Consider the following 72,089-nt stretch of genomic DNA (forward strand, 5'->3'; position numbering starts at 1 on the left):
CACATAACATTAATAATCTCAATTGTTAATCTGATCTCAGTTCAGGCAAAGTTGGGACCTAAGAGAGGCCCAAACTTCACCTGTATGGTGAACTCTTGTATACCTAATCCTGACTTGTAACCCTCAACCTCAAGTTAAAGGTCCACTTATGAGTGAGAACATATGGTTCTCTGCTTTTTGTTTCTATGATAGATCACTGAGTATGACAGACTCTAAATCCATCCAAGTTGCTGTGAAGTCCATATGTCTGTCCTTCTTTATGGCTACATAATATTTCATTGTGCATATGTGCCACATTTTTTAGTCCAGTTCAACTTCAATGGGCAGTATGCCTGGTTCTATGTTTTTGCCATTGTGACTAGAGCTGCAATAAGCATGTATGTGCAGGTATCTTTTTTGTAGAATGATTTGAGTTCCTTCGGGTATAGTCCTATTGGGGAGATTCCTGGGTCATATGGATGGTCAATTTCTAGTTCTTTCAGAAATCACCACACTGTCTTCCAAAGAGGTTGCACTAGTTTGCATTCCCACCAGCAGTGTAGAAGCACTCCTTTTTCTCCACATCCTCGCCAGCATCTGTTGTTGTTTGTTTTATTAATGATGGTCATTCTTACTGGGGTTAGATGGTATCTCAATGAGGTTTTGATTTGTATTTCTCTGAGGATGAGTGGGGTTGAGTACTTTTTCACGTGCCTGTTGGCTGCCCGTATATCTTCTTTGAAAAGTGTCTATTCATGTCCTTTGCCCACTTTTTAAAGGGGCTGTTTGTTTTTTTTTCCTTTTGGCATATTTGAGTTCCCTGTAGATCCTGGATACTAAGCCTTTGTCAGATATACTGTTGGCAATTATTTTTTCCCATTCTGTGGGCTGTCACCTCACTCTCTTGATGGTTTCTTTTATTTTGCAGAAGCTCATCAGTTTGATGAGGACCCACTAGTCTGTCTTATTTCTTGAGGTATGGTCACTTAGGATTTTGATCAGGAATTGGTTGCCAGTTCCAATTTGTATAAGGTGTCTCCTGCATTTTCTAAGATTCTTATAGTTTGAGGTTTTACATTTAGGTCTTTGATCCATTTAGAGGTAATTTTTGTGCATGCTGATAGGGGTTCTGTTTCAATCTTCTACATGTGATCAGTCAGTTTTCCCAGCACCATTTACTGAATAGGTTCTCCTCTCTCCAGCGGTTGTTGTTGGAGGCTTTGTCAAAGATGAGTAGGTTGAGAAATTGATGCTTTGCTTAAAAAATGGGCAAAAGACATGAATAGACACTTCTCAAAAGAAGTCATACAAGTAGCCAACAGATACATGAAAAAATGCTCAGCCTCGTTAATGACCAAATAAATGCAAATTAAAAGCACATTGATATATCACCTAACTCCAATCAGGATGGGTATCATCAATAACTCAAAAAACAACAGATGCTGGAGAGGATGTGGGGAAAGGGAACACTTCTACCTTGTTGGTGGGAGTGTAAACTAGTACAACCTCTGTGGGAAACAGTGTGGCAATACCTAAAAGATCTAAAAATTGACCTTCCATACAGCTCAGGAATCCTCCTTCTGGGAATATAACCGGAGGAACTCAAATTCTTCTATGAAAAAGGTACCTGAGCTCACATGTTTATTCTCTCTTTTTAAAGGAATTTTTTAAACTGCTTATCTGTATGTATGAAAAAGAAAATGAACAAAACAAGGCATCAGAATTTGACAACCTTTCCCATATTTCTATTTGCCAGAGTTCTTCATGATTTTCTTACTAAGAAGATAACTTCAGCTCTTTTGCCTATTTTCCTGAGGAAGGGGCTACCAATTTTCTTATCTTGTAGGCTTCACTGTATAGAAAGCCACATTAACTCCTACCTTCTACAAATCTTTAGTCTAAAGAACTAAACTGGGGGGAAATATAGCTGCTCTCCCATTTAAACATAATCCTTTATGTCTGTGATTAGACTGGGACTCCCTATATCTCTGAGCCTTTCCTTCCTTTCCTACCTAGCCTTCCCATATACTTATGTGCTCAGCTGCTTTTTAATCTTCCCCTTGGCTTGTATATCCAACTAGTAAAAAAAAGAAAAAGAAAAGAAAAAGGTAAATAAGTTTCCCCTTGTGTCACCAACTCATACATATTCAAAGGTCAGGCAGTTAAAATGATTATAAGTAATCAAGAAAGATCTAGAAGGCAACCAAATGGGATTAGTTTTTAAAATTTTGTTATAAAGATGTGGGGTACAAGTGAGGATTAGCTACATCAGTAGGCTGTATGCAGGTGAAGTTTGGGCTTCCAGCTGCCCCTCACTGCCTCTGGCAGTAGACCAGATAGCTTTTGTGTTGACATGTGCCCCCATCCCCCTTCCCTCCCTTCACTAGCAGTGATGCAGTTTTAGGATTTTTTTTTTTTAAATAAAGATGTGGAATACAATTCAGGGTTAGGTATACAAATGGTGATTATGCAGGTACCATGGCAATTTCCCTCAACTGCCAATCCCACCCCCCTCACCTGACAGTTTCCCACTACTGCCAATCCCTTTCTTATAGTATTATAATTGTTCAAGGTTCACTTATGAGTGAGAACGTATGGTACTCTGTTCTTTGTTTCTGTGATAGATCGCTGAGTATGATCGATTGCAAATCCATTCAAGTTGCTGTGAAGTCCATATGTTTGTCTTTCTTTATGGCTGCATAATATTCTATTGTGTATATGTGCCACATTTTTTTTCCCCAGTCCAGCTTTGATGGGCAACATGGTTGGTGCCATGTTTTCGCTACTGTGAATAAAGTTGCAACAAACATACATGTTCAGTATCTTTTTTTGTAGAATGATTTGAGTTCCTTGGGGTATATTGCAAATAGGGGAATTGATGGAAAGTCAATTTCTAGTTCTTTCAGAAATTGCTACACTGTCTTCCAGAGAGGTTGCACTAGTTCGCATTTCCTCCAGCAGTGTAGAAGCATTCCTTTTTCTCTACTTCCTCACCAGCATCTGCTGTTCTTTGTTTTATTAATGATGGCCATTCATACTGGGGTTAGGTGGTATCTCAGTGTGGTTTTGATTTGCATTTCTCTGATGATGAATGAGGCTGAGTACGTTTTCATGTGTCTGTTGACTGCCTGTATATCTTATTTTGAGAAGTGTCTATTCATGTCTTTTGCCCACTTTTTAATGGGACTGTTTGTTTTTTTCCTTCTGGCACATTTGAGTTCCTTGTAGATCCCAGATGTTAGGCCTTTGTCAGATACACAGTTGGCAAATATTTTTTCCCATTCTGTGAACTGTCTCCCTGATCTCTTGATGGTTTTTTTTGCTTTGCAGAAGCTCGTTAGTTTGATGAGGTTTCAATCTTCTGCCTGTGGTCAGTCAGTTTTCCCAGCACCATTTACTGAATAGGTTCTCCTCTCCCCAGCGGATGTTGTTGGAGGATTTGTCAAAGATGAGTTGGTTGAGGAATTGAGGTTTGTTTCTGGAATCTCTATCCTGTTCCATTGGTCTGTGTACCTGTTCTTGTACCAATACCACGCTGTTTTGATTACTGTAGCCTTATAGTAAAGTTGGAAGTCTGGAAGTGTGATACCTCCTGCTTTGTTTCATTTGCTAATGAATTTGCTAAGGATTGTTTTGTGCAAGCAGGTTTTTGACAGATTCTCTTGGATTTTCAAGGCATAGGATCATATCATCAGCAAAGAGAGATAACTTCACTTCCTCTTTTCCTATTTGGATACCCCTGATTTCCTTCTCTTGTCTAATTGCCCAAGTTAGGACTTCCAACACAATGTTGAACAAGAGGGGTGAGAGTGGCAGCCTTGTCTTGTTCAAGTTGTCAGAGGAAATGTTTCCAGTTTCTTTCCATTTAGCAATTTGTTAGCTGTAGGTTTATCATAGATGGCACTTACTATTTTGAGTTATGTTCCTTCCATACCTAGATGTTTGAGGGTTTTTATCAAGAAGGATGCTGAATTTTATCAAAAGTTTTTTCTTCATCTAATGAGGTAATCGTGTGGTTCTTTATTTTACATCTGTTGTTGTATTTAATGGCATTTATGGTCTTGGGAATGTTGAACCAGACCTGCATCCTGGGGATGAAGCCTACTTGGTCATGGTGGATGATTTTTGAGATGTGTTTTTGGATCTGATTTGCTAGAATCTTGTTGAGGATTTTTGCACCTATGTTCATAAGGAATATCGGTCTGTAGTTCTTTGTTTTTTGTTGGCTCTTTCCCAGTTTGGGTATCAGTATGATGTTAGCTTTGTAAAATGACTTGGGAAGAATTCCATCTTTCTCAATTGCCTGGAATACTTTCATTAGGATTGGTATCAGCTCCTCCTTGTATGTTGTTTAGAATTGTGCTGGAAAATCATCGGTCCAGGGCTTTTTTTTTGTACGTAGTTTTTGTATGACAGAGTCAATTTCCTGGTGTTATTGGTCTATTTAGTGTCTCAGTGTTTTCTTGTTTCAATGTGGGGAGGTTGTGTGATGTCAGAAAGTCCTCTATTTCACTTAGGTTATCAAGTTTGTTTTCATACAGGTGTACATAGTAATCTCTGGTAATCTTTTGTATTTCTTCGGGGTCAGTTGTGATTTGATCTTTTGTATTTCTGATTGTGCTTATTTGGGTTTTTCTCTCTTTTTATTGGTAATTCTGGCTAGAGGTTCATCAATTTTGTTAATTCTTTCAAAGAACCAGCTTTTTGCTTTGTTGATGTTTCCTAGCACATTTTTGTCTTCTATGTCCCGTATTTGGGCTCTTATTTTGGTGACTTAGATTCTTCTGCTGAACTTAGGGTTTTGGCGGTCCTCTCTTCCCAGCTTCTTTTGATGATTTGTTAGGCTCTCAACTTGTGATCTTTCCATTTTCTTGATGTGTGCTCATAGAGATATAAATTCCACTCTTAGACCTGATTTCGTGGCATCCCAGAAGTTTTGGTAAGATGTTTCTTCATTTTCATTTGTTTCCAGGAATCTTTTAATTTCTGCTTTGATTTTAGTGTTGACCCAGTAGTTTTTCAGCTTTATGCTGTTTAGTGTGCATATCCTTGTGGGCTTTGGGGAAATGTTGTTGGTATTGATATTTATTTTTATTCCACTGTGGTCTGAGAATGTGCAACGCAAGATTTCAACCTTATGGAATTTGTTTGTGCTTGATTTATGGCCAAGGATGTGATCAACCTTGGAGTGTATTCCATGTGGTGATGAGTAGAATGTATATTCTGTGATTGTTGGGTGGAATAATATGTAGGTATCTATTAAATCCATTTGGTTGAGCATCAAGTTTAGGTTCTGGATCTCCTTCTTGATTTTTTGCCTCAATAATTTATCTAGAACTGTCAGTTGAGGTATCAAGTCCCCTGCTATAATAGTGCTAGAGTCAATATTTTTTTTGTTTATTTAGTAGTTGCTGTATAAATGCTGGTGCTTCTGTTTTGGGTGGATATATGTTTAGGATGGATAATTCTTGTTGATAGATTGAAACTTTTATCATTATGTGGTGTCCTTTTGCATATTTTAAATTTTTTGATAACTTAAAGGTTGTTTTGTCTGATATTAAGATCACAACTCCTGCTTTCTTTTGTAATCCATTTGCCTGGAAACTCATTTTCCATCCTTTAACTTTGAGTCTGTGTGTGTCCCTTGTGGTGAGATGAATCTCCTGGATGCAGCAAATAATTAGGTCATGGTTTCTTATCCAGTTTGTCATTCTCTGTCTTTTCAGTGGTACATTTAGTTCATTCACATTCAGGCTGATTATTGAAATGTGATTGCTTCTCCCTGTCATTAGGTTCTTATAAAGTGTTTTCTTTATTTGCTTGTTTTCTTTTGGCTTTGGGATTAATATATGTATATGCTTTCAAGTTTCTTGTTGCACTGTATTCTCTGTTGATTCTGTGCTCTGCTGTTCTTTTGGAAGCGTGTGGTCATTCTTTTTTTTCTTTCTTCTGTGCTTAATACTTTTTTAAGTGTCTCCTGTAGAGCTGGTCTGGAAGCTGCATAATCCCTTAGGGATTGGATGTCTGGGAAGGATTTTAATTCTCCATCCCTGATGAAGCTGAGCTTGGCAGGACTGGAAATTCCTGGTTGAAATTGCTTATCTTTGAGGACTTAGAATATAGGGCTCCAGTCCCTTCTTGCTTGTTTTGTTTCTGCTGATAAGTCTTCAGCTATTCTGATTGGTTTTCCCCAGTATGTAGTCTGACCTTTCTCTCTTGCTGTGTTTAGGAATTTTTCTTTTGTGCCTGCTTTGTGTAGATGAATTATTATGTGGCTAGGGGTTGGTCTTCTCTTGATGTCTTGATGTCTTGTGGGGAGTTGATGTCTTGTGGGGAGTTCTCTGTATCTCTTGGCTGTTTACATCTCTGGTGAGATGGGGAAAGTTTTCTTGGATTATCTCCTGGAATACTTGCTCCAAGTTGTTCTCCATTTTCCTTTCTTCTTCTGGCATACTAATCAGGCATAGGTTCAACCTCTTGATATAATCACATATCTCTTGTAGGTTTTGCTCTTTCTTTCTGAGTCTTCTTTCTATGTTTTTTACAGATCGTGTTAATTCCACGTTCTGGTCTTCAAGTTCTGAGATTATTTCTTCAGCCATATTAATTCTGCTTTTCATGATTGTCACCTTGCTATTTATTTTCTGGATGAAATTTTTTAATGTCAAAATCTCTGTTACAAGTTCTTTCAGTGTTGCATCTTGTCTTTCTTGAGTCCTATTCACTCTTTCCATCCATTTCCTAATCCTTGTCATATTCTGGGGACAGTCATTGGTGATTTTCTTTGCTTGGACACCAAGGTCTTATTTTTCAGGAACTTTGTCTTTGCTATACTTGAAATTGCCTGGGGCCTTCCTTTGTTTTTTCCTCATTTGTGACATATCTCTTGTTTTTCTCTTTAGTTCTGTTATTCAATGTCAGTGTGAGAGGCTTTTCCTTGGATGTTTGCTCAGTCCTCTATTCTTCCCTGATCTGGGCTCTGGATTTGTTCTATTTTGAAATAGGATGATAGATGGGAAGCTTTGCTGTCCCTTGTAGTTTTTGAAACTTGAGTAAAGTAGGGGATGGGACACTAGGAATCAGAAACTACTTGCAAATTTAAGTGTTCACGTATTATGGTATGTGCTTCCTGAGACCCACTTCCCACCACCACGCTGTATGACAATGTACAGCAGAAACCAGTGCAAAAACAATTGAATACATGCATACTTACCCCCAAACAAATTGTAATAACAACAAAGTGAAACAAAACAAACAATAGCAACAAAAAACTCAAGAAAACTAAACTCACACACACTCATGCTAGCACAAAATGAATACAGACAAAAAACAGAAAGACCAGAGGAAAATTTTTTAAAAGGGGGGGGGGGAATTCAGGTTGAACCCTCACACATATATTGGCACACAGCTTAAACTATAAAAAATGAATATTAAAAGACCCCAGAAGAACAAAAGAGCAAAAACCAGCAACAACAACAACATTGAAGTATGAACATTCAATCATTCACAAACACACATAAACAGAAAACAACAATTAAAAGAAGAAATAAACAGAAAAAGAAAAGAAAAAAAATTGGGGGGATGCAGATCAACCCCGCACATACACATTCACCCACAAAGGAAAAATATTTTAAAAATAGATGAACTAACAAACCATCAAAAAAATTTTAAAAACTGAAAATTTAAAAAACAACAACAAAAAAACCAGCCCTCTTGTTGCAGGTTCTGTAATTGTTCCTCTAATCAGGTCTCTCCTGCAGAGCCACCTCTTTCACTCTCTTCTCAGGGAATGAAGCAGGGAAAGAGAAGGGGCAGTGGATGTGGGTGGGGCTGCAGTCCTCCCCTCCCACTCTCATATGGTCAGGGAGATCTCCTTCCCATGGGGAAGTATGGGATTGTCTCCGCCCCAGGTATGTACTCTCACTGGGGGTGCCCCAGCCAGGCCAATCCTGGAATGGAGTTCCCCTATTGCTCCGCCTGGGTTTGTCCCTCTCAGTTGTGACTCAGTTGTGTGGGTCTGATACTCAGCGGATTGCTGGGGAGGAGGGGGTTTGGGTTAGCCCCGGATTCACCCCTGATCTCTTTGGGGTTCTTCCTCGTCTTTTTCTGGCCACACCCTTTGTCCTGCAGCTGGATCAGGGCAGGGGGTGGGGCGCCTGGAACTCAGCACTCGTCAAGTCCCTCTGAAATTTGTGTTCTCAGGATATTCCCTGGGACACAATCAATCCCTACTTAGTTGATACTCCAGTTGCAAAGATCGGGTCTGTTCCTCCATGGTGAACAAGTCAGAGCACTTTCCTGCCCTGTCTTCAAGATGGTGGTGGGGAGCCACTCTTGTCCTCTTCTGTGGGAACTTGCCTCTGTACTCCCTCTGCATGCAACCCCTGCCAGAGCCCTGCCAGGTGTTGAAGTGGTGAGGCAAAGCCAGGAGCCAGCAGTCTCTCTCTTGCTTCAATGGTGAGGGAGAGCCTGGGGCAATAGTTTCTCCCTGCTGCTTTTTCAAAGGAAAACTTATGTTGTTTTAGAAAAAACAATGGCACTTCACTTCTGGGACACTCTCTCACTCATACGGGGACTCGCATACTCCGATTGGTTCTGCTGCCATCTTCCCGACTCCCCCAGGGATTTGTTTTAAGACGCTCTCAACATCCAGCTTGTGTTTGACTACAAGTCAGTATATGCCTAGTTATCAGGTCTGTAAGGAGAGTGATAGTATCTTTTCAGCCTGCCATTATATCCTCTCAATGCCTAGTCCATTATCTAACCAATTGTAGGTACTCAATAAATACTTGTTAAATGAACAAATAGCAATTGAAAAATCACTCAAGGAACAGATGATGGATTAGGAACATAGATTTTTATGAATTCGAGTTTCAAATATGGATCTGATTATATTTTAAGTTATTGTGGCCAAGAGCTCTGCTTACAGTAATGATAATGACAGTTTTCACAATGCAGCAGTGCTTATTGCAAATCACTTTCTCTTTTACTACTTACCACATACTTAGGCATTATTGTAGTTGTTTACAGATGGGGAAACTAAAGACCAAAAAGGTGAAAGGATTTACTCAGTCCTTAGCATTTGTAATCTGGTGGGTCTGGATTTGAATACAGGTATGTCAATCTGCAGCACCGCGTTCTTTCCTCATGTTGTGCTGCCCTCCCTGTTTATTTTGAGTTGAATCTGTGGCTTCATGCAGAAAAAAAGGTGCAAAGCCAAGCTGACTTCTACTCAACTCTAATAACTCTGGATAAAGAGTGATAGGCAGGGCTCATGTCCCTGTCTTGAGACACCGACATTGTTTTCCCTTTGCTACCTGCTAAATTTCTATCTGGACGTGCCAGGTCAAATCAAATTTGTCTCTTCAAGCCTACCATCATAAAATTTATTTCCCCAGGTGGTCCTCTTTTATTTTTTTTCTTTTGTTAATATATTCAAGAAGAATCAGAAACTCAATGTTCAATTAGTTTTCAAGGATAATTAATTTTGATTTTTGGGGAAATATCAAGAGAAGAGGTTGACTCCTAAGATTTTTAATTTTGCTGGCAACTATGGCTTGAGCTTTATGCATTTATTCATTCATTCATCCAACAAATATTTGTTAAGCACCTTCTATAAGGTATGCTTCCTGCTTGTAATTTTAATTCATTGGAACACAGACTTGATTATGGTCTCCATCACTTATTGTTGACCAACATCATTCATTTATTTATTATGTAGTTGTTATGTATTTTCTATGTACAAGTCAGTATGCATACATTGTGAACAAATGATGGCATCCAAATTTTAACAACTATTGGTTGTGGAGGAAACGAATTTTTAGATGTCCCTTTTTAGATGACTAGCTACTTTATAGAAGCTTATATTGCTTCCATACTGACTTTTGAGGTGATGGGACAGTATGTGTGGGGATTCCTTCTAATCAAAAGCAAGGTCTTCTTCTAACTCTTGAAAGTCATACAAATATTAATCAATAATGGATGCCAAAGACAGCTTTTGGGAGAGTACTGCTGGAATAGTCTGGAATTTGGCCCACAGCACATGTTCTCTAAGTAGAAATACCAAGGATTCTGTTGAGATGTTAATTCTAGCCTGGGGATCTGAGTCATACCCCTAATGTTGCACCACACGGGTTCAATTTTCTCCATTGATGTCTATGAATATCAATCTTTATGAAATGAAAAACCTAATATCTTAGCAGTTGTATTTCTCTTCCTCCACTCCAACACCCCCAGGGAGCATGCTAGAGTAATTGTGGATGATAGGTGAACTGATTTCTAAGGAAAACAGTTCAAATTCAGGAAAGCCAATGACAGACACATTGACCAAACAAGAGTTCAGAAAGGATGGGAGATTGTGTTGCTATCCTGGGCTTGCTAGGTCTTGCAATATCCTAATACAAGAGACAAACAGGCCTATTTCTTCTATTCTGGAAAACTCTTTCCTCTGGAAGGTTAGAAAGAATAAGTTTGATAAGCTAGGGCAAGTTTTCATAGAAATATAACTCTCGCCAATGTGCATAGTTTCAATGTGAATCAAAGTGCATCATTTCAATCCTTATAAAGCTCCAATTCTGATGCAGAAGGCAGATAAGCAAACAGATAAGCTTCATATGTCATATGATAGGAAAAGAGCTGGGTTCTGTAATTTACAGTCTCAGAAGAAGTGTCCAGTAGAAGGTTCTATTTAAGCTGAAACTTGAAGGATGACCAGCAGTTGGTCAAGAGAGGAAGAGAAAGGAAAATGGTGATTAAAAAAGTATGTGAAAGACTGAAAAACAACACAAAAGCCTGGTAGTATAAATAAATGTGGAGTCGGTTGTCCATCGGCCTTTGGCTGGCTCCCAGGCTGAGAGGCTGCCAAGGTCAGGGGCGACCCCGCCCGGCTCCCCTCTCCCGCTGTCCCCATGGTCTGCCCACCCCGAGTTCTCAACCTCCCGGCGCCAGGATAGCATCCCGGGGTACCCGCCCGCCCGCACCACGTGCCTGCTCTGGGGCCCGGCTCCCTAGGGCTTCCGGGAGCCACAGGCCCCGCCCCACAGCTCCTCCAGGGTCCGCGATTGGCTCCGCAAGACGGGGCAGGGCCGGCGCATCTGGCCGGCGTGATGACGTCAGGAGCCGCCCGCACCGCTTTCCGTTGTCAGTTGCAGATGGGCAGTGGCCTTGCTCCTAGGCTGAAGGGCTGCTGAGGTTGGGAGAGACCCCGCCCCGCTCCCCGGCTCCCGCTGCCCCGCAAGAGGCCTCAGCGCTGTCTCCAGAGCGTCCGGAGAAGGCGGAGCTTGCAACCCAGGAACATCCCAGCTGAGCTTCCTGTGGAGGCTTGGCCTTCTCTAGCCCAGCAAGAGGCCCCGGCAGAGTAGGAGGCTGGAGCTTCCCCCGGTGAGCAGGAGCAGCCAACTCAGCCTCCTGAGTCTTCTGGGGAGGCTCACCCGTCTGCCAGCCAGCAGGAAACCTCAGCTCGGCCTCCACAATTTCCTGGTGAGCCCGATGCTGCGCCGAGTCACGACCACGTGCAGCCTGTGGAGCCCGTGGTGACCATGACTCCAGACGCCACTGATTCTCCAGTCTATCAAGGGGTCCCAGCTCAGCCTGAAGAGCTGCCCGAGGAACGTCCTCCAAGCCCTCAGGGAGCTTGCCTGAGTCTCGGAAGCTCCCTGGGGGTGTAGAAGCGTCCCCAGCCCCGCAAGAGCACACAGCTCAGACTCCAGACCCTCCCAAGGAGGCAGAGCCTTCTCCAGTTCGACAAGAAGCCCCTGCTGAGCCACCAGAGCCCCCTAAGGAGGACCAGTCTCCGGTTTTGCGGCAGGCCCCGACTCAGCCTTCAGGACCCCCTGTGGTGGCGGAACCCTTCCCAACCCAGCAGGCTGCCTCATCTTCACCTCCAGAGCTCCTTGAGGAGATGGGACCATCTCCGACCGGGCAGGGGGCTGTCACTCAGTCTGCGGAGCCCCCGAAGGAGGCCGCATCTGCTCCGGTCCAGCAAACGGTCCCTGCTCAGCCTGCAGAGCCTCCTACGGAGGTTGTAGCTCAACCTGCGGTGCACCATGGGGCGACAGTTTCAGCACCAGGTCAGGATCAAGCTCAGCATCTACCATCGCCCAGTGTCACAGGTCAGCGTTGGACCTGGGACTCACCATCTCCCAGCATCCACTGCGGAGGCTGAGCAGTTAACAACCCAGATTACTACAGCGACTTCAAAGCACCCTGGCCAGGTTCAGACCCAGCACACAAACCTGACTCGCGTCACAACAGCCTTTGGACGTGGAACTGGCGGTAACTCCAGAGCCTATTTCAGAGGCTAAGCTCTCTCCAACCACACAGGAGACCCCAGCTTAGCCAGACCTGGGGCTCGTCGTAACCCCAGAGCCCACTGTTGGGGTTAAACTCTCTCCAGTCACGCAGAAGACCCCAACTCAGCCAGACCTAGGGCTCGTCGTAACACCAGAGCCCACTTTTGGAGTTAAACTCTCTCCAGCCATGCAGGAGACCCCAACTCAGCCAGACCTGGGGCTCGTCGTAACCCCAGAGCCCACTGTTGGGGTTAAACTCTCTCCAGTCATGCAGGAGACCCCAACTCAGCCAGACCTGGAGCTTACCATGACCCCAGAGCCACTACAGAGGTTCTCTCAAACCACGCAGGAGACCCCAACTCAGCCAGGCCTGGGGCTTATTGTAACCCCAGAGCCCACTACGGAGGTTTGTTCTAAGGCCCTGGAGAAGACTGCAGCACCACATCCAACCCAGGGTCAGACTCAGCATCCAATCCTGTCTCCTGCAGCTGGAGAGCGGTGGCCTCACCGCCCCCTCGGAGGCTCAGATGGCTCAGGTGGGGATCAACTCCCAAGCCAACGAGGGGTGCTTCTGCCGCTTGTCCTCCACTGCCGACCGCTCCAGCTGCCTGCTGGGGAGCCCGGACCAGCTGGAGCTCCGGGTTGACACTTTGAGAGAAGCAACCACTGCTGTTGAGCAAGAGAAAGAAATCCTCCTGGAAATGATCCACAGTATCCAGAACAGCCAGGACATGAGGCAGATCAGTGACAGAGAAAGAGAAGATTTAAATCTGACTGCAAACCGCTTGATGGGACGAACTCTGACTGTTGACTTTTCCGTGGAAACCCCCAGCAGCAAGAATCCCTAAAGCATCCACGAGGATTACTGATGAGGTGATCTCTAAGTTTCTGGATGATTTGGAAAATGCCAAGAGTCATTTGATGTCACTCTACAGGGCATGTTCGTCTGAGGTGCCATCCAGGCCAGTTGATCAGAAGTTTCAATCCATAATAATTGACTGTGCACTTGAAGAGGAGAAGAAAATTAAGAGAAGATTAGAGACTCTGCTTAGAAATATTGAAAACTCTGACAAGGCCATCAAGCTGTTAGAGCATTCAAAACAAGCTGGTTCCAAAACTCTGCAAAAAAATGCTGAAAATAGATTTAATTAGTCTTCAAACTAATAACATTTATAAATAATGATAGACAAATGATAAAATACTATTTTAAGTGATAACTAGTCCTTTATGTCAAGCGTAACCACTTAATATTGAAAGTTGTTTCAGATGAGGAAAATATTCCATCCAGTGTCATGTTGTTTTGTGAATTACAAAACTAGAAATATTTAAATTACCTATCTAGAAATTTTTAGATTGAATTCTAGGTTTAGTTTCTCAGCCCAGTGAAATGATTTGCATATTTTTTTGTCTATAAGTTTTTCGATTGAATTCTAGGATTTATTTATTTATTTTTGGGGAATGGATGAATACATACTATATGGGGAAAATAATTGCTCATCTAGGGACACAAGCATCACTGCCCTTTCCTGGGCTTCATCTGGTGTGGAAACACAGTAATTTAGAGCATGCAGTTGACTAGGATTTCTTTACCTGAGGTGGCACACACAACTCCCACAGTGTTAGCAAAGTACCATGCTTATAGTGATAAAAAGGAACCACAAAACAGGAATCTTTCTCATTGTTTTCTCACTCAGCAATTTTAGGCATCTATATCAAATTATTTTGAACTTACAGATTTACGCATCTCTTATGAGTGTGTGTATATATATATATATGGAAACATGATATAAAATGTGAAAAAACTCTATAATTTGCCATGTAAACAATTACCTATTCACTTCAACTTTTTTCAAAAGCATAATTTCTCTAAAATTTCAATGTTGTAACTTTTTTTTAAGTTAAATGTTGATATGAAGTCTGTCTAATTGTCAACTTAAACAGCTCTCTCGTGTAGTATATAATAACTTACTCAGCCATTCCCCTTTTACTGGACATTTAGGTTGTTTCCAACTTGTAGCTATCTCTGCAGCATATTTGTGCACATAGGGCTTTTTCCTTTCTTTTCTTTCTCATTTTGTGTGAGTTCCCAGCATGGTCTGACACACATTTCTAAAATTTTTGTATAAAAATAATATCAATGTATACTTTCTTCAGTATTTAAACTGTAACTGTTTCACTGGGGAAAAAAAATAGAATGTTTTTTTAGGCCAGGCTCGGTGGCTCAGCCTGTAATCCCAGCACTTTGGGAGGCCAAGGCTAAAGGACTGCCTGAACCCATGGGTTCAAGCCCAGCCCAGGCAACTTGGCAAGATCTCTACAATAAATCAAAAATTTCCGGGCATGGTAACGCGCACCTGTAGTTCCAGCTACTTGGAAAGTTGAGGCAGATAGATCGCCTGAGCCCAGCAGGTCAACACTGGGATGACTCTGAGTGTGCATTGCACTCCAGCTGGGCAACGGAGTGAGACTCCAAATAAAAATAAAAAATAGAAAACAGATTTTTTACAGTTTTAAAGAACTGCAAAAGAAAGAAAGAACATGCCACACAGACCATAAGTGGCCCACAAAGCCTGAAGTGTTTACCAAAAGGATTTGAGTGAGAAGAAGTAAAGTTAACCTCAGATTGTTGCCTAATGGAGAAGAAAATGTAGACCACCTCCATTAATTTTACTGTATTAATCAAGAATGTTTGATAATATAATCAGAAATAAATTAACATTTAAATATTTAAAAAAATAAATGTGGAAAATATGGTTAGTTCTGTAGATCTAAATCATAAAATAGAGTTAGAGTGAAGCAGATAGGAGGCTGGAGGCAGAAGATTTGTGTGGAGTCTGGAGAAGCTGTAGACAAAACTGGAGAGACAGGCCTGGCTCTGGATCATGCAGGTTCTTCCAGGTCATGTTCCTTCCCATATTGACTCTGGGCTTAGCCATGTGACTTGACTTGTTTGGGTCAGTGAAACGGTAGAAGAGACTTGAAAATCACTTGCATAATTGGGCTTGCTCTCCTTTTCTTGCTGCATTTGGGATGCAGCCGCCATATGAAGAAGTCCAGATTAATTAGCTGAATGAAAGACTTGGAGAGACATGGAGCTCAGTTGTCTTCATCATCCAAGTAAATAATCAGACATTCAGAGACAGCCAGCCCTTGGCTGATCTACCAACTGAACACGAGCACATCAATGTACCTAGGTGACACCATGTGGAGCAGCAGTGATCTTTCCCAGCTGAGCCCTCTCCAAATCACCAACCCACAAAATCATGAGCAAATAAATGGTTGTTGTTTTAACCCACTATGTTTTGGGAGTAGTTTGCTATGAATGTAATACAATCTTCATCCCCACAAAGTTCTTAAGGAAACAAAACATGTAAAGATAGAAGGATGTGTTAAAATTCCCTTTTATATTAGTGAACCATACACTCAGTAACCCCAGTCTATACATCTGTGATAAAAGTTGTATTGAGCTATTGGTCTTAGCCTTGGAACTCCAAGTGAGACTCTTATTTTCTTTTGAATCAAAAATCTTAAGAGCAGCGTGTTTTGAGTTGCCAGTGAAGGAAAGAGAAAGATGGCTGAACTTTAAAAGGTGCAGAAGAAGGAATAGCTCCTGAGTACCCTGACCGCTAGAAAAGGATGTCTTGGATACTAACCAATCTCTCTCTTCAGGGTGATAGAGCTCCAGGTAAGGAAGGGGTGATCAACAGCAATAGTGCAAGGGTATAATTGTTTCTTTCTACAAAGGAATCACTCAGAAAACATTAGTTGACTGTTTAATAATATCTCTGTTCTTAAGGACCTCAGTCTAGTGAGAACGATGCAAACGAATACCTTCCAGTGAGGGTCCAGTCAGCAAAACAAAAACAACACTAGATATTTCAGCCAAGAGAATTTGATCAAAGGGATTAGTTACACACGTGTTTAAGAACTAAGAAAGCCAAAAGGAAGTACTGAAGTATGGCAGAAATAGTAAATGTAGGAGGCAGCTGTCACCAATGACTGGGCAACAAAGGGGAGCTTGGGGTTATCAGACCTAAACATTTGGAAGAGAGGCCCTGAGGAGCTTGGAGGCATACCTCAAGGAGAGCATGCTGCCTAGTTGGTGCAGGTGCCTGAGGAACTCAGAGGACCCCATGGAGATGAGGTGTAGATGCAGCCCTCCCTTCAACGGGAGGGCATCAACTAGCTGTCATGGGCACCTGTGAGAGGTACTTTGAGGCTGGTCCTAGGAAGACATAAAGAAACTGAAGTGTGCAAGCAATATCTGTTCCAGGTGAAGAGCAATTGCTGGGGCAAAATGGACAGAAACCACAAGCACCAAGTGAGGAGCAAGTCCCTTTTGCCTTCTCCTGCAGTTCAGTCTCCTTGAAATGTCTTCAGTTGGCAGAGGGATAAGAAATCCCGTGATAAGGGAGAAATGTAGTTTGCAGAGAGCCCCAGATTCTGCATCAGAAACAGCATAAAGAAGACCTGGAGCTGTGACACAGAAAAATCATCCCTACCTGAGTGACACATGGAGGCATATACCTAGGGCACAGTGGGACAAAGGGAGGTACTTGTCTCCTGGAGCTGAGGTGTCATCTGCCTCCTGAGCTGAGGTGTCACCTTACCTATGGTAAGATCTACCAAAGCCAAGCTCCCTAGACATGGCTTTCCAAAGTGGGGCACTCAGCCCTGGTGGGACTTGAGCAAAGTTTAAGTGGTATGCAGCCATGGAATTAAATAATGCTGAGCAACATACTGAGACAAACCCTTTTCAACTTCCATATTTCTAATTACGGCAAGCAGAAAGTGCTAGTTTAGTGTAAGTGTATCTTTAGCAGCATTATAAACCCTAGCTATAATGCTCTTTCTCTTTAAGAAAGAAAGAGCAGGCCTCAGGCTCAGAACCTGTAACAGGCAGCACTTTCAAGTTTAATGACATTATTTTGTTTGTGTAGTATTTGTGTAGTATTTACATTCTGGTTTGTGGAAAGGAGTTCTGGTTTTTCATTTGCTAGAAATTACTGGTTAAGTAAATTTACTTAAGTGAAATGTGAGTAGATTTAAAACTAGATAGGAAGTAAATACTGATGGAATATATGAATACAGCAAAAAAGAGAAAAAAAAATAGGAAGTGGTATGGAAATGACCTGCACTTAGGAAAAACTGCCCCAAGTTAATCCATAGACAGCCATTGGTTAAACATTGATAGAATTAAAGGGTGGGGAGTGGTGAATTGGGGGTATTACAAAGAGGAAGTTTGGTAGGCAATTTTGAGCAAAGGGAAGGATGCCTGCACTAGGTACCACTGGAGCCCTTCTTGCCATTTGGCAACTCTATTCCTGCAAAGAAAAAGTGTTTCTGGCAAAGTAAGCACAACTTTTTGGGAAATCCAACACAGATATTTGGTTTTCACACCTGGATCTCATATGTTCTCCAAGTAGGAGTCAGACTTACTGATTTTGTTAGAGTCAACCTTCTAGAAGAATAATAATCAATTTTATTCGTTTTCTTCACAGTTTTATGAGCATCATCCCACTAGAATATAACCTCATGAAAGTCAGGATTTTGTCTATCTTGATCACTATAGTATCTCCAGAGTCTAGGACACTATCTGGCATATATCAAGACAAAGTAATTATATATGAATATGCTAATAAATAAATGAAAACATTCAGAAATTTTCAAACTTTTAAATCTTGGAATATTTTCTTAAAAAGAAAACTTAACTAATATTGGAGCTGCTCTAGACATTGTTGAGAGGTTTTGTCTGTTTCTTTTTTGTTTGTTTACCCCCTTCATTTGAAAATCAAATCCCAATTATTCTTACAAACCTGTACAAGGTGTTTAAAGCGTATTTGGTTGGCCCCTATTTTAGAGATCAGAAAATTAGAATTTCGGGGTGTTCAATGACTAGCCCAAAGACATTAAGCTGTAAGGGGCAGTGTGGGACCAAAGTCTAAGTTTTTATCATGAAACCTTGCTTCTTCTCTATAAAGAAGCAATGGCAACCCTGGAGACTCTTTGAGTTATTCTGCCTCCTTCTAATGAACACCACAGTTAGCTCATGACAACTCAACAGAAAACAATCAGTCAAACTGGTTGTTTGGGGTCAACTAGATGAACAATCATTTGACTTAATACTTTTTTCTGTTCATTTTTTCAGCTGACAGTTGTGACATTGTATAATCTCCATTTTTATACGCTAGAGCAATTAATGTGATGGTGTCTCAAGGAGGTGGATGCTCTTGAGGTTACTAATGTCAGCAGAACTTCCTTCTCATGATCCAGCTCATATTTGAGTGCTGTCTTCTTTTCTTGGGTCACAGAGGTGTCTCAATATGAACTCCTGTGAATATTCTTGATGTTTTCAGAAGCATGCAGTTCATTCTGTTAGGAAATTTTTAAAATTATAAGCGATTTTTAAAGAATCTTAATATCCTTGTGTTTAATGACGTCTAAACTCCTGTCTCATTATCTTTAAAATGTTCATAATGAATTGGTGAGTCTATGTCTGAATATTTCCAGCAATGGTAGGAGATGGCAGGGGTTGGGGATCAGCAACTTATGAAGAAGTGGGAAACCCTCAATGTTAGAACATTTTTCCTAATATGGCGGGGAAATATGTATACCAGAAATTTCTACTCATTAAATCATAGATTTGGGATGCTAGAGAAAAGGGATCTAACATTTTTGAGTATTTAATGTTTGCTATTTATTATGTTAAAAAGAACCTTAGACAAATTAAATTAACTGAATGAGAAAAGAACAATTTGCAAATCGGGAAACCCCCAAACCAGAATAGATTCAGAGAGACTCTGGCCTGCCTCATGGTTGAAGAAGATTTAGGGATAGAAAAAGGAAAATAGCCTACAGAAAATGGAATAAGATTTAGAAACTGCCAGACTGGCTACAGCTCAAATAACTGTTTTATCTGAACCCAGTTTGAACCGTTGGCCACCTTTGATGAACTGAAACTCAGTAATTGGTGCAAGAGTAAGTTATAGACTGTTTATGCATCTATTTAGGCTACAGTTCACTGTGTACGAAGAAATGTTTAAGTCTAACTGAAAATATGTAAGAAAGCAACATTAGGTTAAACCTAATTTAACAATTATGATTATCACTTTATATTTGATCTCTTATTCCTCTATGAGATAGTTATCATTATCGCCACTTTATTAATGGGGAAATCAAGGTAAGACAACTTTTCACTACAGCTAATAAAAGATATAATTAGGATTTGAAAAGCCTCTCCAGCTCCTAAGCCTGTGCTGTTTTAACTGCCTTGCTGCAGTTGCTATGGCTCTGAGAAATACTGTAGTTTTAGTTTTCAACATTTCCTCTCCATGCATGTAATTCATACTCCTGTAAGAACAGCTCTCATACATCGCTGTGCTTCTCAGGAATAAGAGACAGGGAGGGAGCTCAGCTTTACTATTGTCCTCTTTTTCTGCTTCTCTAGGAAAGCAACTATCAGAACCCCCAAGAGACGTGCACTATTGGAAGTTAGCATACCCACTCTGAAAATACTGACATCTCCCCAATTCTCCCTGCATTCCATACATATCTTCACTAAGAATCTTTACTAGTCTAAACTCTACATTTTACCAATGGGAAATTGGTTACATAGAGAGGTAAATTTCAAAAGAAATGTTTGTAGATGGATATTCACTGAAAGTGAGTCTACACCAGTCTACATTCGGGTATGTCTGAAGGGCAGCTAGATTAAGTCAGAGTCAACTTAAAACTGGAGACTTTTCAGGTCAGATAGAGATACATTTTGGGACTTTCAAAACAACTTGTACAGGAATCCAAAGTCAGTAACTAAGATGAACTATCACAGTTAGTGCAACTTCAGCACCATTTATCTACATGAAAAGGATTGGGGATAGATGTATCGCCCATGACTTGTGTTTAGGGCCAATGTGGAAGAAAACATTTTCCACAATTTTCAAATCAGTTTAAGCATATTAGTGTCTGGATAAATAATGACTAATGTGTTAGCTGGGCTTTAAACACAAATTTAAAGTCAGTTCTTATTTCAGTTCTTCATCTCTGCAACCTATTTGACAAACATTACTCAAACACAGGAAAGAATTACTGTTGGCTGATTCCTAATTGCATGAAAAAGAAATTATTGCACCTTTTCTGTGTTGTAGAAACATTGGTGAACATTATTGCATGAAACCCTCATAATAGCCTTTTAAGACGCATATTATTGTTTTTGTATTACAGATCAAGGAAATTGAGGTTCATGAGCTTTGTAACTTGACAAAAGTTAAACAGACATGTAAGACTCGGGCTAGGATTTTTATCTAGGTAGTTTGAATTTCCTTGATTAACACTAGAGAAATTCCTCCAGGGTATAGAGCAATCCCTTGGGTCTAGAGTAGAACTTTTAAAACTGTAATCTAATTGCTAAGATATAACAACAAATAACATTCCATAATCAAACTAACATTATAGACTATTAGCTCCTAAAGGGAAGAAACAATTGTTTTTGTTCATGTTCATATACTATCTGGCACATAATGAAAATAAGTATTGAATAAATTACTAAATGAATAAAGTAACATATTGAATATTATCATCAATTAACAAATTAATACCTATATGAGGAGGGAGCCCCCCAGAAATGGAATTATCTTTGGGGGGGCAGACCTCTTGTAGTACAAGCCTCTCCACTAGACAAGTGTTCTAAGAACCCGCCAACATCAGTGTACCAGCTAGTGTTGTTGCTAGAGTCTGCACTCAGCTTCAGTCATTTTTTGTTTGTTTTTGGAGATTCTTTCAATGCATTTGCCCATTTCACAATGGGTGATTTATGAGTACACTTGCCCACACTGCGCTGAGTGTTCAGAAATTTTGACCCAAAATGACATGACTCCCACCTTCCTTATTCACCCGATTTCAACCTATTTGTTTTTCCCATGAAAAAGGTCCTCAAAGGGAAACGTTTTGCTGATATGGAAAAGGTGAAACAAAAAATAGCAGGAAAAAAAGCATAAAAATTTATGAGTTCAAAAACTCTTTTGAGCAGTGAAAATATTGCCTTGATAGGTATATTGCATCAAATGAAGAGTACTTTGAAGGTGACTGAAGTTTGAACACGTAAGAATAAGCACACAATTTTTAAGTAAATAAATTCCATTTATTACATATCACATATCAGTCTCTTGTTAATTTGGGTAGTGTGAATTTTTCTCTACAAATTATATAACCTGTAAGTAGTGAGAAAATATTGAGAATTTAGATCTGCAAAACTGAGATTAAACTCTAAAAAAGAGTAATTCTGACAAAGCGCTGGTGTATTCTGAACAGAGCCTGACCCCTGGTCTGATATTTCTTCTCTATAAACGCAAAGAGGATCTCTCTTGAGGAATGACAGTATACTGTCATGTATAATAGTCATAAATTGTTCTTACATGTTTTCATAGAAGCGTATTGTTGTCAGTATTCTTAGAATCAATAAGCATTTATTGAGCACTTAAGCTATGTGCTGAGTCCTTTTCATATGCATTCTCCAATTGATATTTACCTGATATTATTTGATTTCATTTAACCTGACTTTCACTACTGCCCTGTGAAATATGGTCAATTACTGCCATTTCTGAGATAGTATATCTGAGTCTCAGAATAGTAAAGAGACTTATTCAAGGTGATATAATAAGTAAATGAAAAATCCAGTGTCTGAATCTAGATATTCTAACTCCAGGTTCAGTGCTTTTTCCATCATCACATAGCTAGATGTTTAAGACAAAAAGGCAAATTTTGCTCATTCATTTTGGTTAAGACAAGGTGGTCTCTGTCCCACATTAGGGGATACTGTTTATTAAAATAAAGAAGGAGCAATAGCTTTTAGGCAGGGCTCACTTTGTAAGACTAAATTTGAGAGTCTGGTATAGAAGACATCTGTATAGGCCAGCTGTGAGCTGGCCCAGTCACTCCAATTCTGTCTCCAGTCTCTGTCTTCTCAGATGGTTCCCAGAATGGCATGTCTATATGAGCAGTCTCTACTCCCTCAACTCCCATTCACTCTTTAGTGTTTTGAAATCTGGGTTTTATCTCCACCACTGTTAGAAGAGAGCATCATTTGCTTCTCCCATTTTTGCTGCAAAGAAAGAGAAGGCAATGTTCCCTTACTCCCCTGGATGAAGCTTTACTAGAAAGGAAACTTCACCATTCCCTCCATCTGTTTGTGGATAAATAGACTCATCTAGTTGATGGGATTGGAAAAAGGCTGAAGACCGCTTGCTCAATCCTTCATCGCCTTCTTTCAGGCTTATCTGTGCATTCCTGCTTTAAGTTTACTTAGGCACATTCGACTTTGCAAACCAAGAGAATTATATTTGGGGAAGAGGAATGTGAAGTTACGAGAAGGAGGGGAAAGTAACAAACTTATTTGACCACACATCTAAGCCACTTCTTGCTTTCCATCTCATTTTTGCGTCTGAATTTTTCAGTTGGCTCTGACCACAGATTGGAAAGATAGAAATGCTATTAACTGGCTCCCTCAAACCAACCACATTCAATTGAAACTACACTTGTCAAGGTCATCTGTGACTTTCCAATTGCCACATCCCAAATGGCTCTTTACTCACCTCAGCTGATATCCCAGCAGAATTTGATCATCATGACCACCTCTTTCCATCGTGAAACTTCTCTCTTCTGTGTCTTTCCTTTCCTGACCATTCTTTCCTTGGCATCTTTTATCTGCTCTACCTCCCCCTCCTTTCCTTAAATCTTAGATTCTTGGCATGCACAGCTAACTCCCTTTCTCAGTCTGTAAGTTATTCTTAAGCAATCGCACATGCTTCTTTGGTTTTAATTGCCACCTCTAGTCTGATGACAATCACCTTTACAACTTGTGGATGCAGCTAATTACTAGACATCTCCATTGTGATGTTCCATGAACACTGCAATTTCAAAGATGTCCTAAACCAAACTTACCATCTTTCCCATTAAACCTGAGCTCCTGTCATGACTAACTCATTTAATGACATCAAGCCTGGGAGTTCTTCTTGATGCTGTCCTCTCCCTCAGCTGTGCATTCAATCAGTTGCCTATCTGACCAATTTTACCTTACAAATATATTTTAATTAATTCTCTTCCCTCATCCCTACTAGCAATCTGCCTCTATTCAAAACCTCATTATCTTTCACCTGAATTATTGCTCTAGCTTTCTATTTTCTATACCCAGGTACACCTTTAATAGATCATCCATGTAGGCACCATAGATCTTTCTAAAATAAAAATAAGACTATGACACTCCAGTTAAGGCTCTTCAGTGGCTCCCTAAAAACCACAGGATAAGGTCCATACTCATTAGCATATACCACAAGCCTTTCAACAACTTCATTTCTACCTTATACTTTATGCTCTAGAAAATAAATCTTTTTATAATCTCTACACATATTATGCTGCTTCTCTTCATTCTTTACCGCAAAGATCTCCCACATTTGCGGGGGGCCTGGATAATGCTGACTTTGCTTAGTGATCACCTCTTTCAGAAAGTATTCTTGAAATGCCTTCTTGGGCTGGTTTTGATTTCATTCTTCTGTTCCTCCAACTCACCTGGACTCCCCCCATCATAGCATCCCTCATGTTGCCCTGCATTTATCTCCTTGGGGAAACAGGACAATGGGTTACTCATCTTCAAGTCCCTGGATCCTAGCACAGGGCCTGGCACAGAGTAGGGACTCAGCAAAGCTTAATAGAACAGTACCAAGCAACATTGTGGAATGTTTAAAGAATGAGAAAATAGCATTTCAAATAAATCAATGTGTTAATTCAGTTATGGCCAAAAGCAGGGTGGCTCTTCCTTGAGCACGGCCAACCAGATAGGACAAAATCCAAGAGTCTGATATAAAAGATATCCATGTATTTTGGCCAGGTCATTCTAACTTTGTCTCTCCATTCTCTCTCTCCTTGCCCATCCAAGCTGCCTTAACGGCATGTCTGGGTAGACTAGGACCATCCAGTGTTACTTAATTCTTGGGTGATGAGATACTAACAATAACTCTTGCTTTATAGGAAACCTTTGTATTGTTGGAGTTCTTTCATTCTTACATCTTTCCCAGGGAGAGTGAAGTGGAGCTTGTAGGACCAAGGTAAACAGGACAAGGGGAGAAGCTGGCATGGCTGGCTGGGATGAACAGGCTGGGCTTCCTTCCACTTAAAGTATCTGCCAAAAGCTCCTAGCATCAGTGCACACCTAGGCTTCTCCTGCTTCTGTGATGGATCTTTCCAGAGAGTTCTGTCTTGCAGACCTTTCCACTTCAGGCCTTAAAGCTGCCCTGCAGGCTTTCAAGAGAAATCTCAGCTCCAAGACATTGACACTTTGCCTATTTTTTCTTGCCTTGTAACCTGGCTTCATAACTCTTACTGTTTCCTCCTATGTTGGCACACAGCTCTCTGGGTTTCAAAGTACTTCCATATATTGCATTTCTTTTAATCCTCCCAATAATTATATGAGTTAGTAGATCATATCTTAGCTTATATATCTGGTAACAGAGAAGAGTCCAGACTTGAACTCAGGTCTCATACTTCCAGAGAATGTCTTTTTCTAGTACTCACTGAGAGAAGGAAATTCAAGTAAAGATCTCATACTCATCTCTCAGTTATTTGTAGACACTGGTGGATAAACACCAACATTTACTACACCTAAGTTAAATGTAAGACGTTTCTATATTTTTATAAAAATGTTCACTTTCCAACATGATTTCCAAATATCTCTCATATGGTCCTAACAACACAAGAAAGGCACAAGTATAGACATCTGCTCCTTTTATCTCTTCAGCACCCACTGCACCTTCCTTTTTATTCCTCTTTTCATAAGAATATCCCTTTCTCCTTGCCAAAGTGATTTGTATAAGGATATAGACATATGGTCCAAGCTGGACCAATTAGAACTTTCTATGGGCTTTCTGCTGGAATCTTTGAAAACACTTTTATTGGAAATAAACTGAGTCTGCAGTTGTTGGGGGATGGAGTTTCTGCCATGTTTTCCTTCATGTAAACATATCTTACCGAAGATGCCAGACGTGGTGGTTCATACCTATAACCTTAGCACTTTAAGAGGATGAGGAGGGAGAATTACTTAAGCCTAGGAGTTCGAGACCAGCGTAGGCAACATAGTGAGACATTATCTCTATAAATTTTTTTAAAAATTTAGCTGGGTGTGGTGGCATGCACCTGTAGTCCCAGCTACTGGGGAGGCTGAGGTGGTGATTACCTGAGCTCACGAGGTTGAGGCTGTAGTGAGCCGTGACTGTCCCACTGCACTCTAACCTGGGCAACAGAGTGAGATCCAAACTCAAAAAAAGAAAAAAAAAGAAAGAAGTTTGAAAGAAGAAAGGAAAAGATCTTACCTGAAAACTGGAGAGAATAGCAGAAACTCCACTAGTTTTGACTGAAACTCAGGATTTGATCTTGCCTTTTAAAACTTTCTAGACTTTTAAATGATGTGATTTTTTTCATAAGCTTCATTAAGTTGAGTTTCTTTTACTTATACCCAAAGTATTTTAATGTATATTTCACAAATAAGTCACTGAGATTGTGTAAGTCTCTAAAGTTTTCATATCTTGATAGTGGTTTAAATGATGCTGAAAACCATTCTTTCAAAGTAAGAATATACATATGGGGAGGACCAAAAAAATCCCCAAATTATTTTTGGGAGGGTGGGCCCCTTGTAGTACAGGCTTCCTCCACTAGGTAATTTTTCTAAGAACCCGCTGGCATCAGTGTACTAGCTAGCATTGTTGTGAGAGGCTGTGTTCAGCTTCAGTGAATTTTTTTCTTGTGATTCTTGTGATGCCCATTTCATGATGGGTGATTAACGAGTGTACTTGCCTATACCACACTGTGTGCTCATCAGTTTTTGATAAAAACAGCATGACCCCCATGTCCATCCTCCCTATTCACCCAATCTCCCCCCAAGCGACTGTGTTTGTTTCCCCAGATGAAAAAAGTCCTCAAAGGGAAACATTTTGCCAGTGTGGAAGAGGTGAAACAAAAACAGTAGAAGCACTAAAAGGCATTAAAACTGACTAATTCAAAAACTGTTTGGAGCAGTGGAAAAAGAGTCTTGATAGGTGTATTGCATCAAACGAAGAGTACTTTTAAGGTGACTGAAGTTTAACACAGTTATTTATAAATAAATTCCAGGTTTCTTGGATACCTTATTCACACAGACCAGCTCGGGCCACTGATTCACACACTTTGCCTAATGTGTTGTGTGTAACCTTTCTTGATTCAGACAGGAGACCTTCAAAGTGAGGACTCCTTATCCAGCTCTACCCACTGACTTGGTCCAGATCCAGCATTGGTCCAGTCTTCTGGTTTGTCCTTTATCATGTCATGTCTGTGTCTTTTCTGATTGGTTCAAGATTGTGTGGCTCCTCTGACAAGGGCTTTACACAGACTGTAGCAGCAAAGTTGCTATTGTTTGCATCTGGACACTCAAGAACCCATTGATTAGTCTCCCTTCAGTTCAGGCAGGCCATTCATATTTTACCTGCATCTCTACTGTCTGCAGATCTGTTTCTCAGGGACTATGTAGAGCCAGGGGGCAGGTGGTTTCACAGTTTTAGAGGCAATTTGTTTCAGGGAAGGAGATGACCTGACAAGTTTAGAGCTACATGAAAAGTGCTTATTTCTAATTCAAGTTCAGGGTTGTTCTTGCATAGGTTTCTAGACAGAAATTCTTTTGGAAAGTGGATGCTTAAATTCAAATTTTAAAAAATGAAGCTGAGGCATTCCTTCAATGTCTTTAGTTTGCCTGAATCTTTTGAGATATTGTGTTCTCCCCACCATCACACCAAGTGAAAGCTGCCATTTAAAAATAGGCTTCTGAAATTCTGATCTTTTGATCAACTTTAGTGTTGAACCACTTGCCAAATCCACCCTTTCTCTTTAGCCCTATTTATAATTTTCTTGTGTACTAGAGATGCCCCTTGCTCTGACACTGGCCAGATGTTTTGTTTTCTCACTTCTCATTCCATTCCACCTGTATTTTATGTTTTCTGAAGTTCCCAAATGCATCTTAATATACTACAACATAAAGTGATAAGATAGAACCCTAAGCTGTCACCTTGTGGTTTATCTTTGCACTGTTGGTTGTGTTTCCTTCCAGTAAGTTGATGTTCTAGCAATTGCAACTATCCTGGTTTTGAGGAAAGTTCTGCAGATTTTTTTTCCCCCTCAGTGAGAATTTGGGTTGTGCCTCTGGCCTTGCTGTTCTTCTCCCTGCTTGGTCTCCAAATGTCTCATTAATACCAGTCCCAGCATTTGGTATTTCCCCAGGTTCCCTAGAGTAGTGTTTCTCATTTTATTCCCCATAGCATCTCATTCTTCCTAGGAAAGTAGAAATCCTGGATGTTGGCCTTAGGAATAACCATGACAATGAGGACAATAATATTTCTTTCCACATACATGGCACAATGCAACCTACACACTTTTACCTTTATTATAACATTTCATCCTCAAAATCATCCATTGAGTGAGGACTTCCCATTCCCTTTTCATCTACAAGGAAACTTACACCCACAAAGCTCAAGTACAAGGTTCATTGACCATTTGCCTTCTACACGCAAGGCAGTGAAGATACGCATATGAAGTAAACGACCAGATCAGCATCACTATGAAACAGTGCCCCAGAATTCAGGAGGAATTTTCTGTGTTGAGGTGGAGCTGGTTGGACTAGAGGCAGCAAAACATGAACTGCGTCTTGAAGAATGATTTGTGAAGAACAAGGAAGACCTCATTGGCAAATCAAAGATGACAAAAAGCAAGAGAAAAAGCAGCTAAATCATCTCAAGATGTGAAGTAGTTATGCAGGAGGGGTGAGCAGGCAGCAAGTGTCCTGTCATTTGGGGAGCCTTTCAGAAAGCTTCAAGATGAGATAAACTGAGATTCTGGGTAGAAGACAAGCTGAAGGTGAGCTGGAAAGTTGTCTTGTTTTTGTTGTGAAAGCTCACAGGTAGCAGCCTGGACTCCTTCATCTTCCTCACTTTTCACTTCAGTTAGTAAATCCAGTTCATTCTATCTTCTGAATATTTTTCCTATCTGTCTCTTTCTCTCTCCCCACACTGTAGTCACTTCTTTAATTCAGATTCTTCTTATTTTGGCTAATGCAGCATCTTCTGTTTTCCTTTCTAACTCTTCTAATCTTTTCTCTACCCTATCATCAGGAGTCATTCTAAAATATGGTTAAAAGTGCAGACTTTGTAGTGTGGCAGGCCTGCATTAAATTCTATCAATTATGAGCTGTGTGACTTTGGACAAGTTACTTAGCCTCTCTAATACTAAGCTACATCACCTTTAAATAGGCTAATAACACCTCATGTGCTGAGTGTGAACAGGGGTAAGGTATACCTTGGCTCCTCCCCATCAAGGCCCGTGCCCTTCATAGCCTCCCTACAGAATGTGGAAAAAACTTCCAATGAACTGCTCAGAGATCTGATTGGTTAGTGTTTAAGACATGGATTGGGCCATATTTGTGAGTAGATACTTTTAAGTATTGTTTCTTAAAAGCCCAGTCCCATGCATGATTGCCATTTTGGGCTTTCTGCCTCAGACATAAGTAAGATGACTTTCTTCCCTGAAGCCATGAGAAGGGTTCCTAGCATCTATGTTGCAAGGAGTGGGTGTCTTTGTCTGTTTGTGTTGCTATAAAAGAATACATGAGGCTGAGTAACTCATAAGGAAAGAGGTTTATCTGGCTCACAGTTCTGCAGTCTGAACAAGAAGCTTGGCACCAGCATCTGATGAGAACTCCAGGTTGTTTTTATTCATGGAGAAAGGTAAAGGGGAGCCCACGAGTCACATGGTGAGAAAAAGAGCAAGAGAGAGATGGAGGAAGTTCCAGGTTCTTTTTAATAATCCGTTCTCACAGGAACTAATAGAGGGAGAATCACAAAATCAGCAAGAAGGGCACCAAGTCATTCTTGAGAGAACCACCCCCATGACCTCCCACTAGGTCCCATCTCCAATACTGGGATCAAATTTCAACATGAGACTTGGAGCTGGACAGATGATGAACTGGAAAGTTGTCAATGCTATTGTTTCTGCCCTGAAAGTTCATAGGCAGAGGCCTGGACTCCAAACAAACCATGTGGATAAACAAAACTTAGCAATGGGTATGAGGTTAGAATGTGAAAGGGGGAGGTAGAAGTACTTTTTCAGCCTTGAATCCTGCTGATAGGTCAAAGAGTTGCCCAACAGTGAACAGTGAACATTTTTATTTCCATTTTACTACTGTCTTGCACAATATGATGTTTAATGATTTCCATTTTCCTACTACATCTCTGTGGAGCCCTATAGAGTCACACAACCTTTCTTGATCTAGTTTCAACTCTATTCTTCCATTCTCATCTTTTATCTGTCAATCTCATACTCTTTATGCTCTAGCCATATTGAAGAACTGGACAGTTACTTGGTCTATCATTATGGTCCAGGTTTTCACGTCTTGTACATTATGGCTCTGGGTTAAACCTTCTCTCATTTCTCTTTCTTTCCTTGTTTTTGATGGGAGGGAGTGAAGGTGTTGGACAAGCTCATACAAAATTTTAAAGACATAATTCAACACTACCTTGCCTAAGAGGCCTTTCCTGGTCACTCTAGGCAGAATTAACTTCTTTCCTCTCTGTCACCACTCTAATTTGTACATTCTATACAAACGTAAGATCGTTTTCCCTTGTGATACTTTGCATATTTGATTTTATGCCTATCTACCCTGTTAAGCAATGGACTTTTCTGAATAGGCGATATTGACCACAAGGGAAATGTTTTATATCTGATAGGGAAAAAATATCAATATTATTTAATAGAACTGGAATAAGATACATGGATGAATATAGAAAAAAGTATATGGGCAGATGGAGCATCAGAAAATATGGAAGAGGAACTGCTGTAGGTGAACATTCTTGTGATCACAAAAGTGAGATCAGCTGTGCAGGTTTTGTAGCATTGGTCCAGATGAAGCAGAAGGTATGGATATAATAAAGTCATATTCTGGTAATGGAGTCCCATCTTATGCTGATGATATTGAAATAAGGAACCCATCCATATGTTAATAAAATAAATCAAAACTAGAGACAAGCAACCAATGTTCTGACGAGCTCCAATTTGGAAGCAGTTCTGGGAAGGTGTTCAGCAAGGATTTGTACATAAAAGAGAGAGCTCAAGAGGAGAAGAATTTGAGCCATGCAGAAAGGGAGTTACATGGGACCCACATTTTCAGAATTTTCTTGGGTAAACCACTGACTTTCGTCATGATTAGTATAAAAAATAAAACAAGTGTTTTGAAAACCTTCCAAATGCAAAAAATTAATCTTCACACCTCTAACTCAGCTCAAGGCTTGGCTTAGAATAGGTATTTAGTAAAGACAAAAAAGATAACTGAATAAATAATACATAACATCAGGAAGGCTAAAACCCTAAATGTCATGAAGTACACATAAAAACGTATCTACCATTTACAGAACTCTGCTAATTGTCAAGAAAAGTATAAAGTGCTTTCTGTCTATTGTCCTCATTTAAGACTCAAAGCAGGAATCTCTGTAGGATGGGTGTTATTATTCCTATTTGGTGGATAAGCAAAGTGAGGGTCCAGGCTATGTAACTTGTTTAAGACCACAAAACAGCAAGAGGCAGACTTAGCATCCAAAGAAAGCCTGTGTGTTCCCAAGTCCATGTTATATCAATAGCCACAGATTATATTACTACAATAATAAGATCAGGATACGATAATATAAACCTGGGGATGAGATTTAAATTGACGACAGAAGAGCCCATATACAGCTCGCATTCTAGTTTAATTCTGCCTTATCTATCATATAGAGTTGACAAGAAACAGCCTTCCAAAGAAGAACAAGCCAATCCCCAAACTGCTTGAATTCTGAATAAGATATTTGAGATTTTCTCTCACATGTGCAAAGCCACTAGTGTAGAGAAAAGTGGTCAGTGTTTTTAGGCTGCAATGTACTTAGTGGTCAAGAGAGCAGATGTTAGGATCTAGAAGATAGGAATTCAAATGGGGCCTCTGCTACTTCCCTGCCCTATGGGTTTGGATGAGTTTTTTCACTTCACTGAGTCCATGTCTTTACTGAGTAAATGGATATAAAAGTACCTACCTCAAGTATTGGTGTACCGATTCAAGTTTGAAAACTATACATCTAACATAGTGATATGAACTGTGGATAGCAATAAATGTTTAATATAAGCTATTATTATTATTGTGTTATATTCAAGATTCATGTTGTATCTATAACAAGTGAAAGAGAGAAATGCTTAAGAAATGCTAACAAAAAAATCAAGATTCAAGATTGCATTCACAGAACAATCAAAACTGTGCAAATATTGAGATTGAGGACTAATAGAAAAAGACTGAAGGAACATGTGTCAAAATTATTTAAGAGATTACCTTTAGAGTAGTGCATTTCTTTTCATTCTTCTGTATTTTATAAATCTTCTCTGATTGGCAGATAATATGCTACGAATGGGAAAAATTGTTGTGTATAATTTTTTAAACATATTTTTTATTTTAAAATTGTGGGGTACAGTTAAGGGTTAGGTAAATAAATATGCATCGTTCAGACACCCTTGTTGATAGGGGTGTCCCCTCGTCCCCAGACAGATATTGGCTACCATTAATCCCACCTCCCTTCCCCTCCCTGCCCCCCCATTGTGTATAATTTTTTAAGCTGTATGTTTATGTTACCATAATCCTTAAAGGAAACGAGTAGAAAAGTCTGGAAACGTTTGCCAGCACAATGCCAATTTGACTGAGTGTCAGCAAATTTGCTTAGCAAAGAGTTCACTGAATATTGCAAGCTCCTGAAGGCACCTCTGAGTGAGAAGGGGGAGATGACTGTGCCTGGAACTCCAGGACAGCATTTCCCAAGAGCCCTAGAGGGCCAGCAAATGCAAATACATCCTCTTGCTAAGTCCCTTGCATTTGAACTAAAATTCTCCAGGGCTCTGATGGAGTCTGGCTAGATGCCACATCCTTCTCCTTACATGGACAAGTCAAGGAAACCAAGCTCCCAGAGCAGGAACAATCCTGCTTTATCAGCACTGATGGCTAGAGCAGCCATTAATTAGGCAGAAATTAGCTTAAGTACAGTAGTTAGTTAATTGCAAGTTTGACACAGAATTCCCTGTGTCGCAGCATGCAGCCTAGAAGCGGAGCCAGAACAGTGGGAAGCTTTCCAGGCTCATTGCAAATGCATCAAGTGGAAAATAATATACAACAACTTTTTGAGGGATGGGCGTTACCCATTCTGGTTTCGGAATTCTACTTTAACTTGGCTTGAATCCTGAATGACTCTTTCAAAGAGTTTGGGCTGGTTATACAGGAAGGTTTGCTGGAGGTAGCGATACCAAACACGAATTTTGAGGGTTTAGTAGGAGAGGGTCAGGTAAACGATTTAGGAGACTTTTGAGATCACAGGGTTCAGTCAGAGGTTCAAATGCAAAAGAGGCATTTGGGGAACAACAGGCAGATCAGAAAGATCAGGTATAGAGTACAGTGGGGGAGGGCCTCAGAGTGGTGAGAAAGGCCTAAGGAGGTAAAAAGAAGACAAGACATGCAAGGCTGAAAGAGTAAGAAGAGTAAGCTAGTGATGCGTCAACGCTCCAAAGACAGTGAGAGAAGAGAGAGGTCTCTGAAGAAGGGCAAGGAAGGGCAGGCGAGGCTTGGTAGGGTGTCTCAGGAGTCCATCGAAGAATTGAAAGTATCATTCACTCACTCACTATTTTGTTCATCTTTTCACAAATGGAAACGCAGCATCCACCTGTCTGTGCACTGTCCAGTTCTAATCAAGGTGGAAGAGAGGAAGATAGGTTCAGGCATTAGATTGTGATAACACATTTGTGATCAGAACTATAATGAAAGTTTGTACAAAATGATAAGGAAATCAGGAGGAAAAAGAGTTGAGGAGTTAATCAAGACTTCAGAGGGGATGGAGGGTAAAAAAATCTGGTTTGAAAGAATCAGTTGGAATTTAACAGAGATGAAAGGAAGGTCATCTCAAGTAGAGAGAAGAAAGGAGCAAGACAGCTTATGTTTATGGAATGAAGAACAAGTATATGGAAAGAAGTTGGAGTGATAGACTAAGGAAAGGGAGGTGTGGTTGAGATGGGAAGAGTTTGGTTTCCTGAGTTAGGAGCTGAGATAGAATTCTGTAGACAAGTGGTCTCCAGGATCACTTGATTGTATGCATCATCGGTTAATAATTTTGGTTAATATACTGCCAATTCTCATTTGTTCACTCATTCAACAAAACATCACTGAGCATCTGTTATATACAATACTGCTTCCCATATCCACAGACCAGGTTAGATTTTTCCAGTTATTATGTATGGAAACTCCTTTAAACCTTTGACACATTTTTGCATTTTATATGTTTATATATTTTGTGTAAAATGTATAAATAGATATATATAATATATACATATACAATAGAAAAATCTTCAATGACTGCTTCTGAATGAAGAATACAATTGTTTATGTGATTCTTTCTTTTCAACAGACCTTAGAAAATACCCTCTAGCTTCAATTCCTGTTCGATCAATACCCCCGCCTCTTTTTAACCCCCTTTTTCTAGGTGTTTCATCCGTGTTTGATTTGATCATCTCTGCTTCACGTCCCTGATGGAATTAGCTTTGTGTATATGTGCAGTGGCTTTGTGACCTGATGAAATGCCCTTTACTGCCTTCCCACAAATAGATAATTTCTAGAAATTAAGAAAATGTAATGATGACTGAATTCTTATTTAAGCCATGTGTTATTCTGAGTGTTTTGCATGTTAATCTTCACAGCAAATTCCTATGAGGAGGATTGTGTTTTGATTATCACATCACAGGTGGGCAAGATGAGACACAGGGCAACTGAGATACTGTCCAAGGTTGCTTACTACACAGAGGTCGTTTTTCAGTTAATTAAGTTGAGTTTACCCTTGATCAATACATCAGACAACATGCATCATGCTAATCATGACTAATGTGCATTTAAAGTTTACTCTCAGCCTGGGACTGTGTTAGGTGTGTGAAGTGAGTTTTTCCAATATCCCACTGACAGGGGAACTATTATTATCACCCATTTCACAGATGAAAAACTAAAGCTTCATGCTGTTAACTAGTTTGCTGCAGGCCGTAAAGCAGGTGGTAGTTGGGCTGGATTTAAAACCCAGGTGACTGATGCCAAAGCCCTTGCACATATCCCTTGGCTACATACTCTAACACCTGAGAAAGGCCATTCCTTTTAACTGATTATCCTGCAGAATATGCTGTCATGATGCTTATAAGCAAATCACTTACCACCATTATTGATCTCTATCCTCAGTTAAGGACACTTCTAGATATAAGGCATTGACCTAGCATTTGTTATTATTATCATTATCTTATTTTAAAGATATGGGGTACCTATGAAAAGTAAACTACAAAATAAAAAAAAATGCTAAATAAAATGTCTACCGCATATGACAAAATAAATACATAAATAAAGATGTGGGGTACAATTCAGGATTAGGTACAAAAGTGGCCAATGTACAGGTGAAGTTTGGGCCTCCCACTGGCCCTCACTTAACCTGGTTTAGGATCAGGTCCCCTTTTTGATGTCATGTACCACCTGCCCCTCCCCTGGCAGTGTAAATAACATTATCTCACTGAATCTTCCCTTTGACCTTCCAAGGGAGGTATAATTAACAGCCTATTTTTATGTGGTAATTGCCCATGTCAGTGGGTCAGCTGAGCAACATGAAGTGATTTCCCCAGAGTCACATAGCTGGTAAGAGGAAGAGTTCAAATTTAGACCTAGGTTTCCCTCATTTCAAAGCCAATTATCTTATCAAGTTTCCAGTTAAGTCCCTGGGTTTGTTCCCCTTTTTCTCCACCTGAGAAGAGAACACAGGCTAATCTTATCACACATACATTCCTCTGTCCCTGAGTTTCCTGGGCTCCCAGACAAGACTCCCATCAGTCATGTTCACAGTCTGGGTGACAGTGTCTCTTCCGCTGCTTGTCAGCTGCAATCACCCAGGAAGAAGGGTCTGCTCCCAGAAGGAGGATTTATGGCTTCAGCTTCATCAACCTGGCTCCAAGATGCAGTGCCCTCACTCAGCTATCTTTTTACCTTTCATCTTTCCCAGGGTGAGCAACGATAGTAAATCTCAAAGTTTATGATTAAATTTTAAAATCCAGTCTCTCCCTGGATCTCTGTCACACACACACACACACACACACACACACACACACACACACACACACACACACAAACACACACACACAAACACCTATCCATATATCTTAATTAAGATACAGTTTTTCTCAGTATACTGTACGGTCAAAGCTATAGACTCTGCAGCCAGATTACCTGAGTTTAAATACTATCCTTTATATTTAACATATGATTTTTGAGTCACCTCCCTGTGCTTCAATTTTCTTACTGCTAAAATATAAATATATATTAGCACCAAACTCATAGAGTTGGTCTGAGTATAAAATTAGAAGTAAAAAAACTTAAAAATGTGTCTGTACCATATTAAATGCTCAATAAGTGTTGGTTATTTTATTATATCATCATTGTCATCATCAAGGGCATTATTTATGCATTGCCTTCAGTAGGTCTACCTCCCAGGAGTATTCTTGTTCAAGCAGAAGTCAGGGATGCTGTCCTGGAAGGTGACCTTGAGTCCAATGGTGGGCCTTCTCCTCTTAGAGATTTTTTCCCTCCAAAAATAACAACAATTCAATTTATTGAACAGCATATTTCATGTCTGATACTGTAAAGTTGTACTTGCTATGACAGCTCTGTGCCTATTTACACTCTCCTAGTCCTGCATCTCAATTCATTCTGTTCTCCCCTTTCTCATCTCTGTATCACAAAGAGCTGGTACTTCCCAAGATCCTACATCAACTGACTTCTGGCTGGATCTAGCCAATGGGAGATGTGTATGGAAGACCAGAGGGCAGAAGAAGGGGAGAAGCTAGGTATCTCAGTGAGCTACTGTTATGTAACAAGTGACCCCCAAATTCAGGGGCATACTATGGTAAGCATTTATTTCTGAATTCTATGTCAATAGAGCTGTTGAGGTGGTTCTGCTTTGAGCTGCGCTTCAATTTTGCAAGTTAAATGGGGCATCTCTATTCAACATGGTTTTTATTCTTCAGGGACAGTTACCTACCTAGGGCATATTCATTGCGTTGCAATAGCAAAAGTGCAAGTGGAAAAGCCTAACTACACAAGTACACGTTGAACCTTTCTTATGTCATGTCTGCTAAAATATCTTGGCCAAAGAAAGTTATGTGGTCAAGTTCAACTTCAATGGGGTGGGAAAATTTAATCTTTCCAGGGGGATAGAGTCAGGGAGTAAACATTTTTTAATATTAAGTTATCTATCACACCAAGGTAGTTCCTCCCACACTGTCTGCCTTTTTTCTACTTGGGGCTATGTCTCCTTAATGACTCAAGTTTACCCTGATAGACATGTTTTGGTTTCAGCTTCTGTTGGATGATTTTGTCCCTTTGAAACATAGGAAATAAACACTACCTTTTCTCTTTGTTCCTTCAACCTAGGGATGATAGCAGTTTTCTGCTGTGTCCAATATTTACTTTGCCTCACTATCCTCTATTTTTATTTTTTAAATTCTTTTTTATTATAATGAAAGCTAACATGAATTTCATAAAGTACTAGATAACACATGAGAAAATGTTAATCTCCAATTCTTTTTGTCAGGGTTGGCATTGTTGGTAGGTTTTTGTTTTGTTTTGTTTTGTTTTATTACATTTCATCTAGAAAATTTCCTAGCTACTCTTACAATTTAAAACTCATCACGTCCTATGAGGGAGGTGATAGTCCTGGTTTTCATATGAGGAATCACTCATTGTGCAACTTTAGGAAAGTGACTAAATCTTTCTGAATCTGAATATCATCTTTAAAAATAAGAATTATAATAGAAACCATGTCTAAGATCAATGTCCAGAGGGAATGCACATGAAAAAAAATGCTTAGCATAATGCATGCAATAGTTTAAGTGTTTGGTAAGCAATAATAAAAATAGTGCTGATAATAGTACTATAGCCAGATGCTATCTATGTTCTCAAGGACTCAGAGTCTCAGAAGGAGGAGGAATGGGTGCACCAGCAAAAAGATAACCTATTGCACAGGATAATAAACGCTATGACAGTGGCAAATGCAGGTATTTGTGGAAGCAGAATTTGGAAAATGGTGGTCACAAGCTTGGTTCTTGCTTATGTCATACTCTGACATAAACTTTGTGGAGCAGGTCTTGATGCACAAGGAGAGGGTTAGAGTAGGAGGAGTCAGTGAGATCCATATTGTTCCTTCACCTATGATAGTCATCTGGCATAATAACAGCTGTTTCCACTGGCTTTATTTCAGTTTACATTTGGGAAATGGAACTAATAGGCGCATTTAAATCATGGAAGGTACTGAATAAAATGCACGCACTCAAAAACATACACACATACACCATAAATTGACACCAAAATTACATTTGGAAAGCAATATTTAGCATTTTTTTGCTAGATGCTGCAAGATTAAATACAAAAAGAACTGTGTACCGATACTGTATTATCCCAGGATATGCTTATAGTTCTGTTATTACATGCGTATATTTATTGAACAAACAAGTGAATACATTGTAGATAAGAGCCAGGTATCTCATTGTCAGAAAAGGACATTACAAGTAAGAAAATGGAAAAGGCTAGAATGAATTGAGTGGTATTGGACTGGAATTGGAGGTATCAGTATGAACTCGTGTGTCTAAAACATATACAGATAAGCAGATATAGAAATAAATGTAGATATGTATGTATGCACGCATTCATTTTTTAATCTCTGGTCACTGAGAGAACTTAAGCAATGTCACTCAAGTGGCAGTGAACTTACCTGGCACTCAGATCTTGGCTTCTAAATGTCATACTCCAGGAAAAAGAACCAAACCAGGACTTCTTAGAGAAATAGCTTATTCCAGGGCTATATCAAGAAAAAAACAAATGAGCCTGAAATATCTTTCTTGTGATGCCAGAAAATAAGAATATGCTTCAAAAGAGAATGGGACACATTGGAAGGATATAGGAGCTTACTGTAAAGACTTCTCAATGGCTAAAGCTAAAACCACTAACACAACAAATGAGTATATCATTAGATTATTATGTATAGCATAAAATAAATATCCTTAAATTAATAGTGCTATAAATAAATCAATATATAAATAAGAGAAAGACAGAATATTTCATTTTACAGAAGAATTAACTTTAAAATGGAAAAGAAATGAGGAAATATAAAATCACCTTTAGTCAAACACTGCAGCATTAATTACTGCAGGCAAAATCTATCAATGGACACAAAAATCAGTGGATGAACGTTTGAAAAGAAAAAATATATTATTAATATTCTCAAAACCATCTCTCCCAAGATATTTATCAAATTCAAATTTTAAAAACTATTAGCTTCATAGTGATAAAACCCAGCAGACTTGGTTAAGGTACAACTTCAACCAAGGTACCATCTTAACCAAGTGATCAAGTTAGTATCACTAATAAGACATTTTGATATCAGGAACTTTCACAGATTCAAGAAGACTAAGAAAATATGGCAAAAGCATGCAGAATAGGATTCTGGATTAGATTCTGGAACAGAAAATGTACCTTAGGGAAAAAGCGAGTCATATGTGAATTGTCTATAATGTTAATTTCCTGGTTTTAATAATTGAATTAGGGGTAAGTTGTTGACGTTGGGAACATAAACACTTTGTACAACTTTTGTAACTTTTCTGTAAGTCTAAAATTATTTTTAAAAAATATATATTTTTTATAAAAATGGAAAAGAGATATCTAATATGGTTGCTTCTTTCCCAGAGCTTACCATATGATAAAAAACTTAATATGTGCTGGTAGGGTTGTTTTGTCATCATATTCTTTTTTGTTTTAAAAATGTGGGGTACAATTCAGGGGTTAGGCCATCATATTCTTAATCCATCTGTTTCCCCTCTTGGGGCACTCTTCTTTTTGTCTCCACATTTTCTGGTTCCCCTTGTATTTTAAGACTTTTGTGTGTGGTTATGAATTCTTTGATGGGCATTGTGGAGAAGAAAACACTAGATAAGTGGCTTATTTGATGCTGATGTGAACTGCTGCTTAGTATCATGAGCATTCTGGAGAAGAAAGCCCCAGCGAAGAAACAAAGGTAGATATGGAGATTGAGAGGTCAGTACAATGGACTTCGGGTGCCGCTGAGGGTTGTTGGGGGCTTAGGGATCAGAACCCTGGTTCTAGCATCTTAGACACATGTGCTGCTCCTCACTCCCCAGAGAGGGGGCAGCAGACAACTGAGAATGATGCTCAGAAGGCTACTATGAGTTAGACGACTGGTAGGCTCCCGGGAGCTGTCCGTGGTGCTGAGATGTCTCCAGTACTCAACCTGACTAAACCCTTGCTGCTGGTGATCTTGAACTCTGTGTTGGCTGTAATTGAATATGACCCTTAGGGTACAAATCACTGTGGAGAACGTGTGGGGCGTGCATGTGCATGTGCGTGTGTGTTTGTGCGTGTGAGTGTTTCTATTTGGAAAACCAGGCTAAAGTACTGCATCACTGTGGAAGGCAGAGCTGGCTCACTCCAGGAGTTTGGACTTGCAGTGACTCAGACCCCAGGTAGTCAACACTTTTTCGTACAACAGGTTTTGTGAAGTGTAGTTCCAAGTCTACTTACATCACAATTTCCCGGAGCTTGTTAAAAATGCAATTTTCAAGGCTTGCCTAACCAGACTATTAAATCAGAATCTGAAGGCAAATGTTGAGGAAAGGGTTGGATAAAAATATGCATTTTTTAAAAGCTTCCCTGGTGATTCATATGCATCCTGAAGTTTAAAAGTAATTTTATATCCAGTCCAATGGAATTGGATAGTAATATTTTGAGGTGGGTATGGGGAAAAAAATAACAAGAACTATTATTCATATGTATTTGTATCTCTTTCTTTAAAGGTTCCCCTTTTCCAATATGCATTGAAATTTGCATAATATCTCACTGCATAAATATACATCAGTTTGTTTGAGTACATGGATATAATTCATAAATAAATATACATGCCTCAGGCACTGTTCTAGGCGCTTCAGTTACAGTGTTGAATAAGACAAAGTGTTTTTCCTCACAGAGTTTGTAATTTTCCTCACGAAAGGCGAGGAAGGGACAGGGATGGATATATTGGCCATGCATACCCCCAATTTTTTGTTTAATTTACTGGGTAAGTAATTTTTTAAAAGTTTAGAAGCCATTCATTTAAGTTTTTCTAATTAGCACAAGTGAGTTCATCCCATTCTATACAAACTCAGCATATGCCGTGAGTCAGCATACTCAGACTCACCATCCTTTTGTCCTCTCAGATGAGGGCTGTCCCCAAGAATCTTACTGGCTCCCAGAGGGACATTCCATTTCTACATTCTGGTCTCTGCCTCATCTTGCTATTAGTACTCAGGAACTCTCCTGCAGTTCTATTTTCCTTCCTTAGAAACACAGACAGTGAGGAGTCCCTGCTGCTCTGCCTCGGTGACAATAAACGAGTGTGTTTTCCCAACACCACCTCCTTCTATGGAAGGAGCTGAAAAAATGCAAAGCGATTTCCTCCTTCAACACACATACTTTTTTTTAATCAAAAATGCTGTTTTGTACTCATCTGGTGCCCTCTTCCCAAGAAGAAGAATTTATTATCAGATCGGTAACTCCCTCAAACCCTGAATAAAAGAATAAAAGAGAACTGCTTGTGCCGCACTGTGTATTGGAAGCCTCTTGGTATAATGTGCGAACTCCAGTATGTCACTATATTTTACAGTAACTCTGATGTTTTCACCCAGCACTTTTGAGTCAGGCAAACATAACTCGTATTTCAACCCAAACTCAATTTGCATAACACAGATGATAACATCGAATTTATAAAGCTGCCTGCCCTCTTGGGATTCCTCACATCCAGTTCAAATCCTCCTTTCCCCCATACAAAAGGATGTTCTGTAATAGTGTAAACAGGTCCTAAAGCCCATTGGAATTGTTGACCATTGTGGGATCATTAGGTGGAGTGATGTCACTTCCAAATCTTGACAAAGCAGATTGGCCATTCAACAAAGACATTTTCCCAAGTAAGAAAAGGCCAGATGGCCCAACAGTTTGGCTTGGGAATAGTATATTCTGCTTCTAACAAATAATGTTGGAGGAAGTGAAGCTGTAGTTCTAGACTAAGAAGCAAAAAAGAAGAGATATTATTTTTGAGCTGAAATATCACTAAAGGGAAATCATTCATTTATTCATGAAACCACTATTTACCCAGTATCTACTACATACCAGGCACTAGGCCTGAAACAATGAGCAACAAAGACCCAGGCCTATATCTCCCGGAGTTTGTATCCTACAGAAAAAACAGAAATTTAAACCAACAATTATAGTAGAAAATGTGATTAAGTGCTACAGTAGAAAATGCAGAGTACTGAGGAAGTAGCTGAGGGTATCACATCTCATCTTAGTCAATCTATTCAAGCTGATACAGCAAAATGTTATAAACTGGGTGACTTGTAAATAGTAGAATTTTATTTCTCACAGCTCTGGAGACTGAAAAGTTCAAGATCAAGATGCCCACAGATCTAATATCTGTTGAAGCCTCATTTCTTGGTTCATAGACCACTCCTCACATGGTAGGACTAAGAAAGCTCTCTGGGACCTTTCTTATAACAACACTAGTCCTATTTATAAGGGTTCTGCCCTCATGACCTAACTACCTCCCCAAAAGCCCCACCTTCTAATTGAGTTGCAACTTATAAATTTTGAGGGTACACAAATATCTAGACCCTAGCACACCTCATTTGTCAGCCTCATAAAAGGCTTCTTGAAGATATTGATACTTAAAACAAGACACGAGGATGAGTAGGAATGGCAGGTTTCTAAACTTGACCTCATTTATTTTTTCCTTCAGTCATTTCAGCACTTAAAATATATTACTATGCTACAAGTTTTCTACTAAATACCTGGAATACAAAGATGAACCAACCCAGCTACTAGTCTTTAGAAGCATACAACCTAGTGTAAGGAGTGGACACACAGATGATCTGAGCAAAATGTAATTGAGAGGAACACAGAGAAATGAGGAGATACTCTTCCTAGAAACGATTTCACTGAGACGGTTGAGTCTTAAAAGAAAATAAAGCCTTTTCCCAGGGAGGAAGGGCTAAAAAGTCAATTTTAGGCCTAGCATGTACAGAGTTATAAAACTGTGAAAAGGTTAAGTGAGGTGTTCAGTATGAGTGGGATGCAGATGGGTATGATGAACATGGAGTTGGAGTGGTAGACAGGGGCTAGATTAAATAGGCCTGTGAAAGAGCAGAGATGGACTCTTTCGCAAAGTGGAACTTACAAAGGATCTTATGCAAAAGAGTGCCAAAATCAGATCTGCAGTTTGAAAATACCATTAGAGATCATTTCTGGGGGAAGTACAGGAGACAAACCAAGCAGTGCAGGATCTGTTTTATAGGTTCAGGTGATGAAGGCCTGTATTAAGGCACTGGTAGTCTTGGCGATAGGAGGGAAAAGTTTAAAGTGTTCTACGGGGACATTTCTAGGTTTTGGTGTCTGATTAAATGTGAGATAAGGGGGAAAAAAGAAGAAATAGAGATTGCCATTTTATGTTCAGATGATCAATATTTCTTTAACTTGATTGTACATTAGAGTTCCCCGAGGAACTATGAACGAGCATGCATACACCTGGGTCTCAGCCCAAATGGATTAAACAAAAATCTCTGGGGTAGAGCCCAGGCATCTGTTTTTAAAAACGCCCCAGGTGATTTTAACATGCTCCATGGTTGAGAAACACCGCTCTAGATCAAAGCTGCAAACTGGCTCACAGGTCAAATATGGCCTGCCCTCTGTTTTTTGGGGTTTTTTAAAATTGAAATTGAGATAATTATAGATTCATATGCAGTTGGAAAAATAATACAAACAGGTTTCTTGTAGAGTTTGCTATTTTCCTCAATGGTAGCATTTTACAAAACTGTAATATAGTGTCACAACCAGGAAATTGACATCGATACAATCCAGGGACTGTATTCAGATTTTTCCTGTTGTATGTGTGCTCATTTTTGTGTGTTTATTAAGTCCTTACAGTTTTTCTCATTTGTCGACTTATGTATTCACCACCACAGTTGCCAAGATAACGAAAACTTCCAACATCATAGAGATCCCTCATGCTGTCCTTTTATAATCATATCTACCTGCCGCCTACTTCCCATCCTGTGTCCCTATCCACTGGGAAACACAAATCCATTCTCCATCTCTAAAATATTGTCATTTCAAAAATGTTACATACATGGAATCATACTGTATATAACATTTTGGGACATTTTCCCCATTAAGCATAACTGCCTAAAAATCCATCCAAGTTATTCTGTATATCAATAGCTTATTTGTTTTTATTGCTGAGAGGGATTCCATGATATGTATACACCACGGCTTAACCGTTCACATGTTGAAGGACATTTGGAATGATTCTAGTTTTTTGCTATGACAAATAAAGTGCTATAAACATTTGTGTACAGGTTTTTGTAGTGAACTTAAGTTTTCTTTTTGTTGGGGTACAATTGCTGGGTGTAGGGTAACTGCATGCTTAATCTGATAAGAAACCAAAACTGTCTTCAGAGCAGCAGTATCAACTAACATTCTCACTAGCAATGTAGAAGTGATCTAGTTTATACACATCATAATCAGCATTTGTTGTTGTTGCTATTTTTTATTTTGGCTATTCTGATAGGTGTATAGTGCTATCTCATTGTGGTTTTAATTGGCATTTTTAATAATTAATGGTGTTGAAGACCTTTTCATATACTTATTTACCTGCATATTAGGCAAAATGTCTGTACATGTATTTTGCCCATTTTCTTTTTTTTTTTTAAATGTGGGGTACCTAACCCTATTAAAAAGTGGGTATTTTGCCCATTTTCTAATTAGTTGTTTGGATTGAGACTTCTTTGCATATTCTAGATACTAGTACTTTGTCAGATATATGGTTTAAAAATATTTTCTCCCACTGTGTAGCTTGTCTTTTTATTCTCTTCACATGAAATTTTATGAGCAAAAGTCTCTAATTTTGATGAGATATAGTTTATCACTTTTTCCACTTATTGATTATGCATTTGGTAGGAATTCTCAGAACTTTCTGCCTAGTCTTAAATGCCAAAGATTTTTTTCTAGAAGTTTTACAGATTTACATTTAAAGGCATGATCCATTTTAAGTTATTTCTTGTATAAGTTGTGAGGTTCAGGTCAAGGTTTATTTTATCTATGGATGTCCAATTGTTTTAGCAGCATTTATTGAAAAGGTTGTCTTTCCTTCAATAAACTCCTTTTGCATCTTTACCAGAAATCTGTTGAAAGCATTTGTGTGAGTCTATTTTGGGGTTTCCTGTTTATTTAATTGATCTATGTGTCTGTATCTCTACTAATACTACATGGTCTTGATTACTGTAACTACAAAGTAAGCTTTTATAGCAGATAGATTAATTTCCCACACATTATTCTTCTTTATGAAGATGACTTTAGTTATTCTAGGACTTGTGGCATTTTTTATAAATTTTAGAATGAGATTGTCTATAGTTAGAAAAAATCCCTGGCCGGACTCGGTGGCTCAGCCTGTAATCCTGCACTTTGGGAGGCCGAGGTGAGTGAATTGCCTGAGCCCACGGGTTGGAAACCCACCTGGGCAACTTGGCAAGACCTCATCTCTACAATCAATCAAAAAATTAGCTGGGTGTGGTAGCACACGCCTGTAGTTCCAGCTACTTGGAAGGATGAGGCGGAAGGATCGCCGGAGCCTGGCAGGTCGAGGCTGCGGTTTGCTGGGAGCGGGCACAGCACTCCAGTCTGGGCGACAGAGTTAGACTCCAACTCAAAAAAAAAAAACAAAAAAGAAAAGAAAAGAAAGGAAAAAAAGCCCTCACTGGGATTTACGTGAGAATTAAACCTATAGCTCAGTTGAGGAAAATTGACTTTTTTTCTATATTGAGTCTTCTGATATATATACACAGTATGTCCCCTCATTTATTTAGGGCTTCTTTCATTTCTTTATCAGCATTTTGTTGTTTTAGGCATATAATATTCATGTTATGTTTAATATTGCAAGCAAATATCTTTTTTATTTTTAATTTTAAAGATGTGGGGTACAATTCAGGGTTAAGTATACAGATGTTCATTATGCAGGTACCCTTATTGATAAGGTGTGCCCCCCCACTTCCCCAGGCAGATTCCCACTACTGCTAATCCTGCCTTCTCTCTACCCCTAGAAGTTTCCTGCTATTGTCAATCCTTTTCTTATAGTTTACGCTAATTGTTCAAGATCTGCTTATGAATATAAACATATGATACTCAGTTCTCTGTTTCTGTGATAGATCATTCAGTATTATAAACTCTATGTTCATCCAAGTTGCTGTGAAGTTCCTAATTTTGTCCTTCTTTATGGCTGTGTAACATTCCATCACGTATATGTACCACATTTTTTTATTCAGTCATCTTTTGTTGGGCAGCATAATTGGTTGCATGTTTTTTGCTTTTGTGAACATGCAATAAAAATATATATGCAGATATCTTTTTCATAGAGTGATTTGTGTTCCTCCAGGTATATTCCCAGTAGGGGGATTGCGGATCATATGGCAGGTTGATTTGTAGATCTTTTAGGAATCGCCACACTGTTTTCCACAGAGGTTATATTAGTTTACACTCCCACCAACAGTGTAGAAGTTTTCCTTTTTTGTCACATCCTCTCCAGCATCTGTTGTTTTTTGAGTTATTGATGATGGTCATCCTGACTGGAGTTAGGTGATATCTCAGTGTGATTTTAATTTGCATTTCTTTGATGATTAGTGAGGCTGAGCATTTTTTCATGTATCTGTTGGCTGCTTGTATGTCTTCTTTCGAGAAGTGTCTATTCATATATTTTGCCCACTTTGTAATGGTTCTGTTTTTTTTTTTTTTTTTGGCACATTTGACTTCCTTGCAGATCCTAGATGTTAGGCCTTTGTCGGATATACAGTTGGCAAATAATTTTTCCCAGTCTGTGGGCTGACTTCCTGTTCTCTTGATGGTTTCTTTGGCTTTGCAGAAGCTTGCCAGTTTGATGAGGTCTCATTTGCCAATCTTATCTCTTATGGCATGGGCTCTTGGGGTTTTGATCAGGAATTAACTGCCAGTTCCAATTTCCATAAGGGTATCTCCTGCATTTTCTAAGGTTCCTATAGTTTGAGGTTTTACATTTAGCTCTTTGATCGATTTAGAATTTATTTTTGTGTATGGATTTAGGTAGGGATCTTGTTATAGTCTTCTGCCAGTGGTCAGCCAGTTATCCCAACACCATGTACTGAATAGGCTCTCCTCTCTCCAGCGGTTGATGGTGGAGACTTTGTTGAAGATGAGTTGGTTGAAAAATTGAGGTTTTGCTTCTGGAATCTCTATTCTGTTCCATCGGTCTATACACATGTTCTTGTACCAATACCAGACTGTTTTGATTATTGTAGCTTTATGATAAAGTTTAAAGTCTGGGAGTGTGATACAGACTTTGTTGTGTGTGTGTGTGTGTGTGTGTGTGTGTGTGTGTGTGTGTGTGTGTGTGTGTGGGCTTGTTTTGCTGAGAATTGTTTTGGCTATTCATGGTCAAAATTTGTGTTTCCGTATGAATTCCTGCATTGTCATTTCCAGGTCTGAGAAGAATGCTGCTGGTAATTGAATGGGTATTACATTAAATCTGTAGATTGCCTTGGGTAGCATAGACATCTTAACAATGTTGATTCTTCCTTTCCATGAACATGGAATATTTTTCCATTTATTTGTGGCATCTTTGATTTCTTTGAGCAGTGTTTTGTAGTTTTCATTGTAAAGGTCTTCCACATTTCTGGTTAGGAAAATGCCAGGGTATTTCAATTTTTTTGTGGCTATTGTGAATGGATTGTGCTTTTTATTTGGGTTTCTGTTTGTTTATTGCTGGTGTATAGAAATGCGACTCTCTTGCACATTTATTTTATACCCTCTTTGCCAAGTCCTTTATCAGTGCAAGGAGGTTTTGAACAGATTCTCTTGGGTTTTTTAGGTAGAGCATCATGTTGCCTGCAAAGAGGGATAATTTGACTTCCTCTTTTCCTATTTGGATACCCCTGATCTCCTTCTCTTTTCTGATTGCTCTAGCTAGACTTCAAAAACTATGCTGAACAGGAGAGGTGAGAGTGGTCATCCTTGTCTTTTTCCAGTTTTCAGGGGAAATGGTTCCAATTTCTTTCTGTGTAGCAGTATTCTGGCTGTGGGCTTCTCGTGGATGGCTCTTACTAATTTGAAGTATGTTCCGTCTGTGCCTAGATGTACAAGAGTTTTTATCAAGAAGGGGTGCTGGATTTTATCAAAAGCCTCTTCCGTGTCTAATGATATATCATATGGTTTTTGTTTTAACATCTGTTGACGTATTTAATTATGTTTATGGTCTAGCGGATGTTGAACCAGCAATGCATCCTGGGGATGAAGCCTACTTGGTCGTGGTGGATGATTTTTGAGATGTGTTGCTGGATCTGGTTTGCAAGGATCTTGTTGAGAATTTTAGCACCTACGTTCATCAAGGATATTGGACTGTAGTTCTCTTTCTTTGTTGGATCTTTACCTGGTTTGAGTATCAATGTGATGTTAGCTTCATAAAATTATTTGGGGATAGTTCCATCTTTCTCAATTGCCAGGAATACTTTCAATTTGATTGGTATCAGTTTCTCCTTTTATGTTTTGTAGAATTCTGCTGGAAAGCCATCTGGTCCAGGGTTTTTTTGTTTTTTGTTTTTCCGGTAAGTAGTTTTCTTATGACAGAGTCAATTTCCTGGATTGTTATTGGTTTATTTGGGGTTCTTGATTTCTTCCTAGAAAGGCTGTGTGATGTCAAAAAATCCTCCATTTCCTTTAGGTTTTCAAGTTTATTTCCTTACAAGTATACATAGTGGTCTCTGATAATCTTTTGTATTTCTTCTGGATCAATTGTGACTTGATTGTTTGCATTTCTGATTGTGCTTACTTGGGCTTTTTCTCTCTTTTCTTGGTCTAGCTAGAGGTCCATTAATCTTGCTTATCCTTTCAAAGAAACAACTTTTTGTTTCGTTGATTTTTTGTATTATAATTTTGTCTTCTATGTCCTGAATTTAAGTTTTTATCTTAATGATCTGGATTCTTCTGCCAAAGTTAGGGTTTTGGTGGTCTTGCTTTTCCAGCATCCTTAGGTGATTTATCAGAACTGTCCATTTTCTTCATGTGTGTATGTAGAGATATGAATTCTCCTCTTAGTACTGATTTCATGGCATCCCAGTGGTTTTGGTCAGATATTTCTTCATTTTCATTTGTTTCCAGGTATCTTTTAGTCTCTGTCTTGATTTCTTTGTTGACCCAGGAGCTGTTTAGCATCATGCTGTTTAGTGTCCACGCCTTTGTGGGTTTGGGGGGAACTTTGTTGGTGTTGATATTTATTTTTACTCCACTGTGGTCTGAGAAAGTGCATGGCAGGATTTCAATCTTATGGAATTTGTATATGCTTGACTTATGGCTGAGGATGTGGTCAATCTTAGAGTACGTTCCTTGTGATGATGAGTAAAATGTATATTCTGTGGTTGTTTGGTGGAGTGTTCTGTAGGTATTAATTAAGTCCAACTGGTCAAACATCAGGTTGAGGTTCTGGATCTCTTTGTTGATTTTTTTGTCTTGATGATATGTCTAGGGTTGTGAGTGGGTTATTTAAGTCCCCAGCTATGATAGTGTTAGAGTCAATATCTTTTTTAAGTTTACCTAGAAGCTGTTTTATGAAAGTTGGTGCTCCTATGTTGGGTGCATAACATGTTTAGGATGCATATTTCTTGTTGATGGATTGAACCTTTTATCATTATGTAGTGACTTTCCATATCTTTTTAAGTTTCTGATAGCTTAAAGGGTATTTTGTCTGATATTAAGATTGTGATTCCTGCTTTCTTTTGTATTTCGTTTGCCTGAAATTTTGTTTCTCATCCTCTTTGAGTCTGTGAGTGTCCTTTCTGGTGAGATGAGTCTCTTGGAAACAATATATTGTTGCCTCATGATATTTTATCCATTTTGTCATTTTGTGTCTTTTCAGTGGTATATTTAATCCATTTACATTCAGGCTAATTATTGAATGTGAGAGTTTATTCCTGTCATGAGGTTCCTTTAGAGTTTGTTATTGTTGCTGCTGTTTGTTTGTTGCCTTTCTTTTGATTTTTGGGTTGAATCATGTGTGTTTTCAATATTTTTCCTACATTCATGGGAAGGGTATTGTTCTATTTTTCCTTTCTTTTGTGTTTTATACTTTCTTAAGTGTTTCTTGTAGAGCTGGTTTGGAGGCAGCATAAGCTCTTAGGGATTGAATGTCTGGGAAGGATTGTAATTTTTCATGCTAATGAAGCTTAGCTTAGCTGGGTAAGTAATTCTTAGTTAAAATTGTTTGTCTTTGAGAACTTTGAAGATTTCGCTCCAAGTTCTCCTAGGCTAAAGTGTTTCTGTAGATAAGTCTGCTGCTATTCTAATGGGTCCTCCCTAGTAGGTAGTCTGACCTTTTTCTCTTGCTGCCTTTAGGATTTTTTTCTTTTATACCTACGTTGTGTAGATGAATGACTATGTGTCTAGGAGCTGATTTTCCCATTTGTTGTCTTGCAGGGGTTCTCTGAATCTCTTGTGTTTGAATGGTCAGAGCACTGATGAGAGCCTCCTGACAGGGATAAACTCTCACATTCAATAATTAGCTTGAATGTAAATGGACTAAATGCACCACTGAAAAGACACAGAATGGCAAAATGGATAAAATATCATGAGGCAACATGGAATGTTTGTTCCAGGGTGGTCTCTGTCTCTCGATCTGCCTCAGGGATTCCAGTTTATCTTAGGTTCAGCCTCTTGAAATAATTGCTTATCTCTCAGAAGTTTTGTTCTGTCCTTTTAAGCTTCTTTTCTATTTTTAACAGTTTGGGTTAGTTCCATATTTTGGTCCTCAAGTTCCGAGATTCTTTCTTCTGTTGGGTCAATTCTTCTTTCCATGCTTATCACTTTGTTATTTATTTCATTCACTGTATTCTTTATTGCTCTTATCTCAGTTATCAACTCCATCATTCTTTCCTCTAGTATCTCCTCAATTACATTTATTCTATTAATGTCTTGATATCTGGGTTTGTGGTTTGAGATTAGTTATTCTGGGGGCTCTTCATTGTTTGCACTCTGAAGTCTGTATTCTCGCTGGCTGACCTCCCAGGGGTCTGTGTGAAACCCATATTCTTCCTTTGGTTTATCTTCATTTGTGTAGATATTCCTCCCCCTCCATTAAAAAAATGTCTTCTTTAATTCTGCTGTTCAGGGATGGGGGCGTAGCTTTTACTTCTGTTTTCTCAGTCTTCCATTCTTCTTTATGTGGATCCTCTGATTTTGTTCAGTTCTGAAACTGGACTGTGAATGGGGTGCTGTACTTTTTTGCAGTTTTGAGATTTAATTGAGGGGGGAGCTGTGATTCAGAAACTATCTGCAGATCCTAGTATCTACTGACAGGTGTTTGGGTCCGCTGGAACCCACTTCCCACTGCCTTACAATCTGCAGCGGGGGTATAGGTTTGCTCCCTGAAAACAAATGAGATAAGAAAAAGGAAAAGAATGGAAAAAGGAAGGAGGGGGAGAAAGGAAGGTGGAGAGAGAGAAGAAGAAGAGGGAAAACAGACAGGCATACCAACTAACAAATGAAAAGAGACACAAACAAAGACAGAAAAGATTTTTTAAAAACCCAAATCACACAGACAATTACACAAGCACACAAACTGACAAAAACCTCTCTATTAATGTACTCTTCCTCAAAAATACCCAATAACAAATGGGAAGTCTAAAAAAAAACAATAAAATAACAGAAACAAAGCAAGTACAAGAACATAATCAAAACCAGAAAGAGACAAGAGGAAAAGCAAAAAAACTAAAAACTAGCAAACAAATAAACAAACAAACAAGCAAGACAAAAACAAGGCAAACAAACAAACAAACTCAACCTGAGGCTGTTCCTGTAACTTTAACTTCTGTCTGATGCCCCAGGGACTACTGTGGAAGGAGGATGGATCAGATCTGGACTTATCCAGCTTGCTGCTGCTGTTATCAAGTCTGCCACTCAGATCTGATGTGTCTATGCCTGTTCCTGCATGGGGAAGGGACATCTATCTCTCTGAGTTTGATAAGATAACCTCTAGTTCTCAGGTTGGAGACTGGGTGGAGCTGGGTGGGGCAATGCAGATCTCTACCTGGTCCCAGGACCAAGAAAATGGCTCCTGTCAGCATCTCCTCACTGCTGATGTGGCTCCTCTCCAGCTCTCCTGACCTACTCTCTCCACAGATCCAGGACTCTTGTCACGCTGCTGTCACAGGTGATGGTTTAGGCTGTGGCCCAGGTGGTAAGGATCCGTTGTATTTCCCAGCCTTTTCTCAGGAGAGCTCTGAGAACAACAGATGATTTTGCGTGCTGGTGGCTCCAATCTCGGTTGGTAGGAGACTGCAGTCACTTCTGGAGGAGAGCCCTGCATACATGAATCCAAGTCTCCCTTCAGATGGACTTTTACTCACCCACCAGCACACATCACTCACACATACAGTCTTTGTGGACACTTGGTTTTGCAGAGACTCTCATAGTCCAACCTGTCCTGTCACCATCTTGCTGGAAATCAAGCATGTATCTCATACATGTTTTATTAAGTATATACCAAAGTATTTCATTTTTCACTGAAAATAATATTATATTTTTAATTATGATTTCTATATGTTCATTTTTAGTGTGTATAAATGTGATTGACTTATGTGTTGATATTGTGTCCTAGAACTTGCTGAAGTCACTTACTAAACTTACTAGTTTTAGGAAGTTTTTGGTTTTTTGGGGGGGGATTTTCTATACAGACAATTATCAATCAGGTTTTCTGCAAATAGAGATAGTTTATATATTTATTTCTAATATATATGGTTTTTATTTTTTTTTTCTTGCATTATTGTCATGGCTAGAATTTCCAGTACTATGTTGAACAGGAGTGGTGAATACTGACTTCTTTGCCTTGTTCCTGATCTCAGGGGAAAAACATTCAGTCTTTCATCATTGAATGTGATGTTGACTGTAAGACTTCTGTAGATGCTCTTAATTGAGTTGAAGTAATTTCCCTCTATTACTAATTTGCTGAGAGCTTAAAATATATATATAAATGACTGCTAAATGTGGTCAAATATTTTATCTGCATGAACTTATATAATCATGCTTTTTTAAAAAGTTTATTTACATGGTAGATTACATTGGCTGATTTTAAAAGCAGTCCTACATTCCTAGAATAAACTCTTTCTTCTTTATAGTGTATAACTCTTTATAACTTTGCATTTAGTTTACTAATATTATTTTGAAGTTTAGGTGTTGGTGTTCATGAGAGACATTGGTCTGTAGTTTTCTTTTCTTGGTACTGTATTTATTTAGTTTTGATATCAGACTAAAACTAGCCTTATGATATGAACCGTGAAATGTTTCCTTCTTGTCTATATTTTGATAGAAAATTGTTGTTATTTTTTATTTGACTGACAGAATTCTCTAATGAAAATGTCACATCTTGGATAATTTGTTTTTCAGGAGATTTTAAATTGTAAATATAATTTCTTTAATGGCTGTAAGGGTATCCAGATTGTCAATTTCTTTTTTTTAATATGTTTTGGTAGCTTGTGATGTTTGAGAAACTGGTCTTTTTTTCTAAGTTGTCAAATTTATAGGCATTAAGCTCTTCACATTTTTCCCTTCTCAATCTCTTAATGACTGCAGGACCCAAAATTATATCCCATTTTATTCCTGATATTGGTGATTTGTGTCTTTGGTCTTTTCATCTTTGTTAGTCTTGCTAGAGGTCTAAGAATTTTATTAGTTTTTTAAAAAAACAGCTTTTTATTTTAACAATTTTCTCTTGTTTTTCTGTTTTTAATTTTATTGAACTTTGCTTTTATCACTGTTATTTTCTTCCTTTTGCTTGCCTTGGGTTTATTTTGTCCTTATTCTCCTAGTTTTTTGAGGTAGGAATTTAGGTTATTGAGTTCCTTCTTCATTTCTAATTTAAACATTTTATTGCTATTAATTTCCCTCTCAGAATGCTTTAGCTGCATTCTGCATATATTAAGTTGTACTCTCATTTCTATCAGTTCTAAATATTTTAAAAATTTTACTTTGAGACTCATTCTTTGGTTCATGGATTATTTAGATGCATGTTATTTAATTTTCACACGTCTAGAAATTTTCCTGTTGTTTTTCTCCTACTGATTTCTGGTTAGATACCATATTGGTAAGAGAACACATTTTATGGGACTTAAACTTTTTAAAACTTTTTGTGATTTGTTTTTTGGCCCAGGTATTGTATCTTAATGAGTGTTCAATGGCTACTTTAAAGATGTGTACCCTGATGTTGGGTGAAGTGCTCTATATATGTCAGTTAGATCCTGCTAGTTGATTATGTTGTTTTGATTTTCTATATTGATTTTAAATCTAATAGTTCTATTAGTTAATGAGAAACACGTATTGGAGTTACCAAAAAAACTGCATTTGACTATTTCTCATTTCAATTCTATCAAATTTTGCTTTATGTATTTTGAGACTCAGTTTTTTGATGTGCACACATTTAAAATCATTTATGTCTTTCTGGTAGACTGATACATTCACCACTATCTAATATCCTTATTTGTCTCTAGAATTTTTTTCTTTGACATAGACTTTATCTGATATTTATATAGCTACTGCTGCTTTTTACAAGATTAATGTTTGCAAAAGACCAACAGCCTTACAACAGAAAAATTACTACTCTCCAAATTTAAAAAAAGTACATTAAAAGGCATAAACTGAGAAAAAACTTAGTGTATGCAGTAGATACATGATTACTTTCTTTACCTTACAGGGTTCACATATGCAATAAAGGGGACCTGGCAGCCTAATGACATAAACAGAAAATCTATGAAGGAAACTAAAACTAATGGACAAACATTGGGAATGTTCCAACAGAAATTAAACAAATGAAAAATAAACTACAGTTAAGTGCTATTTTTCTCAGAAATTAGCAAGTGCTTTGTTAAGTAATAGTCCACACTGGCAACAGCGTTGTGAATCTGATACTTTTAAATGCCCCCTTGAGAATGTAAATTGAAGTTCCAATTTTGAAAGCAATTTAAGACTCTTGTCTGCAATCTCAGCACTTTGCGAGGCAGAGGTGAGAGGATTGCCTGAGCCCAGGAGTTTAAGACCAACCTGGGCAACTTGGTGAGACCTGTCTCTACAATAAATCAAAGAATTAACCGGTCATGGTGGTGTACACCTGTGGTTCCAGCTACTTGGGAGACTGAGGTGGAAGGGTCATGCCACTGCACTCCAGTCTGGGCAACAGAGTGAAATTCCGATTCAAAAGAAAAAAGCAAATTAAAATATTTCTCAAAGCCTTTAAGTTCATTCATAGACTTTTGCTTAATAATTCAATTTAGAGAAATTGATCTCAAAAAAATAAATATAGGAAAATTATATAGCAAAAATATTAATTGGAGTGCTATTTATAATAGCAAAGATTTGAAGAAAAATCTTAAATACCCAACAATAATGACATACCTAAGTAAACTATGATTATACCAACTGAATGGAATAATAAGCAGGTATTTCAAATGATGGATGAAAGAGTTTTTTTCAGGGAAGTAAAGTTATACAGAATTTTCATTTATATAAAGTTATAAAGAATTAATGCATTTCTAAAGATTTTAATTTGTTGCATCTTTCCTGTTATAATCAGAAAAAAGGATAGAAAGATATTTTCATTTTTTAAAAAATAATTGAAATGATGTTTATGAAGATTAGAGTAACAGGAGAGTATGCCTGTTATCCCTGGGAATAAAAACTAACTGGAATAAAATATCCCAAAACACTAAAAAAAATTAATGTTTGTAAGGTATATCTCTTTCTATTCTTTTACTTTCAACCTACCTATGTTACGGAATTTGAAGTGAGTTTCTTGTAAACACCACAAAGTTGGGTGCTATTTTTTTCTATCCACTCTTAATCTATCTTTTAACTAGTGTATTCAGACCATTTGCATATAAGGCAATCACTGAAATATTAGTGTTAAGTCTGCCATTGTATTATTTGTTTTCTATTTTTCCCCCATTTGTTTTTTCTTGTCTTCCTAGAAGCTACCTGACATGCTTTAGGATTCCGTCTTGATTATTTTATAGTGGTTTTGAGTGTATCTCATTGTATATACTCTGGATTCCATTTAAATATTATATCTTAACAGGCATAATATTGTTTTGGTTTAGCATGTAACTCTTGGCCTACCTTTGTGGTGTATGGTTCCAAAGGAAGTTTAACTTTCAGAGCCTTTTCGGTGTTATTTTTTGTCTGCTTGATTTATCTGGTGCTACTGAGGTTTTTAGGGACCCTGTTGGTGCTGCCTGATGAAGGAGAAGGGATTTCACTTGGGGAGGGGTTGCTGCTTGATGCCTCTTTGTGGGAGAGAAGTATGGTGCCCACTGGTGCCCTGGTTTCTCTAGGCAAGGGAGTAGTCTCAAGCACATGGGGAACAAAAAGGCTTTCTCGTACACTTTCTGACTTGCTGTTGCTGACTCTCCTCTGCTGACTCTCCTCTGCCGATTCTACTGGCTTGTCTTGTTATCTATCAGCAAAAAAGGGGAGTCTCTGACCCAGTAAGAAAGGAAAGTACTTCATGTCCGATGGTACTATGCTTACCTCATTTTGTTAAGGGGTCTTTTGTTTGATCTAGTGGAGGAATAAATCTACGTGGGATGCCTTCTGCTGTTAAGCAATGGGTCAAAAGTGGGCCAGCCACGGTTCTATTTTTCTAGTCCTGGAACCCCAAACCTGCTTGCCTTCCCATTATCTGCTAGAGTTCTCTTTGGTTGTCTCTTATGCCATTTTCAGGATTTATAGTTTTGCTTAGTGGGGAGAAAAAGGGATGTAGAGAAAGCAGGCTTATGCTATCTTATCTGGATCAGAAGTTTTACCTCTTGTTTTTGCAAATAACATTACACTAGAAAACAGTCATTCCTATTCATTGTATATATTGTCTATGGCTTCTTTTGTGCTACAACAGCAGAATTGAATAGTCATGACAGAGCCAATCTTCTCCTTTTCCACTGAGAGGTTCTGAGGTGTATAGGCATAAAGTATTGATTATCTTGCTCTTGATGGAAGAAATTTGCCAACCCACGGCCTAGATTATTCATTGACCAAGAAGTTACAGTTGAGAGGTTTCAAACAATTAGCTAAGTACCTTGAATGAACATCTACTTAGAGAATATATGCCAAACCAGAAAAGGACCAGATTAATAACAAAATACTTCTTGAAGTGCTTTCATATTGATTGTCCCATTTGATCCTCACAATAACTCTGTGGAATGGGACATTAATAGATTAATAGAGCACATGTCATATAAGTCTGAAAAATGAGAACCTGGGATACTTTTTTTTTTCTTCTTTTAATTTTTATTTAAAATTGTGGGGTACAATTCACTGCTAGATATACAAATATTCATCATGCAAGTATCCTTATTGATGAGGTGTGCCCCCCCTTCCCCAGGCAGACATTGACTGCTGTCAATCCCACCTCCCTATTCCCCCACCTCCTCCCCGCAGTTTCCCGCCACTTTCAATCCTTTTCTTATAGATATATGGTAGGTGTTCAAGGTTCACTTATGAGTGACAACATGTGACACTCAGCTCTTTGTTTCTGTGAGAGATCACTCAGTATTACAGACTCTAATTCCACCCAGGTTGCTGCGAAGTTCATGATTTTGTTCTTCTTCTTAACTGCTGAGTAGTGTTCCATTGTGTATATGTACCACATTTTTTTTATCCAGTCCTCTTTTAATGGGCAGCATGGTTGGTTTCATGTTCTTGCTATAGTAAACAATGCTGCAATAAACATATGTGTGCAAGTATCTTTTTCATAGAGTGACCTGAGTTCTTCCGGGTATATTCCCAGAGGGAATTGCAGGGTCATATGGAAGGTCGATGTTTAGAACTTTGAGGAATCACCACACTGATTTCCACAGAGGCAGAAGTAGTTTGCACTCCCACCAACAGTGTAGAAGTGTTCGCTTTTTGCCACATCCTCTCCAGTATCTGTTATTTTTTGAATTATTGATGATGGCCATTCTGACTGGAGTTAGGTGGTATCTCAGTGTAGTTTCAATTTGCATCTCCTTGATGAGTAGTGAGACTGAACATTTTTTCATATATCTGTTGGCTGCTCTTATATCATCTTTTGAGAAGTGTCTATTCATATCTTTAGCCCACTTTGTAATAGGGCTGTTTGTTTTTTTCTTTTCAGCACTTTTGAGTTCCTTGTAGATCCTTGATGCTAGGCCTTTGTCAGACATCGAGGTGTCAAATATTTTTTCCCAGTCTGTGGGCTGTCTCCCTGCTCTCTTGATGGTTTCTTTGGCTTTGCAGAAGCTTGTCAATTTAATGAAGTCCCACTTGTCTATCTTATCTCTTACGGTCTGGGCACTTTGGGCTTTGATCAGGAATTGGTTGCCAGTTCCAACATCCATAAGAGTGTCTCCTGCATTTTTTAAGGTCCTTACAGTTAGGTTTTACATTTAGGTCTGTGATCCATTTAAAGTTAATTTTTGTGTATGGAGACAGGTAGGGGTCCTGTTTCAATCTTCTGCATGTGGTCAGTCAGTTATCCCAGCACCGTTTACTGAATAGGTTCTCCTCTCTCCAGTGGTGGGTGGTGGAGGCTTTGTTGAAGATGATTGGCTGAGAAATTGCAGTTTTGCTTCTGGAATCTCAATTCTATTCCATCAGTCTATATACCTGTTCTTGTACCAATAACAGGCTGTTTTGATTATTGTAGCTTTATAATATAGTTTAAAGTCTGGGCGTGTGATAACTCCTGCTTTGTTTTTTGTTTTGTTTTGTTTTGTTTTGCTGAGGATTGCTTTGGCTATTCTTGGTCGTTTATGTTTCCATGTGAATTCCTATATTGTTTTTTCTAGATCTGAGGAGAATGTTGCTGGTAATTTGATGGGTATTGCATTAAATCTGTAGATTGTCTTAGGCAAAATGGACATCTTAACAATGTTGCTTCTTCCAATCCATGAGCATGGAATATTTTTCCACTTGTTTGTGTCATCTTTGATTTTTTTTGAGCAGTGTTTTGTAGTTTTCATTGTAAAAGTCATTCACATCTCTGATTAGGAAGATGCCAAGGTATTTCATTTTTGTGGTTGTTGTAAATGAATCTGGGATCCTTAATGATGACTTTCTTGTATTACCCAGCATGTAAGTACCAAGCCAGAACTATAATTTTGATCTCATGACCTCTGATTTAGTATATTGCAGTGACTTTCAAGACAAAACATGGTCTTTAATGCCTTGTTATATATTTTCAGAGAGCTAATAATATATGTTAATGTAAGACAGAACCCATACAAAAGAAGAAATAAAAATAGTATATAAGTGATATTAGCCCTATACTAAGACACTAACATTGTTGCAATGAAGAGAATGAAGGATTTGACATACTTTTATATTCTGTGCCATGCACTGCACTTTGCATATATCTATTCTCTGCAATGTTCAGTTTTTCCAAATGTGAAAAATAAGTCATTGAGATACTTCCCCAAGTCAACCAACAGTTAACACTTTTCTATTCACTGTTTTACAAATCATTTTCAAAGTTGTTACTTAATTGAATTCTCCAGTTATCCTGCAAGATGTGTGTTAGTTCTCCATTTTGCAGAAGAGAAATCTGAAGTTTAAAGAAATTAACTATTTTGCTTAAAATCTCTTTGTAAGCTGCATACTTAGAATTTGAATCCAGATCAGTATGATATTTACTGTGAAATGAAATTAGCTCACGTAGGACATTAGACATAGAATGGAGCCAAGAAACATCTAGCATAAGTTCATTTCATTCCATTGATTGGGATCTTGAGAGTTGGGGGGATGGGCGAATCATGCCTTAAAATGGAAATAACTGTGTCTACTGCTTTATGTCTCTTTCCTTCCTTGAGTTTTTAGATTGAGTCCCAATTCCATTGGCAGTTTCTATGGATTAAAAACAACAAAAAACAAACAACAACTACATATATACATATACATATATATATATAATGAAAAAAGTGGATTAGTAGCCTTCTGTTTGCTTTTTATCTCCTGCTTTTCTGCTGAAGGGGATTTGAAGAGAGGATTCATTTTGTTCAAAGCAAAGAGGAAAGCTTGTTCATACTTCTCCAGCTGGCCAAGATCACCTGGTTTCCAATTTGAGAGACGAGTAATTGTTTATCTAGAGATTACCAACCCATGCTCCTAACTAATACCCTGCCCCAAGGGACCAGGAAATGTGATGTTACATTTATTTATAGATGAAGTTGTGTGAAGGCTGAGAGCACATGATTTCTCTGAAAAGTACAGCAGTTTTCCCATCTGTTCCCATGTTCAAGAGGAGAGGAAGAGGAACCAGTCTCTTTTTAACTCTGAATTAGAAGAAAAAACAGGCAGCCTGGGGACAGTTTTCTAGTGGTGATGGTCAGTAGCAGGAGTGTGTATACACAAAGTATGCCTGTACATGTATGCGTTTGTGTGTGTGTGAGAATTTGAAAGTGCATGTGTATTGAATATTTGTGATTGTGCACGGGAGGAAAGTTTTTAGGTATGTATGAATGTATATGGAATGAGCATGTCATGTGCTGTGATTTTGTGTATGTTTGCTCTTGTGTGGACTGTAAGTTGTATAGATATACTTGCTAACTTAACACATACTATGAGCCTGAGTAAAGTAGTTTAACTGCATGAGGTATGGTCTTGCTTACATCAGTCTATGTGTAGGGATTGTCCTCTTAATGTAGATGTTCTGATCTTTAAGAAGAGAGGAAAATTCTACTTTTGACCTTTCTTCTCCTGTGAAACTTAAGTCTAAAGTGAGATCAGTCTTGCATCTGGGCCAGATGGATCTGTGAAATGAACTTGAACCTGGTCTGAAGAAGGGTTATTAGTTATCTCTGAGCTGAGATCAGACTGTATCTAAGAGAGGAACAGAACCAGGAGTCAAATCAGAGTCCATGGACTTGTTACACTTTGTATTAGATGATCTTGGGCAGAGCTATGAAAGGTGGGAGGCTCCTCCCCTCAAGCTAGTCATGGAGAAAGGAGGTGAGTCCTTCTTCTTTATTTGGCACCCTTGTCAAAAACCAACTAGCCATAGATGTATAGGTTTATCTCTGAAACCTCAATTCTGTTCCACTACTCTGTATACCTCCCAGAGTGTTTTCAAGAGTACTTCTGCGTAGATGGAAACTGTTTGAGGGACACCTAAACTAGAGAGTCTTTTTAATGCTAAAAAGGCCTTCAGAGCCTAAGTCCATCGTCTTCCCCACATGTGAGATTCCACTGCAGTTTCTTCACAAAAGCTCCTCTGGTCTAAGATAAAATACCTCCTGGGATGAGGCTGTATTGTTCCTTTGTTACACAGCACGTATATTCCCAGAAAGTTCTTTCTTCTGTGTAGGTCAGCTCTATGTAACTTGTACCCCTCTTTTGTCTTTTTGATTCACAGTGAGTAGTGTGATGTAAGGGAAAAAAACATCAACTTAGTTGTGAGTTCAAATCCCGTCTTGTTATGACATCTCAGGAAAGGGCTTTTTACCTTAGTGTCAGTTTCCTTAAGTGAAAAACGAAAGTGAGGATAATGCTTCACTCCCCAGAAGCGGCACTTGACAGATCCAAAAAAGTAAAAACTTTAAAGTACAATGCCTTTCCTGGATACTCCTAAGCTCTCAACTGATGTTATTTTCCTCAGATATTCAAAGGCGATCATCATACCCCCCCTCCATATCTGCTTTGCTTCAGTCTAAGCAGCCGCATTTTCCCCATTTGTTCTGCACATCATGTTATTTACAGACCCTTCAGATTCTCTTTTCCATCTAGATGTGCTTCATTTTGTTGACACCATTTGAAAAGTGTGGTGCTGTGGTCCGGAGTTAGAGCTGCAGCTGTGCTCTGTGTATCACAGAGGGACAGAAGGCTCTCTTACTTTATAATGAACGATGCAGCTCTCCTAATATAATGCCAGCCTTTCGTGGCTCTCCACAGCCACATCCTGCTGTTGCTGGGCTGACTCGTGGCACAATTCAATCATTAAGTCATTAAGGAAGTTCATGGTCTCTCTCAGTTCTCCCTCAACCAGTGTTTGAGCAGGTGATTTTTAAATCTGAGGGGATAAGCACACATTTAGTAAAAAAGCAAAAAACTAATTTTCCTTTCTGAGGCCCTATGTAATATAGTCACTGCTTACTCCTTATCTGCTATCACTGTCCTCCTTACTTTGTCCACTCTGCTCTCTCTGGTCTCTGGTCTTGGCAACTCACCAAGGACATTCCCAGCTCAGGGACCTGGCACAAGTCATTGTCTCAGCTAGGAAAGTTCTTCCCACTCCCACAACTTCTCATGTCTGCCATTTGCTCATGATGCAGGTCTTTCCCAGACTCAAAAATCACAAAACTCTAGTGAGTCCCTCCCTACCTACACTGCATTTCATCCCACTTCATAGCACTTTTCACAGTTGGTAAGTAATTATCATATTAATGTACTTGGTTATGGTTGTGCTTCTGAACTAAACTGTGAGCTCAACAGAGCAAGAATGGATACCTTGTCTGTTTTGTTCATTTCTCAATCCCCAACATCTAGCACAATGCCTGACGTATGACAGATACCAAATAAATAATATTTGAGTGAAAGAATGCATGGATGGATGAGTGAAATTATTTCTGTTGCACAGAATGTAGTTAGGGTTGGTCACTCTGACAGAACCTCTACCTTAGATCTTTTGAATCATGCTCACTCATGTAGTCCCCTCAGCCCTATGTCATCCATATATCTGCTCAGGGTTACGTCTTCATCCAACTTATCAATGAAGAAGTTGGGACCCAGAATGAGCATACAACAATCCACTAAAAACCTCTCAACATTTTGAAATATGTTCCAGGGCTCAAGGAGGACTGCCATAGAACGGGGAAGATGACTAGAAGCAATAGCCTCATTGAAGGAAGAAGAAACCAGCATACCTGTCTTACATTGCATCTTGATTATTGTTTGTTTGTTATGTTTTGCTAATTTATTTTTGAATACAGTGTCTTGTTCTGTTGCCCAGGCTGGAGTGTGTTGGTGCTCACTACAGCCTCAGACTCCTAGACTTAGGCAGTTCCTGCCTCAGCCTCCTGAGTAGCTAGGACTACAGGCACACTCCATTGACTGCTAATAATACATTTTTTTGGTAGAGACATGAGTCTTACTATGTTGCCCAAGCTGGTCCTAAACTCCTTGGTTCAAGTAATCCTCCCTTGACTTCTCAAAGTGCTGGGATTACAAGTATGAGCCACCATGCCTTGCCTGCATTTTGGTATTGATGGGCTTCTTTAAGTTTAAAAATTGACAGTGAACATTGACAAAAGAAAGAGTAATAAAAATAATAACAAAATAAATAAATAAAAATAACCACATTCATTTTTCTGTCTTATGGTTAGGGATCATATTAGATTGAACAGTAATATATTGGCAATTTTATGTGGCCTGACCTAATAATAAGTCCTGGAAGGACTTGCCTTCCAGGGTCATTGTAAAGGTAAGGTGAGACTATACACCAAATATGCCTAGCATCATGTCTGGCACATGTTGCACATTCAGCAATGCTCATGTTTATTGCTGCTGTTCATTTTGTTGTTATTATTACCATTGAGGGCACACCATGAGCCAGCATTGCTGGGTGTTTTACTGAGTCATCGCACTCGATATTTGTGAGAACGGAACATCTCCTTCCTCAGAACTGCTGTTTCCTTCCATGTGTGGGACTACAAATTATTGAAACACTCCTGGGTCTCTCACTCCCATCCTTATCTTTGCCTCTGTGGAAGTTGAATAGTTTTTCTTTCATGGGTGAGTTGGGAAGAAGGAACTATGCATGAGTAGCTCGATCCTTCCTCTTCACCTTCTTAAAAGGAGATGTCTATTAGGTGCATGTGTGTTCTCTTTTTCTCACTTGATCTTTGTCTTCAGGGTAGGCCACCTTGCTCTCTCCCTATCACCCTAATTAATAAAGCATACCACCTCTACCTGCCACTTCCCCTATATTATTTTATCTTTCTCCAAAGTGTTCATCACATAACATTTTATGTATTAATTTGTTGTTTTAAAAAATTATTTGGCGGTCCTCTGCGTTGTGTGTGTGCACACGCGAGTGCGTGTGTATGTGTGTGTGTGATGTTATTCTATATTCCCAGAGCCTAGAACAAAACCTAGCAAATAGTAGGAACTTTATACATACTTGTTGAATAACTGTGGTTCACATCATTTGCAATTCACCTCAGTGTAAATGCAGGAGCAAACAACAATGAAAATGAGCATTCTAAAATCAAAGACTAAGAACCTTGCTCACCCACTCAGTAGTCCTGCATTGAATACCCCCACTGAGTAGAGCAGCCCAACTAACTCCCGTGCAGCTTCTGAGCTCAAACCAGGAAAGCTGCAGCTGCCATCATCACAGACACAGGCTCTGACACTAGTGAAGAATGACATGCAGAACTGCAGGCACATGGTAGATAACATGGTCCCAGATGAGTGTGAGAGAGCCAGGAGGAAACATAGGTGACCTTGTCCTCCTTCTTTTGATTAAATGTTGTTGCAAGAATGCTTACTTCTGGAAATTGTTATAGATTAAAGTCTAGAGAAATAAATGCCATTCAAAGTATAATTTTAAATTTAAATCCCACATTAGTTGGGATGCCACTTGATTTATGGCCTGTTCCTGTATGTACTTTTTATTCATTTGTTCAGAAAATATTTATTAAAAACATACATGTGCCAGCACTTTGCAAGGCACTCAGAAAATGATGCCAGGAAAGATAATAGGGGTTGGGGGGTGGGGAAGCCCAGTCCTTTGCTTCCTTTCGCCCACCTCAGTGCCCAAATTATTTGTTACCACTTCATTGCCCTCCCTCTGAAATTCCTCAAATCTCTCTCCACCTACCACCACCTATATGCTGCAACACACAAAAAAGTTGCTCAAGAATGCATGTGTACTACAGTCAGATACTGTAGCATGTGCTAATAAAATAATTACTAGTACATTTAGTCACACCCATACATGCGTGCACACACACCTGACTTTGATAAAAAAGAAATAGTAAACAACTCTTTAAGTGCAGTTGTACTTGTTTTATTTCCTGGTTTTATATTTTTAAAAAGGTAACAGTTCTTTAGAAAATGTCGACAATATTTATTTCTACTTTTCTCAAATTCGTTTGAATGCAAATAAGTTTTCTTATTCCGGTGCACAACTTCTCCAGTCAAGACGCCATTTGCAGGGTCTCAATGATAGAAAGGGAGCTCTGGAGACCTGAAGCCTAGGGCAGAGGTTCAAGCAGCCCCAGTGTAGCCCAAACCCAATCCATGTTACCCCACATATTGAAAAATGATGTGGGAAGAAACAGCTCTGGCTGGAATTACTAATGCAGGGTAATGTTTCTAGGTAAGCTCTCTCTCTTTGCCTTTCAATTTCTGATTAGAGGAGTCTCATTTATTTGAGACTATGGAATAGAAGTGAGGATTTTTATAGTTCAGGGAACAAATTTTATCATTCATTCCGCATCTTGCCTCTGACTTCTGGAGCTCAACTTTCCCAAAATAGCAAGAACTATGCCTTGTGCTTAAACCTTTCACATCACTGTACTACCAGCTCATCTCATTGAATCATTAATATTTTCCATTGAGGTAGATATTATTCATATTCTTATTGTGCAGATGTGGGTACTGAGGTTCAGGGATGAACTTGTACAAGTCCACCCAGCTTGAAAGTGGCAGAAAGGACTTCTTACAAATACAGGTTTCCTGTTGCCAAACCAAGTGCTCTTTCCGGGGTCCCCACTCAATCTTTCGTCTATCTACCACTCCTTTTGGCAGTTCCTTGTCTGTCCCTCCCACCCCCAGACAGAAGCTCCTGTGTAAAGAGCTTCCCTCTGCTGCAGCTTCTAACCTGACCGATAGAAACAAATGTTTGGCTTCCTCAGACATTGTGAGAGCTCCCACCCACCAGTTTCACTGATGGAGTCGGAGGAGCCATTTTGCTTGCTTAACTAGATGCTATCATCATAACGCACTTGCTAATTCGCCTCCAGAGTCCCTTAACAGCCAGTTTAGTGGAACACAGGGGCTGCCTTCCTTTTATCTTTTTAATTTTTATAAAGCAAAATGCATAAACAAAAGGAGAGAACCAAATGTAGACCTGCTTTTGAAATGCCTCCCAGTCTTCTCTGGCTTGTTCTTGTCCCTGGCAATACTTGGCTAAGGCAGAGTCTTGATGTCTTACTAGGGAAAGCTAGCTAAAATAATAACTTGATGAAATATCAAAGATGCAGTGTTGGAACCTGGTGCCAGGAGGCTGAGACCACGGCACAATTATCCTCCCGCCTCCTCCATCCAGTCTCCCGGATACCAACACCTGCACTTGACATTGTGGCCCTCACACCTCACAAGACCACATTTCCCTGTCACCCTAGGAGGCTCCCCATGATTTTAGTTTCTCTAGCCTCTCCCTGCTATCAATCCCTCACTTTCGTTTCCTTTTACTCTCCTTCTTCTCTCTTTCTATGATGGTAGTTGGCAAAAATGGTCATAATTCCTCACTCCCCCCTGTATTTTCCAGTCTTTTGCGTGGAAAGGTGAGATATATTTCCCCTTCCCTTTAGTCTGGGTTGTCCCATAACCTTCTCCGATGATGGAATATCACAAAGGTGACCTTATGTCAGTTCTGAGCCTGGGCCTGAAGAGGCCCAGCATATTTCTTTTCATTGTCTTGGAACCATGCTGAGCCCATGTGTCCACAAACCCTGGGTCATCCAACTGGATGACCAGGAATATATGGTTTCATCACTGTTGGCATTCTAGTTGAGCCAGTCACTTCTAAAAGCAGAGCTACTAATTGACTGGCAGATGACTACAGATTTAGAAATGTGCCCAGCCAAGACCAGAAAAGTCACCTACGGAGCCAAGACTAATTGTCAATCTGCCGAATTGTGAGCTAACTAAGTGGTGCTATCTTTAGCCACTAAGTTTGAATGATGTTTCTTATGCAGCAGGGGCTAAATTGATACACCTCCCTTTCCTACTTTTTCAGATCCTCCTCCAGAATGATTTGTCTTTGACAGAGCTTAGTCTGACTTTCTAACTCCAAAGGTGCCCTCAGAAACCATGGCTGTGACAGCCATGGGAACTGCTACTCCTCCTGTTTTTTCTTCAGCCACTTGGGTCAAAGGGAGAACAGTCATTCTCTTATGGACTCCTTCCCCATCCCAGGCCGGAGCTGAACATCTGGCTCATTTTGGACAAAATCAAACAAAATTTTACTTTGCAACAAGAATGATTATTCAGTGAGAAAAGGCCATGTGAACCAAAGCAGGGTGATTCAAGTCCTTCCTGGAACATTACAAACTAGAGAACTAACGGAGAATAATATAAGCTTTTCCCAAACTAGAGTGGAGACAGCAAAAATGCCTTCCTGAGCTACCATTGCTCAACTCCTTGGGCAAACAGAGAACCTGATCTAAGAGAAAATGTTGGAAGACAGAAAAGTTGGATCATGAGAAGGATTTGAGTCCTTGCTATCAGCCATCACTGACCTTGCTGTGGATTGTGTGTATGAACCAAGAATATCTTCTGTTTGTGTGAATTGGCTGTCTAAGACTTGGAGCCAGAGTCCTGAGTAAAACCTTGCTTCACCATCAGCCATCTTCCCCCAGCCTTGAGACCTGCAGAAAGGTTTGCCTGTCGAGTTTCCTCTGGTCTCAGCCCAGTCTAGACTAATTTGAATGAAACTGGCAACACTTATCATATACACTTCTTGTCACACTCCCCCCTTTTTTTACTCACTTAAAATATATCAGCTTTGTTGAGCGAGAGCTGGCCTGTGCATTTGAGTCAGAGAGATAAACCACACAGACTCCACCACCCTTGGGAAGTTCATGGCTGAGTAAGGCCAGAACTGAGAAGCTGGCCAGTTCTCTCTGGCATAAGTACTGTGATAGAGGGTTACATAAGGTGCTGTGAGAATGCAGACATGTCATGGGATCCAGGCACAAGGGTAAAGGAATGGGGCCACTGGTAGAAGGTATCCTGGTGGACTTAGGTGTACTGAGTATGATAGCTAACAGCAACTACCCAGGTGAAGGCGGAAGGCAAAGGGTGGATCTGTCTTTTGAAGAGGAGATGTTATGTGAATATGTGTGGAAAAAGTCTGAAGAACTGTGGTAGGTTGAGGTGACAGGTCCGAGGATGAAAAAAGATGAAGCTAGAAAAATTTGCACGGGTATAAGTGGACTTTTGGATCATGCTATCACAGTTTGTTATTTTTTTTCTGAGAGCAGTGGGGAGTTGTGGCAAGATTTCAGTTGTAGAATCCGTTGATCAGATGTGTACTTTTCTAAAAGATGGGTTTAGCATCTGCGCAAGGAACAGATTAGAGCAGGGAATGTCCGGGCGGGGAGATGGTTAGTAATCTAGGAGAGGGATAATGAAGATCTGAGCAATTCAAGGCAGCAATCTTGGGGTTTAGAGATAGAGAGGAAAGACGGATTAGATAAATATTAAAAAGGCAGAAGCAACAGGAGTTGGAGACTGATGGGATGTGGGGCGGGGGAGGAAAATCCTCCAGGTTGCTTTTAGCTATGACAAATCAGCTCTGAACCGGAAGCACAAGGAGGCAGTGTTGAGATCTTTGGGTCCAAATTCAACAACCTCTTTGATAAAAGTAATCTTTTTTTTTTTTTTGAGGTGGAGTCTTACTCTGTCGCCCAGGCTAGAGTGCAGTGGCACACTCATGGTCACTGCAGCCTCGACCTGCTGGGCTCTGGCGAGCCTTCTGCCTCAGTCTTCCAAGTAGCCGTCACTACAAGCGTGTGCCACCACGCCCAGTTAATTTTTTACTTATTGTAGAGACAGGTCTCGCCAAGTTGCCCGGGCTGGTCTTGAACTCGCTGACTCAGGCAATCCACTTGCCTCCTCTTCCCAAAGTGCTGAGGTTACAGGTTGAGCCACTGAGCCTGGCCAAAAGAAATTTTTAAAGAAAAACGTTAAAGGATCATGGACTTGCAAATTCTGGCTGACTTTGTAGCCATTCCCTTAAGACTGCCAAAAGTTCAGCCTGTGGTCCCCCTATGGCAAACAAATCAACAAGTTTCTTGAGGGGAAAAGCAGATGAGATTGTTTGGAACCTCCACTGCATCTTGTTTCTCTATGGGACCTTGGTGCCCCACGTCCTGGCTGGATTATTTGCTTTTAAATGGCCGCATACAACTGCTTTATTAGTTGCTATTGCTGTGGATTCAGCTTATATAATTCTTCTTGAAAAGAGGGTTGATCTGATACAAGCCACTCCAACTGGGATGAAATCGGGAGTTCCAACCTCAATTGCATTTAATTCAACAACATATTAAACATTCACTTCATTTCAGTACTATCAACATTTCTGTGGGGAATGTAAGTGACAATATTACAAGAGCATCTAATGTTGCCAAGCAATTAGATAGGTGTTTTATACAGAGTATTAATGGTGCTCTTTGATAGTTGAATGCAATGGCTCTCAAGAGAGACAGCCTAGATTTAAGTTCAGAATATATATATATATAAAACTTAAATTTGGGCAACTTATTTAACTGCTCTTTGCCCCAGGGTCTTCATTTATAAAAGGAAGGTGAAAGATCTTCTGGTACTTCTGTGCGAAACAGACAGCATAATACTGCAAAGATCCTAGTGCCGCGCCTCTCGTATAATAGGTACCTAATATTTATCCACTATTATCTCAGTTACATGGCACCTGAATATCAAGAAACAGTTATCATTGACTCCCTATTTTGCCAATGGTGAAACTGAGGCTAGATGAAGAATATGTGAGTGTATGTGACATATACCTGAGTGTGCATGTGGGAGTGTGATATGGGAATTATTTTTATGCCCAGAAAAGTAATCACTTCTGTGCTAGATGAAATAAATAAGGGCAAAGGAAGAAGGGCAAGAGGATGACTCCAGTTAGGTAGTCACTGTAATTACAAATAGAAAGGGAGTGAGGACCTCAAATAGGTTAAAGCTACCAAAGATAGGAATGAACAAATGAATAAACAGATGCTGTGGAGGGAAAGACAAGTGGATTTAATGATACTCTGATGGCTAAATTTCAGATAAGAGCCCAAGGTGAGCCTGAGATTTCACACCTAGACAATGGAAAGAAAATAGGTGTTGGTAACTTCCAAATTTCTCTTTGTGGAGGCAGAATAAATAAAGAGATAAGGGAATGGGAGAAAAAAACAGACAAGTTTTGGTTAAACGCAGGTGCTCATCAAAGATCCAGCATATAAGAAACAGGTAGAGAGGACAGGCTCATGTGAGGTATCATAGTGGGATGTTGTCTAACATCTGTAGAGGTAGGAGATTATGAATTCTGTGAGAGAGAAAGAGAGGTGTTGGCTGGGCAAAAAATCAAGGTATCATAAATCAATTCATTCAATTTTGCAATTTTCTCTAGTTCAACCCTAGGCAATTCTTAGCACCTTTGAAAGCACTGGAGTAGTCCCAAAGGCAGATCTCATTTTGAGAAATAGGAGAAAGTTTCTGCTTTTAACAGCTAGCGTGTACAGTCTTTTGATTATTTCCTTTGCTGTGCAGAAGTGTTTAAGTTTGGTAATTCCATTTGTCTATTTTTTCTTTTGTTGCCTGTGTCTTTGGTAACATATCCAAGAAATCATTGCCAAGATCAATAACATGAAGCTTTTCCCCTGTGTTTTCCTCTAGGATTTTCATAGTTTCAAGTCCTACATTTAAATCTTTAATCCATTTTGAGTTGATGTTTGTGTATAGTATAAAATAAGGGTCCATTTCTGTTCTTTTGCATATGGATATCCAGTTTCTGTTGAAGATGATCTCCTTTTCCCATTATGTAGTCTTGGCACCCATGTCAAAGATCAGTTGATTGAACATATGTTTGTTTATTCCTGGGTTCTCTATTGGTCTATATGTCTTTTTAATGCTAGTATAATGCTATTTTAGTTACCACAGTTTTGTAGATTTTAAAATAAGGAAGTGTAATGCTATAGCTTTATTCCTTTTTCTCAAGATTGTTTTGTCTATTCATGGTATTTTGTGAGATTTTGATAGGGATTGCATTGAGTCTGTAGATAACAGAATGGAAGAAAATATTTAGAAATCATATAGGCAATAAGGAGTTAACTTCCAAAATATATAAGGAACTTCTACATCTCAATAGCAAGAACAAAATAAATAAAGGGCAAAGGAATGAAACAAACATATCTCCAAAGAAGACAATAGATGGCCAACAATTATATGACAAAATGCTCAATATCACTAATCATTAGGGAAATGAAAGTAAAAACCACAATGAGATATCATCTTACATCTGCTAGGATGAGTATTAAGAAACAAAAAAGAAGAGTGTTGGTGCGAATATACAGAAATTAGAAACCTTATACAGTGTTGGTGGGAATGTAAAATGATGCAGCCTATATGAAAAATCATTTAAAGATTCTTCAAAAAATTAAAAATAAAGCCACCACATGCTCAGCAATACCACTTCTGGGTATATATCCAAAAGACTGCAATCAGGAACTCTCAAGTTTATTGTGACATTACTCACAATAACCACCAAGTTGAGTCAGCCTAAATATCTGTCATTGGACAGATATATAAAAAAGTATGGTATGTACGTACAATGCTATGTTATTTAGCCTTACAAAGAAAAAAAAATCCCTCCATATGCAATAACATGAATAAACCTGGAGGACATTATGCTAAGTGAAATAAGCTAGTTACAGAATGACAAATATTGCATGCTTCTACTTGTATGAGGTAGCTAAAAGAGTCGCACTCAGAAACAGAGTAAATGGTGGTTACCAGGGAGTGGAAGTGGAGAAAGGGAAAATGGTGAGTTGCAGTTCAATGGGAATGAAGTTTAAGCTATGCAAAATAAATAAGTTCTAGAAAGCTGCTGTACAACACTATGTTTATAGGTAACAACATTAAATTCTGCAAAAAAAAATTGTTAAGAAGGTAGATTGTGTGTCAAGTGCTCTTACCACACACAAAAAGGTCTAGTAAGGTTTTCTAGGAACAATCTTTACAACTACATTCTTTTGGTGATGTGAGTATCAGCACAGCCTCTACACCAGGCAAACTAGCCTCATTATGATGAGAATATGACATACCTTTTCCTCTTCGTTGCACATACGTGCACATTCCTTTCTGGAATGTGCTCTCATATGCTGTCCTTCTATCTGAATTTCATCTGACCTTCAAAATAGTCTTTCTGGATTCTGTTCATTCATCTCCATGTTGACAGTCATTTCATTTATAGCTCTTAAGAAGGCAACCTCTGGGCCCAGATTCCATGAATTTAAACTTCAGCTGTACTCCTTGCTAGCAATATGATACTTTAAAAGTTAGTTACTCTTTCCATGTCTTAGTTGTCTGTCCTGCAATAATGTACCTGCTACTCAAGATGGTTGTGAGGTTTTAGTAAGATAATTCGTGTAACCTGTCATCTCTTTACTGGGCTCTGCCTTCTGACTGGCTCACATACTCACACTTGACCCCTAGCATACTTCCCCGCACTCCAGCCTCCCTTTTCTCCCTGACCTGATAAGATCTTCAATGATTTCTCGTGGCTCGTGGATAAA

General features: G+C 39.2%; 1 protein-coding gene across 1 annotated transcript; it reads left to right on the top strand.

Annotated features, from left to right (window-relative positions):
* Positions 1–12,796: 12,796 nt before the first annotated feature.
* Positions 12,797–13,421, top strand: LOC103262480 (BAG family molecular chaperone regulator 2-like). Its single transcript, XM_021713384.1, is given in 3 exon segments — positions 12,797–13,088; positions 13,091–13,120; positions 13,123–13,421. Coding segments are annotated over 3 exon segments (621 nt in total).
* The last annotated feature ends 58,668 nt before the right edge of the window (positions 13,422–72,089 follow it).

Source organism: Carlito syrichta, unplaced genomic scaffold (assembly GCF_000164805.1).
Source record: "Carlito syrichta isolate Samal-C Ts95f unplaced genomic scaffold, Tarsius_syrichta-2.0.1 Scaffold304515, whole genome shotgun sequence".
Classification (NCBI taxonomy): domain Eukaryota; kingdom Metazoa; phylum Chordata; class Mammalia; order Primates; family Tarsiidae; genus Carlito; species Carlito syrichta.